We start from the raw sequence: 72,089 nt of genomic DNA on the forward strand, positions 1-72,089 counted from the left end.
GATCTTATCAGTTTCAGCATCAATTTTGAGATAAAAAGTTTTCAAATCGGATTTTGACCTATATTTGACAGCCAGGGGTGGATACGAACTAACTTTTTTTTTTGCGGGGGGGTGGGAAAGGAGTGTGCAGAAATGCAGAAATTAGAGTTTCGTTTAATGAATGTAAACACTGCCAAATTAACTCAGTCGCCCAGTTAGAAACATTAGTTATTGATTATCTTACATAATTAAAAACAGAGCATATTTACATATCAATCTCTACGTCCGAGTTACTTCTCCCGAACGCCAGTGAAATGACTATCGAACCAGGTATCGATAGATTCCTAATTTTCCCGTCTTTATGTTTGGCTATTTAACATAATCCTCTGATAATAGTTAGCGGAGTTATCAATTAAAACCTATTAATTAGGATACTTAGCTTTCGATATAAAATCCCTGTTTTTCGAAGGCTTTCCTCCATTCAAATTATTGTTCAGTGCTTCATCTCAACTTTCTGTAACAATGCTTTTATTGAAATTTGTAGCGTGAAAAAAATCATTAAGAAAGATCTGTTACCTTTTTCTTCCCTCGAATATGAACAAATAAAATTTTGGCTTTTGTTTTGAGGCTTTTCCTGTAATCGAGAGATTTAAAATGTTTACTTTTTGGTTATTTTTCCGGAATCTGCCGCGAAATTTTACTGTTTTTTTTTTTTCTTTTCTTTTCTTTTCTTTTTGGTTTAAGCGTGTTTGTTGCACACGCGTCACTTGACATAACTTTTATTTCCGAGGTAGACCTTGCAAAACCGCGCGACGCAGCTAGTTACATATAAAATATTATTAGAAAGTTTCTATCACAACGCAAAAGTTTGATATCTTTTTTTCGAAAATTTACCTTAAAGTTATTTTTTAAAAACGTACAACGAATACTATTATGCATCACATTTTATTTTGGTTTTTAAAAGCTACTTACTAAATCTCTCCACTTTATTTTTAGGAAGTAACACGCATTAATAGTATAGCTGTTAAGGCTCAATGAAACAAGTAAAAAAACTATCTTCAATTGATTCAGACTTACATTTTTTACGTGCTTTTCAATAAAAATAAGTAAATAAAAACATGAAAGAAGCCTTAATATCTTTACAGTCACCCCTTACTTAAGTTACGATATCCTTTCAGAGCGAGATCCTAGTGTTATTTTAAAACTACGATATCCTTTCAGAAGCAAAGAGCTTTACCAGGCACCGGGGCAAAACTATTTATTTTTTTAGCGTACTTTCCAGTAAGAGATAAGTAAATAAAAACGTGAAAGAAGCCTTAATATCTAGTAAAATGTGTCTAAAAGCAACAGTAAGTCATTAAATAAAATTAATTCAATGAATAGGTAACAAATAAATATTTAAAAAAAACTGTGGAATTATAAGAAAGGGAAACGTATGTATTCGTCTAATAAATTTTAGAGAAATAATTCGAATCGAGAAAAAAATTGTAAGAAAGGTATCGGCCAGAAAATTGGTATTGGCTCATGCTATGTTTTTTTTTTATTATTATTATTATTTTAACAAATTTCGTTCCATTTCAAACAGTTTAAGAAATTGTATCGTTATGCTTTACACGGAAATTTCCATTTTACAAAAATGCTCGTTTTACAAACGGATCCGCTTCGTACGAACTTTATTGGCAAGCACTTGTAAAACAAGAACATTTTGCTATGTTTATTAAAGGGTTTCTTTTGAGCAATCAAAAATATTTTTAATTCACGAAAGGAATTTGAACTTTTTATTTAAAAAAAAAACCTCTAACACTAAAAATTATTTTTAGCCCCAAACACAGAAACACACAACGGTTACCAAAATAGTTCTATTGTACAATCGAACTTAACACGAATTTTACGTAAAGGAAGAAGTTGAAATGACGACATTCCGAGATGCAGTACAACTTCGTTTATCCGGACTAAGGGTTATCCGGATAACCGAAAATCCGGATAATCCGCGTAATATGGATAGTAAGTAAAACATATTCGTGTATAAGAAGACTTTTCTTTTATTACAACAAAAACGATGCTTTTTAGCGAAAGAACATAGGATTGTTACTCAAGAAACTGAAAAAATAAGTTCATTAGTTACGTAAGGGTCCCGAAGGGGGAGAGGGGGTTCCAAAAATCTCTACATACCCTTACTTTGAGGGGAGGGAGGGGTCAAACCCCTTTTTACATAATATTTTCCAAGTCGATATCTTATATTAGAAATCGCGCGGTCAACTGGGGGAAGAGATCCTATTTCATTTGCGTATTAGGATGAGCTGTATTTTACAGGGCTGTGGAGTCGGACTGATTTTGGGGTAAAAGAGTCGGAGTCGTTCGAAAATATGCCGACTCCAACTCCGGGTTTCCTTTTTTTTCTTTAATTTTCACTGACTCTCCTTGCATTTTTAAAAAAACTGACTACCAATTGGTTTGATTACATGTACAAAGAACCAATAATAACAAAATAACTGTCATTGGCAACCAACCGACTTGCTTGTTTATCGAACTCTCTGTAATAAACTCTGTCTACGCCATCTCCTAGTTTGCTTGTTTTTTCACTAACAACAACTGTCGGCAAACGAATTTGTTGCTTAACATTTTCTAAGTAATCACTTTCAAATAAACAAATGATATATTTTTTATCTCCATCTGAGCTATAAAATAGTAAAAGGAATGTATGTATCGCTTGAGCAAGTCGGAAAATTTCTGAGGCTTCTTGGTAAATTCAAATAAGTGTTGACACGAAAGCGCAAATCCAAAAGATCTGATAAAATATAAATGTTTTTTTAAATATAAAGGCTTTATATAAGAAAGCTTGTCTGTCACTAGAAAGTGCAAAATAAAATCATTACATGATTTATTGGTTACAACACTCAATAATTGTAGTTAATAATAAAATCTTCATAAAGGTTAATTCTAAAGCTGTCAAAAAATTAAAATTTGAGCCAAGAAATAAAGGTATAGTAAAAGCTATTTGTACAAAGCTGTATACCGCCACATTTTATGTGAAATTTGCTACAATTTACAATGTACCCGACCTCTCACCACAATGTAGTGCAATATTTTCGTTGAAATTTTTAAGATGAAATTTAAGATTTATTGTTCGGGGAATTTTTCAGAATTAAAGTATTTCAATTTTTATAAACTCTAAAATTAAGTTGAAGTGTTACCCACAAGATGAGTGTCACTCAGGAGGGGGAGGGGATCGCCCCTCTCAAAATCGGGGGGCCACTCTCTCTCAAAAACGGAGAGGGGCGCCCCCTCTCCGTTTTTTTTTCTTTCAAGTTACAGCTTTCAAAAATTGAAAGCACAGGATTTGATCAACATCTAATTGTTAAAAATTAAAGGGGAACAAATTAATCCTTTTCAGATTTAAAAAAAATGAGATTTTTAAGTAATCACTTTAAAAATCACAACTATTGGATAATTTGATTTTCAAATTGAATTTCTAACTTTGTATGCCTCTTAGATTTACAATAAAATACAACGCGAAAATTTCATAAAAAGGAATTAATATCCCAATCTCTGTTTAGTGGTTTTTCCCCCTTCCCATAAGAGTGGGGGATTTGAAAAACAAAATAAATAAATAAATGATTAAATCGGAGTCAGAGTTCGAGTCGAAGTCAGACGTTTCAAAATCCAGGAGTCGGAGTCGGCCATTTTTCTTCCGACTCCGTAGCCCTGGTTTTTTACTTGTTTTACAAAGAATGTGTAGTGTAAAATGTAATTAAAGAATCGCGCTATTCCTGGCCTTTATTTTTAATTAGTATCGCATCACATATACACTCTATAACAAAAAAATCGACGCACCATATTGGACAACTCCTTCTTGGTGCTTTGATTTTTTTGTTACGGAGTGTATTTGAAAAGTAAAAAATCTTTGATTTACATCAAACTGAGAGTTTTAACATAACTGATCCATTTCTAACAACATTACAATGTTTTATTATTTTGAAAAACGAAATGGAATCTTACGGGGGGGGGGGTAAAAATCTTACGTACCCACCCTTACATGGGGGAGGGGGGCAAAAATTGCCAAAATCATCCTTACATAATTAATGAATGGCCCCTTATATTTATTCCCCAACCAACTCGTTACGCGGCGCGGCGGTAAAAAAAAAGGTGTAAAAAGCGTTTCCTTGCGAAATCAGTCTTATTGCAGTGAAGCAAGAAAAACAAAAAAATAATAAGAGCACCTGCAATCTGCGTTGCGCTGTAGCATCATTTGCTGCGGCGTTGAATTTTGCTTTTCGTCTTTGCATCGAGGGAAAAACTAATTGTGTAGACATAAAAAGTTATAAAAAATTGTTTTAAAATTCGAATGGATTTTTCAAGCAGCAATGTAATCTCAACAGCTTTCTGCACCATATTATTATTGACTTTCGTTCGGTTCTAAACTAGTTTTATGCGATATTTTTTATACCCTTTCCTTGCCTTTCATTCATATCATTTTATTTTTCCATTATATTAGTTATTTAAAAGTCATTTAAAATTTTATTTTGTAACTTACATATTTTTTTTTTAAATTCAGTATAAGAATAACCGAAAAGAGCTTTTTATGAAAATATTTTTTTTTTTCAAAGTTTAAACATAGTTTCATTCTATAATAAAATTATTGGTACTCATAAAATAAAATCTTGATTTTCTACCATTTTTGTTAATAAATTATTTTTTGTATAAATGAGCAAATTGTAAAAATAGAGAATCTTTTCCTTAATGAGAAGACATTGCATAAACCTAAAACGGTGCACTTTTAGTCGATAGGACTGATATTGTTTGAATCATCTGGCTCAGACGAAGATCAATATTTTGGCAATGCTTTACTCCATTGTTTTATGCTACCAAAGAAAAAGAAAAAATAAATGAATTTTTGAAGAAACAAAATTGAAGTTTCGAAATACAGAGATATCAATTACTTATTTCGACAAAGGGAGAATTAGGTTTTTTGTTTTTTGTGTAAAATTAAATGTGAAAGGTTAAATTTTGAACCATCACCAAACGGTATTTCAAAACGAAAACAATAAACATTTTGAAGTGGGAAGCCAAATTTAAAAAACAAAAAGGAAATATTTCATTCAAAATTTAATTTTCTGCTATATCTTCAATAGGGAACCGAGAAAAAAAAATTTATGGATTTAACCCGGGAGAACTCGCGGTACTCTTCGTCACACGAACGCTCGCGGGGGGCTCCGTAGGCCCGGAGTGGTTATTTCAGTAAATTAAGCTTGCAAAATAGAAAATAAAAGTGTTTTCAACACTAAATTATAAATTGATAAACAGCCTCTATAATATGTTTTAAAAAGTAAGGTTTAAGAAAGTTTTATGATACATAAATCTAAATCTTCGTCTGAGCATTACTGATGATCGCTTTACTGTTCTGTGTCAACTTCTTCTTCATTATCTTCATTAAGGGAGTTCTCATCAGTTGAAACCTCAACGAACAAGGTCTACAACCTCTTCATTTCATCTTTGTAGCTTAAATAGCGATGCATTTCACAACCTCTTCCTTTACATTACAATCTGAAATGAAAAGCTTGAGCGCTCGCTCCGGGCCTCTGAGGCCCGAACCGGAATTTTCTGGGGAAAAGGGGCAATGTACATTCCTGAAAAGCATGTGGTCAGTATGTAGGTCACTTTGAACGCAGCTACTGTGGACATTCATTTCCGTTGAATAGGTGATTTTTGGCAGCGTCGTTTTGTAATGACCGGGCCAGAGAGGCCCGATGCGAGTTCTCCCGGGTTAAAAGATTCATCCTTGTTTAATTTTGAGCCGAGTCGAAAGCTTAGATAAGTTGATAGATTTTTGCGACTTAAAACATTGACAGGTACAAAATTCATAAAATTATTCTGAAAAAAATATCTCGTTGAGGTTAAATCTATTGAAAAAAAGTTTGTGTGTTACTTTTATATGGTAAAAGTAAGATTACGTCCCGAATACTTGCAATTTTGAATCTTTTCCTGCAAAAAACTTTGTTTATAGCATAGCTCGTTTTTTTTAATTATAGAAAACTTTACCTTTAGACGGTAGTTCTTAATATTTCGTAACTGTTAAAAAATCTAACTCAAATTGATCAAACCAAAAATACTGTTATCTTCATTACTTAAGAAAACAGTTGGTTGAAATAAAGTTTTGTCTGGCTAATTCAATGTGACTGATAAGTAGTTGTACTTATTTATTTATTTTCATTTATTTATTCATTTGCACTGGTTTTGAATTACATAACCATGAAACTAAAGACGATGGTATAGTGCGGCTCAGATAAGTTGAACATGACCTTGGTAATAGCTACCTCTTTTTTGGGTAATAGGAAAAGGAAATAGGTTGAGTTGGGTTACTTTCGTAGTTGTTTTGCGAAAGTATTCTAACTTGAATCCGCGCCGATAACGCATTCTTTTTTCACTGACTTCCGCCAAAAGAAATAAACACTCTTAAGGTCATGCTCCAATTCATCAGACCCACACTGTAACTAAAGGTCTTTGTCTTCCTTGGCTCTATTCTTAAGAAAATTCTTTTAAAAATTAAGGGAATTAGGGAACGAATAAGCATTACAATCGACATATTATCCATCTCACTAATATGCTTTTAGACATTTTATGTTTTAATTTATTTACTAAACTGAATTCTTTCATATTGGTATTTAGTGCTTTATGGAAGGAAATTAGCCTCATTTCATGACTGCTTACTATTTATTTATATTAATTGATATTTTGTTGCACGAAGATGCACTTAAAATAAGACAAAAAAGAAAAAAAGAGAGAGAGAGAAGAAAAGAAAAAGAAGACGAGAGAGAGGAGGAATACCTGTGAAATATTCTACAATAAATATTAAATATCGAAAAGGAAATATGAAATTTTGTTAATCTGACTAAAAAGAAGAATTTTTGAATTGATATTTGAATTCGATTAAAGAAAGTTAAAAAAGATATATTAAATTTCGACTGGAATATTTTTTGTAAATTCATTACAGTTTAATTTTCCGAAAATCAACATCTACATTCCGTAATTTTTAATCTTCCAGTCAACAGTGATGTACTCATCAATTTTTCTGAGGGTATACTCCCAGTAATCCATTACGCACAATATGAGTATGCGATCGTATACATAATACATGTATGTCATAATACGAAAATTCTGAAGCTTTAGGGTATACGTCATGTGGCTAAGAAATGTTTGAGAGCATTCGGCGTATATGGAGTATAACCTATGGGAACACTCCTGCCTATCAAATAATTTTACAGAAAACGATTTTTCAATGCAGATTTTCCATGTCATTTTGACGCAAACCTGAATTGTCATATCTGACTGCGACGATTCTCGTCGAGTTTCATTTACATCCGTCGGCAACAGTCGCCCCCCATGTCAACACCCGAGTATTGTCGAGCCCTCCCGACAATTCATTCGAGAGGGTCGCGACCTTTTTCGGCGACGTTCGGGCGACGGGGGCCACAACAATACCTCCACGAGGGGATTCGCACGGTCTCAGAATCCGTGCAGCAGAAAGAAATTTTTTTTATATATAAGATGTGCACCCGAGCCCTATTGTGCCGAGCCTTTGTAAATATATTAGGCCGCCCATTGTGCAGCGCCGGCTCCATGTCGCCAATAAGGACTTTAGGTTTTTATTTTCATAAAGTTTCTTCGCTTTTTTTGTGGAAAATTCTAAGGAGAAATGACTGGAAAGTTTGATTACTAAATATGCGACGATTTTTAGTTATACATAGGTGTGTCAGTTTTTTGAAGGTATTTGGGTCAATGACGGTTTGAAATACCTAGCCTAGGGTGGTTCAAAAAAACTTTTTTTTTCAGCTAGAGTCCAGGACATCCCCTATTTTTTTTTTGGATTTACTAATAGAATTATGCTGTAAAAGTTTTAACTTTTTACTCAAATTTTAAGACGGTGCTCAGTGACCCCTTCATTTAACATTAGCCGTATCATAGAAAATGCCACAAATTCAGAAACATTAAATTTCCCAGCTGTTTTTTGTAAATAAATATTTTATTGCAATTTATATGCATATTACTCGTGTATATTATAATATGTAGCATTGTTTTTTCAGTTCAGTGTATTTTTTTTAACCCCGTCCCATACTAATTAAGTTTGGGGGAGAGGGTTGAGCACCCTCTTTCAGTTGAAATAGGAAGCTAAAATTTTTCCAGTACATTACTTTTCACAAATGCAAAAATATTGGGAGGTGTCCTGTTATCTAGGAGAGACTTGTTTTTTTACATATATTTTTGAACCAGCCTAACCTAGCCTTCCCTCCCTCCCCCGAACCTAATCTATGCGTAGAAAAAAATACACACGCGCACACTCACACTTATGAGGAAGTAAGAAGCAAAAGGATGTAAGACACAAAATTAAACATTTAGAGAAAACTAGTATGAATGGTAGATGAACCTCTCCTCTGTTTTTGTGCAAGAGATAGTAGCAGCCCTGGTAGGTGCTAATATTTCAAGGGTCATGACGTAGACTGAGACTGCGCCATTAAATTTTTAGCGGGGGAGGGGATGTTTTGAGGGATATTCTGCACTTTTTATTTGGGGGGGGAGGTTCTTGCCTTTGGGGAAGTCGCGATATTTAGGAGGGGTGCCATTGCTCTTAGAGGGCGGACACCCCTGAATATGGAGCATGATTTAGAAAACTGTTCAATGACAGTTTTCCTAGGACCGAAACTTTTAACGCGTTTTACTCAAAAAACTTGAAAATGTCCACTTACATACCTTTGCTTCTCACTGCCTAATATGAGCAATACCCTAGAAAAATGTTATTTTGCATCCCAAACTTTCAACTTTTCACAAGAAATGTAGTTCGGTAATTTTTTGAAAGAGAAGGTATGTATATTTGATAAATTTCAACAATTGATTAATATCTTCATTTATTTTAGAGAAATTGTGAGTTAAATTTATTACTTTGATATAAAGGTCATTATTTGTTTCCTTAGTTTTCCTTATTTTTGGTACATTAATCAATTGATAAATTAATACTTCATTAAATTTATCATCTAGAACCAAAATAAAAATGTTAAAGTAATGCGTTTTTAAAAATTTTCATCAAAGTTTAGATTAAACTTGTGGAAAAAAAACATCTACAGTAAAAGAAAGTTACTTTCTAAAAATCATGCACCTAAAATGCTAAATGCCATTATTATTATTTTATCCCCAGCCTATAATTATCAATCAATCACATGTTTATACCTGTTGAGCTGAATGATAATGACACTTTAATGTGTTTCACTTGACAAGACATAAAATATAACTACCTTCGTTAAAATTTTTAATTTTTAACACAAAATCACCTATTACAAGCATAAAAAGAACAAAATTGCACAATAATAGTTGACGTAACTTATTATGAATAATGACTGACGAAATCTTTTTTCTATTTACGCTGATCTTAAATACATTTGGTCAAAAAACTTAGAAATTTTTACACACCGTTCGTTGTCGCTCACCAACCCCCGAGCTTCACAATTTAATTTGATTCCCAAAGATTTAAATCGTCTATTAGAAAAAGTCAGGTTAAAACGCGTTACGATTTCCGTTTCGAACAAAATGAAAAACCCCCTCTTCCTCCCGTAGAAAATAAAATATAAGTAAAGAGTTCAAAATTATAATATAATTCCGCTCCCACCCAAAGACAAAAAACTTAATAGAAATATGCATAACTGCATTTATTTTTAAAAAAGGGCTTTGAACAGCACCACTTTCCCGAATTCCAAACTAACTTGTACCAACTTGCACAGCTATAGGTAATAAGGGACATCTCAAAAAGGCCGTTTTGTACGTTTGAAAAGTCGCTTTCAAATACGTGGTCGGTCTCTAGTAATATATTTTGCTCTTTAGCTCCATGTTTGAATTCAGTTGAGCCTAGGAATTTTTATTAAAATAGAAACCCTTATATATGTGCTGTTCTAATGAATTGAGAAAATTGAACCAAGTTTTATTTGATGCAGAAAAAAAATCTTTTTCGAACGACATAGAATGTTAAAGGGTGTGGGAAGTCTTTTATTCCTTCAATAGGCTATTTACGTGAAATATTAGCTTAGAATATTTAATCAAATAATTTAGTAACAAAAAAAATAATAATAATTCGTAACTTAAAATAAAACCCCCGGGTGCAAACCCCCAGAGTTCGAAGCATAGGCACCCATATGGGGGGTGAAAGGGCGCTCGAGCCACCCTCCCTCCTAGAAATTTCTTGCTTTTAGTACTTTTTTCTTTGCAAAAATGTAAAAACATTTCTTCTCCATCCATTAATGAATAAGTTATTAAAAATGTCAAATTTTAACGACTCTAATCTGTCTTGAAATCGGTTTCTTTGGGGAAAATATCTTGCTAAACCATGGAGAAAACATCTGAGTCCCCCCCCCCCTCTCCCTTACAATTTTGCATATGGTCGCCCATGGTTCGAAGTAATTTTGTACAAAATTTAAAGGCTGTAGATGCAACGGGTGTTCTGGACGTAGACCAGCCACAAACATCCTTTCACAATTTCTTTCATGTTACTTTTTTTTAATATCTAGAGAAAATCCTTATTTTACCAAAAAAAAAAAAAAAAAAATTCACACAGTATTTCGCTCCTTCAAAATGAATTTCACTCATCTGAAAAATGTCAAGAGGAGTACTTGCACGTAATATCTCCGTATATTCTCTATATATCATGAGTGAATTGATAAATGGGGCTGTTTCCTTCAGTCAAAAGTACTACTTTTACTCACTGAAATTGATAGAATAAGCAAAAAAAGTAATATGGAGCGAGAAAAAACATTCATTTTCCCAACGCTTAATTTTAAATTTTTTTTTAATGTGCGACTTTGAAAACAATACGGTCTTTATGACGTCACAAATCATGTACTTTGGCGCGTCTGTCTACTGCATTTCCACGTTATGATGACCAAGAAGCGAATTAAATATTGCGCTCGACGCTTGATATCAACCATATCGTTGCCAGTACACGTGAGTAAAGATGTGAATTAAATATTGTGCTCTGTGAATGGCAATAGTGAATGGCATTTCATCATTTGTGATGTCATCGGCAGAAGCGTAAACAATGAAAGCGCACCGATTAAAAAATATTTTTTTCAATGTTGAACTTAGTCAAATTATTTTAAAAATGGTCAGATCCTAAGTTTTTAAGCATGCTCTTTCAGGAAAAAATACTTTTAAAATTTCGGAAACGACCCCATTGTCCACTACCGGAACGCCAATAAGAAATAACTGAGTCTTGACAGACAGTGGATTAGCTCAATACTGTTTTAAAGCGATATTTCCAATCCTAGTATGATAACACTGTTAGAGAAAAAAAATATTTGTTTTAAATTTAAAGGTAATATTTCGATTAGGTGCACATAATAGTAAACATGTTTACTTGGTTCTCCCTCTCTCTCTCGTTTCTTCAAATGAAGAAGATGTATTTATGAAATATTACGATATCAGTTTTAGAGATTATATATTCTAAAATTTTTATTTTATCTGTAGTGTATTGGTAGACATTTTGCACAGCCAAACACGCTTTAAGGTTATCAAATCAAGAACATAAGTTCCTGTTTTTATTTATTTAGAGTTCTTAAACACTTACTTATTCTTCTTCCACTAACATCCCTTTTATTAAATCATTCATTCATTCATTTTTTGTTCATGCATTACTTATTTTAATTAGTAATTCATTTAGTCATTCATTCATTCGTTTCTTTTTATTTTTTCATGGAAAAATATTTAAAAAAAAAAGAAAAGAAAATATTTCCATAAGAAAAATATTCTAATACATTCCCACTTTTATTTGAAAGTACAAATTTACAGCTAAAAATTTAAAACATCAATTCGATAAATTCTCTCATAAAATACACTACGGGACTCCATCCCTGCATGCTTCGCTCGCAAACTCCCCGTTCGCCGTCTGGTGCTGCTCGACCCCAACCCGCCTTCGGCGGTGTATTTCGGGGGTATCGCTCCCTACGCGCTGACATAAACTCACCGTACAAATGATTATTCTTTCTTCGTATACAGTAATTTTCAAATTATTCCATTTTGTTCATTTTAAAAAATGTAATTTATCTTAACTATTTTACTTCGTTTTACATTCCTTTACTGTGTTTTCAATTTCTCAGCAGAATAATATACTAATGTATGGGTTCTTAAACTGGACGCCGTAGGAAGTAGTGATGTTCCGGATATCCTTATCCGTATCCGCGGATATCCGAGGAAAAATGAAGATCTGTATCCGTATCCGTTACTTTTTTGGCGGATCTTAAACGGATCATTTCTATTCTAAAAATTTTTAAATATTTGAATAAAAGACTCTTAAATTCCATTTAAATTAGGTTTTATTCCTTATTTAAATTATAAGGTATCATTTCAGAAGCCAATTTGTACCAACCCCCCCCCCCCCCCCGCCCCGTTGCAAAAATGAAGGGGAAATACGTTTTAAAAGTGTGTATCAGTGTGTCTTTTTGTGGCATCATAGCTCCTAACAGATGAACCGATTTTGATAGTTCATTTTTCGTTCAAAAGGTGACTTGATCGAAAGTGTTCTTAGCTTGGCCTTGTTTTTGTAGAACTTTAATTACCGGAGATATTCATTAAAAACCGACTTAACGTTTTTCACAATTATGGTAGTAAAAATTTACCCGTACGTTAAAAATGTTGGCCGTAATTGAAAGAACGAAGTTTTCTGCGTTTGGTATTTATTTGAAACTTCCAACTTATTACAGTAGGAGCTATAATCTTGTTAAGTAAATTTTAAATGCAATTCTAAGCCTTTATACGTGATTGGTAGCTATTTCATAGTCGGAAGATAAAGAGAAAAAGCTCAATGATTTAAAATTTTTACCAGCTGTCAATTTATATTTGCTAACAAATGTGTAATCTGACCCGCGAAATTCATTTTAATATGAGGTCGGCTCTCTGGGACATGTTTTGTTTTTTAAATTTTTAATTAATATTAGTTTTTGTTATTGATTTGAGGCTTCTGTTATTCTTTAATTTTGTTTTTCTCGGCATCCTTCAAAAAAAAGTGAGACTAAATTCTCTATTTACTGTTTGCAAAGGTGTTCCCGGCTCTGTTATTCCGTCGGTCGGAGTAATTTGGTGGAATGGGTCAGCGCTGCATTTATGCTGAAATAAAATGCAAAAAATTGTTTCTAGCCTGTCCAGTAGCAGCTTTACACTCTTGCTCCTGTATCCTATATCTACCGAGTAAGCTAGAAATAATTTTTCACATTCCATCTAAGCATTAATGCAGAGCTGGCCCTTTCCTTCCAACTCTCCCTCAATTTTAACGGAGATTTCTTTAAAGAGTAAATCATAGTCTTGATTATATTTTTGCCGCAGTTGACATTTTTTGAAGAAACTGCCATTATTCTGACGGGAATACCTTCCGTAACAAATTTTACACTTGGATAGTTGAATTGGGGAAAAAAAAATTTTTTGAGATCCGTATCCGTATGCGCGGATCTTGTCACTAAAGATCTGGATCCGTATCCGTATCCGCGGATCTACTTTTTTAACGATCCGGCACATCACTACTAGGAACAGGCAAGGGATGCCGCGAAATGTCTATGCTATCCATATGTATGGGCGGATATAAATAAATATATATGTATACCATATATCCACAAAGATACATGGTATCTATATGTGGTAGCAGATGTGCGAAATAAGACCATATAGACCAAAAAAGCTTTCCCCCTTTTTTCGATTCAGCAGAATAAAAATTCGCAATATCGTGTCTTCATCATCATCATAAAGCCTGACTTATGGTTAAACTTTTTCAACAAATAGTTTTTGATTACCAGGCAACAATATAGTAAAAGTCATTACAAAAGAGAGATGACAAAAACTATCTTGTCTGACGGTTAGTTTTGTTTCTGCGTAGTTCACAGCAGTTTATTAGCATAAAGAAAGTTGTTTATTGTCTTAGAAGCCTAATTTATGTAGTTCACGAAGTTAAAGAGAAACATGTCTTTGTATACCGTCATTTTCCCATATTATTTGATATCCTAAAAGTAGACTGCAGACCAATAAGCCATCTGATAGGCACGTTTCCATGGGCACTTTCGATCCCCCAAAAAAACTGCTTTTCACCGCATTCCGGTTATTTGCGGAGTATATGTGGAATTTTTCTCCTCCTGCTTCCTTCTGGAGTAAAAGCAGAGTTTTTACCCAGAATGCATTACGCGAAACAAGTTCGTCTACTTGCTGGGTATATCCGATAAGGATGTTAGGTAAAAAACCGCTTTCTCTGGTAGAATGGAAAACCTCTCTTTACCTGTAAACAGGGAATTTTTCAACTGTTTTTTTTTTTTCGGAGCCGGAGTGGTTATTTACGAGGTAGAAAAGTTTGTTGTGAACGCGGCTATTGAGCGTGATATTTGGTTATGAACATTAGGATGACTTAATTTAGTGCATTTTCCTTATTTACTAAAGATGGACTAGGGTGCCAGGAGAAAATTCTATTTCGTCAAAGGGTGCAGTGAGTCGAAAAAGTTTGAGAACTCCTGTACTAATGCGAAAACGCCATGATACGAATGGGTTATGCAAATGACATAATCACTTGCCTTATTTATTTATTTTTATTTATTTATTTATTTATTTATTTTCATCTGTCCACTGTTTTTCCGGTCTCGTTCTGGGCCAGAAGTGGGGCTATTTCGCAGCGAAAAAACAAAGCATGTGGTGTCCATCTGAAACTTCCGCTCCACAATCGTCACAGTGAAGAAAAAGCGATTCGGAGAAACAAATACGTTGTTTTATACATCCCATCTGCAGCCGATGACGGACGAGGAGTTCGCTTTCCTGCTATTTTGAATATAGAAATAGGTGATTGTTTTGATTTGGCTGTTAAATATTTACGGCATTAAATTGTTGTTCTTGAAATAGAACACGTATAAATACAAGAGTTAATATTAAATTAAAAAATTAAAGAAAAACTCCGATCCTGATTGCCGAACTCATCCTCATATATATAATAGCCAATGATTGAGAAACCGCGAGTTTCAACAGTGAAACCCGCGCCACGGCATGATAATTTGATAATATGTTTTGGAAATGTTCAACATACAAAGGAAAGGCTTTATTGTGACAAGGCTAAACTCAATCCGGTAACTCAACTTTTTTTTTTTTTTGAGCAATTACGATTGCTTATTACTTTTATTTGAATGTTTTGATGTGCTATCATTTTATTTTCCCGCCAGCACCCTCTGCAGCATCACCTTCGACCGGCTCCTCACGGTGCTGCTCCTCTAGCGAAAGCCATCTCCAGGTTGTATCCATGTCCTACACACACAACTACACACATACACACTCACACACACAAACACATACACCTACACACATACACCACCACATACACATAACTACCCACACACTCATGCCTGCACACAGACACAAACACATATGCCTACACACACATACACATACCCCACACACACAAACACACACGCCTACATACACACACACTCGTGATTGCGAAAAACATAATTTGAATTCAAGATGTCAAAGTTCAAATTTTTTTTTCCCCCCCCCTCCTCAAGAATGTCATTTGAAGGAAATGAAGAAACAAAAAAGCGGTCAACTATGAACGCTATCTCTCGATTTTAAGGTTCAACTATTAAAATATTACCAAGGGGGCTTCGTTCAAATGTAGAAGCAATTTTCACCCGTCATACCTTGACAGGCGATTTCCTAGTATAAAGATAACTCTCGTGGGTCGGAACACACAAAATTTTAATGTATTAAAATGTTTTCTAGATATCATAGAAAAACATGGAAAAGTAAAGATAAATACAAATACTGCATTTGCTAGTCTTAAAAACAGGATCAAAAAGAAAAACTGAAATTTCCCGTTGTAAGCTCTTCTTACATACTTCACAAGTATTTTATTTGTGAGCAACTAAAAAATGGCAGGAGGTCAAATTTTCAAATCGTTTAGATTTTTCTCCTTGTCCACCAACAATGAAATTGCTACCAATTGCATGAATAAAAGCATAGAACTGTATTTCAAATCTGCTAAAATGAGCTTAATTCTAATATTTAATTTGTATGTTACGAACAAATTCCATGAGAGATGAGACGCGGAAAAATTCGTTCTTTCTATTGGTTCTGAAATGTGTCAGTAAGTTTTCAGTGTCAAAATTGTAAAAGAATGCTTATTATGTCGTTAATTAATAGCTCAGGTAATTAAAGTCCTGCAAAAACAAGAACCATTTACGAGCACTCCAGATCAAGTCACATTTCGAGCAAAAAAAAAATGGTTTATATGTATTTGGACTCCACAATGCAACTCACAAAACACACGTCAAACTTACTGCACCCTTACTTTTTGTGTCGATGTTTAAAATAAGATACTAGCTGTGTCGCCCAGCTTTGCAAGGTCCACCTCGAAAATAAAAGTTATGTCAAGTGACGCGTGTTCAATAATCAGGCTTGAACAAAAAAAAAAGAAAAAAAAATCAGTTAAATTTTGTGGCAGATTGCGGAAAAATAACGAAGAAGGAAGCATTTTGAATCCCCCGATTACAGGAAAAGCCTTTGAAGCAAAAGCCAGAATTTTATTTGTTCATCGGGAAAACAGAATGGCAACAGACCTTTCGTCTCAATGATTTTCTTCACGCTACAAATTTCAATAAAAGCATTGTTACGGAAAGTTGAGATGAGGCACTGAATAATAATTTGAATGGAGGAAAGGCTTCGAAAAATAGGGATTTTATGTAGAAATCTAAGTATCATAATTGATAGTTTTTAATTGATATCTTCGCTTTATTGGAGGATTATGTTAAATAGCTAAACATGAAGACGGGAAAATTACGGATCCATCGATACCTGGTTCGATGGTCAGTTTATAGGCATTCGGGAGAAGTAACTCGGACAATGATACATAGGTACATACATACACTCCTGTTAGTGAAAATTGCAACACTATGAAGGAAGCATCATAGTTGAATGAAATTCAATACGCAGTTGAGTGGTAATGGTACAAATAAACGATTACATTTTCAAACCAAACAAACAATAAAAAGAGATAGAAATTAGTATTTTGTGTGGCCACCACACGCCGCAATAAGAGCTGCTACACGACTCGGCATGGAGTGAAACAAAGTTTGAATATCTGCCTGCGGAAGAGTATTCCATATTGTTTGTATGCGCAACCAATGTTCGTCTGTCGAAGCAACAGGACGAGGATCACGAGCGAGACGCCGCCCAACGAAATCTCACACATGTTCGATCGGTGACATATCCGGAGAATATGCAGGCCAAGGAAGAAACTGTACCTGCTGCGAATCAAGGTAGGATTTGACAGTCTTGTCGACATGTGGACGGGCATTATCCTGCTGGAATGCAGCCCCTGGCAATCCTTGCGGGTTAGGAATAGCTTGGGGCTGTAAAACTTCGTTTATGTAACGGGTATTGTTCAAATTGCCCACAATTCATAGCAATTGTGATCGTCCATGATATGCTATGGCACCCAAGACCATAACGGCATAGCGCCTGACACGAATTCGACCAGCATGGTAGCACAAATTGAAGCAAGATTCGGCAGAAAAGACGACCTGCTGCCAATCAGCACGCCACCTTCTATGCACATTGGCCCATTGTAGCCGCAGGCGGCGATGGTTTTGCTTGAGAGGAATCCTGTATAAAGGAATTTTTGCGCGCACCCCCACGCTGCAGCAGACGTCTCTGAATTGATGAAGCACACAATGAAGCATTTGTTGCAGTTGACTACTGTGCTGCCAATTGTCTAGAAGAAGCTGTGCGGTCCGTCAGCACCATACGCACCAGGTGTCTGCCATCGCGAGCTGACGTCACATTTCAGGGTCCACTCCCGGATTTCCGAGTTGTCCGACCCTCGTCCGTCCACTGCTTCCAAACACGCATGATTGTGCTGCTGTTGCACTGCACACGAGCGGCTACTGCACGATAAGACAATCCAGCTTCACGAAGGCCGACGATTCTGCCCCGTTCAAACTCCGAAATTTGCTTAAATTTCGCTTTCTTTCGTCGAAGAAGCATAGTAAAGATTCAGTTAATGTTTACTCTAACATATAACCACCGATAATCATACACGCCTCGCTACAGCCGTCTGTTTATATTCGGTTCGATCCGCCGTTCAGAGGGCGCTCAGCATACGCATGCGCTACCGGTCTGCAATTCTAATCATTTGCATATCATGCCCTACTTTACATTTCCTGCAATTTTCAGCTCACTCGCGTAAGTCCTTCGTGGTGTTGCAATTTTCAAAAACAGGGATGTACATAGATACGTTCAGTTTTTAATTAAAAAGATAATATTGTAAAATACTTACTTCCCGCCTAGCGAATTAAATTAGAATTTTATTACTTTGAGCAAAATTTTAAACTTGTTAAAATTTTATTAAAAGCAAGAATTGAGGAAGTGACGCTCAGACAGTGCTTTCGTCACAAAAATCGCAAAAGGTACAGGGTACCAGAAGTCCAGATGTCATATCCCTGTCCAATTTGATGTCCGAACTTGAAAAAAAAAAAAAATCTTGCTTCACGTAAAATGAGTTAAAATATTTTATTCTCACTGCTTATTCGTTTTGTATTTTGAGGAAACAGCTTTTGCCTCAATTAAAATTTGATAAAATCGTACTTTAATTATTTTTGAATTTCAGTCATTGAAGAAGAAAATAACTTTCAAAAAAAGTACAAACGCTCTGTATAAACGATGCCTTTGTGGGAAAAAAAAAGTTTTAAAAAACGTAGAAAAAAACGTCCATTTTTTTTGGGGGGGGGGGAGGAATAATTTACTTTGAAAATATTCATCAACAGGAAATTTTCAATTTTCCACGTGTGATTTCACTGCAGACATAATGCTGGTGCAAAAAAGCCAAACTTACAGGAAATCGTTTTCGTTGTTCCACCGTTTTTAAAGAAATAATATAAAATGAAACATTTCAATTCATGATGAAACGTTTTTGAAAGTAAGGAATAGCACTTTCATATAGATACTGTTAAAGAAAGCAAACCTACACAGAATCATAACAAGTCTCAAGAAAAATTACTGTTGTAAAAGTCAAACTTCAGAGCTACATACAGCAGCTGGTAAACTGTGACTTCAAAAACTGAACGTCTACTCGCATTTAAGAATAAAATATAGGCATAGAGCGACTCATTTGCATCAAATCACCAACAAGGGGCGTAACTTGATGGTCTCGGATTTTTTTGATATTAACATATGTTAAAATTATTAAAATAATTCCTGGGCCGAGATACGGACTGCCAAAGATGGCGGTCCTGTCATAATTTCTCACTTGGGATTTTCGTAAAAATATTTAAAGTTCTTTAACTCAGAAACGGTACAACATATTTCATTGCATTCTGTTTTATTCAAAAGGTCGTTTCTTTCTATTTAAGAAAAGTACAACATTTTGAAACATGTGTTTTAGTTTTAGTTCCTCAGTCTTTTCAAATAACAACAAATGTAAAAATTGTTTTTTGATTTTTCTCAAAAATGCCAGCTTTAAAATCTTAAACTTTTTTTCCTGTTTATTAATACTACTGAACATTGCTTTCCCTGAAGAGCAGAGCTTTTACTTTTTCCTGTAAAAGATTTTAGAGGCATATGAAAAAAGATGGTTTTTCAGGAACTCTATGTGTAAAGGTAAAATTGAAAATTCAGAATTTTATTTAGCAACAAGTGGCAAGAAAACACTTTAAATTTAGTTATATAGAGAAATTTTCATTTTGAGTTGCCACTTCATCCATGATATTGATTTTAGTGAAAACAAGATGGCCCTGCGCGAGATTAATCTTTTGGCGCCCACGCTGAAAGGTTGCGCGCGGTAAAACGTTACGGCCTAGCAAATTGGCTGGCGACTGCGTTCTTGTTTTCATAAAAAATGAACTTCCTAGATGAAACGGCAACTAAAAAGTAAAAATGGGGCTATGTGGCTAAATTAAAAGTGTTTTCTGCCCACTAGCTGATAAATAAAATTTTGAATTTTCAAGTCTTTACTCTACATATAGAGTTCCTGAAAAACCCTCATTTTTTCAAATGCCCATAAAGTTTTTTAACGAAAATAGGAAAGCTCTCCTTTTTAGGGAATGTAGTGCACTAAACAGGGGGAAAAATAAAAATTTTCGAAATTGGAATTTAAAAAAAAAAAAATAAATAAATAAATAAATAAAGCGGAAAGAAAACTAAACCACATGTTTCAAAATGTTGCACATTTTTTCAAAAAGAGACCGTTCCTGAGATAAAGAACTTTAAAAGAAATATAATGACCGGGCCGCCATCTTTGGGCAGCCGTATCTGGGCTCAGAAATTTTTTTGAGCAAAACCCAAAACCATGTACTATATCTTAATTTTTTTATCTTATTTTATGAATTTTAACATATGTTAAATTCAAAAAACTCCGAGACCATCAAGGTAACCCCCTGGTTGAACTGACATGGATTCTGTAAGTTTTAAATTTTTGAAAGTTGCAAAGTCTTTCATCGTTTACCATTTTCATTCAATGTTGTTTCTCCAAATGTACCAAGAACATTTGGATCAGGCAGATTACCAACTCGAGCATTCAGATCGCCAGTTAAGATCATACAGTCATTTTTATTACAACTGATTAGCTTACATGGCAGTTCTTCAGAGAAAAGCTCACTCTCCTTTTGAGCAATCACGATTGCTTATTGCTTGTCCTATGATTTTATTTTTTCCGCCAGCACCCTCTGCAGCATCACCGTCGACCGGCCGCCTCTCGATGCTACTCCTATAGCGAAAAACGTCTCCAGGTTGCGTCAATATCCTACACTTACACACATGCATACACGCACGTACACACACGCACAAACACATACACGCACATAAACACACACTCATACATACAGACCTTCTACACATACATACCAGACATCTACAACTACACACACACGCATACATACAGACTCCTACACATACATACAGACACCTATACACACACACACTCGTGATTGCGAAAAACGTAATTTGAATTCCAAATGTCAAAATTCAAATTAATTTTAATTTTTTTAAACCATTTTCTGCGGCATATACCTCTCTTTCTGTATTTATATCGCACGAGACGATTGGAGCACATTTTATTATCTCAAAGAACTCGCACAGTTATAGAGAACAGCCGAGATTCAGCTTCATTTAAATACATCCCAGATAGCGCCACTAAAAACATCAGAGCTTCAACAGGTATGTTTTTAACGCCATCTATGAAATAGTTATCTAACTACGTTATTCGAGCGTCTGCAATATAATAATAATAAAAAGCTTTTAACGCAAAAATTAAGTTAGGTCTCTGTTCTTCAGCTTACGAAAAGAAGAGTTTTACGAGTTTTTAGAAATCCTGTAATGCATACTAAATTAACTTCAATCAACCTGTAGTTAACTTTCTTTTGTCCACCAGTCAGTTTTATGACCTATAATAATATATATAATTGAAAAAAACCTCGTTTAGCTATATCATAAACAGCTTGCAGTGTTCATATGTTAGTTACTTGGGAAGGTAACTAACACGTAATGCTGAAAACAATAAAGAATTATTTGATTAACTCGTTCTTATGCTCATTATGTAGCATATGTCTGGAGACAGCTTGTGTTCTGTTTGCGTAACATAAATGTCGTTACAATTATCATGTTTTCAAGAAATTGTTCAAACAAAAACATTGTTTAAACTTAGCACAGTATTAGCATGTAGTTCTGTCTTAGCCCTGACATTGGGGCGGTAACTTACTGCTAAATACAGTATTAGTCCTGTCAAATTAGCCGAAAAGTGTGTTTCTAAGAAACAATTAGTAACCCAAGGTTTTTCTTCACTTAGAACTTTCTTCTTAAATAATACCTGAAAAGTTCCCTACCTTCTGCTTCACGTTTCCCCCTTTTTGGGGGGAATGGGTGGGGGGATTGTAAATTTGTTATTAAGGAAAGTGCAGCATCATTACTAACGTTATTATTATTATTATTATTATTGAGGTTCACGATTTCTGCTCCGGAAGGAAAATATTCGGAAATTTTGTCCCGTGACATTGATTGATCCCCCAAATTTGAGGCTTGTTTTTGCACTAAACTTCTCCACTAACTTTCTAATACATGCTGTAATTATTTCAACTAAAGAGCATAAAATTCTTAAAACTCTCATCAAAGTGAGTCTTTTTTAAGTGTCTGCTATGTATATGATGTCAAAATTCCGGTAGTGATGGTGATCCGAACCCCTCGGCATATCTCCTAAGTCCAAAACCGGGGTTAGACCCGTAGCTGCCCTATTTCGGGCTATATGTTGCAGTTACTTTTGATTATGCAGTAAAAAATATATAGATGAAAGTTAGGTTTTTTTCCATTTGAATTTTCGAAAAACATCAGCGATACATCGGCATTTAGATGTTTTCAAGGCCGATGTGCCGATTTTTTCTCCAAGTTATCATAGGCCGCCGATGCCGTTGGCTAAACTTTTCGGCCTAACCGATGCATCGATCGAGTCCTACCCAAATGATCCCTCTTTTTTTTGGAATAGGGTGACGTTTTAATTCTTAATAGGAAAATAGACATTTTGAAACAGATAAATGTATTCTCCTCAACAAACATAACAAAAGATTGTCTAAAACGGAATTTTTCAAGCGACAATTTCAAACTAATTCCCGAGGGAGCGCTCCCCCCCCCCCCCCATTTCTCATGAGCAGCATAAAATATTATCTTAAATTTTGGCTTCAATTTCGAAAAATTTCTGAGAGAAAACCCACGAAAACTCCTCCCCTTTAGTATTTTATATTATTCCCCCCTCTCTTTAGCATTTGTATTATTATTAGTATTTATGTATTCTCATACTTTAGCTTTTTAAAAAATTACGGCGCCGCCGAGCTCTTCCTCTACCCTTACACACACACACACACACACACCAGTTTTTTTCTCCTCGCGATGGCTCTGCCTGAAATAGGGCCCTAAGTGAATTTTTACTTTTTATACTTAGATTAATTTTCCAATCATAATAAAATCTTTGTAAGTGGTTTTACCTTTTTTTTTTTTTTTGAGCAATCACAATTGCTAAATGTTTTCATTTGACCATCGTTGACATTAGTATTTAGTAGTATCTTAAATGAAAAATAGTCTACAAAATAGCCGCCAAACAAGGAAAATAGTATCCAAAATGGCCTTCCATTAATTTTTAAATAGTATTAATATTAAATCATGCTATTATGGCTAGACATACCTCAGTAGCATTGCATTGTAAATGAGATCACCTGGACAAACGGAGCTCTCTCCAAGTAAACACAAATGGTGTTCCATGACATGGTTTATTTCAATGATAAGAATGTGAAAGTTAAACATATAGTATTAGAGATCTTCATGACTTATGCGAAAGTTATGCATATAGTATTAGAGATCTTCATGACTTATGTGAAAGTTATGCATATAGTATTAGAGTTCTTGATAAAACAAAGAAAACATTACAGCCGATAATTACATTTTTGAAATTCCTTAAAACATAAAAGTAAAAAAAAAAAGACTTTTTTCTTCTTTCAAGTAATATTCAGTCACTTTTCTGTCTTAAATGAAGTATTTATCATCCCCAGTATTATGTACAGTCGACTCCCACTACAACGCGATTCAACTTACGCGAAATGGCTATAACGCGAATTTTTCACCAGTAACGAATTCGTGAGTTAACGCGAATTCCTCATCCACAACACGATTCTTTTTTGGAAGGAGGTATCCGGCTTCGTTATTGACTACTAAATATTGATTTCGTGAATGTTATTACACCCCTTTAGCATCACTGACAGCGAAAGTTCTCACATCAAACTATTCTACAATCGCGTTGTTAGTGCATCAAATAACCACTCCGCATCGTTTATCTATTTTTCTCTCTTTTTTTTTCATTCTAAAAAATTAAAGTTGATGAAATATAATGGCACCTTGGTGCGCTGTTTCACCTAACGTTTGTAAAGATGGGAAGAAAAAGAAATTTTTCTTTAAAAAAAAGTTAAGATTCTCGATGTGCTTAAACAAATACAAAACGTCGCTAGTAGCACGATAATAAGTATAAGTGAATCTTCCATATGTACAATTAAAAATCAAAACAAAGAGATATACCTAAAAGTTCAGAACTTATAGGCTTTTAGAGTCTAAGCCAGTGGTTGGAAGTAGTGCGCTACAAGTAGCGACGCTACTGTAGTAGCTACATTTTTGAGTAGTTTGTAGTGTAGCGCACTACTTTTTTCAAAAAGTAGTGTAGTGAGTAGTTAACTACAAAAAATAGTAGTTTGTAGCGATTTCTGGAAACTACTTTTAAATAAACTGAAAAAAAAAAGGTTCAAACGAATTTGACCTGGCGCAAATTTTACACAAGTACATCAACGGATGCAATAAGAAATAAGACTCATAAAAAATACGAGCTGACCTCAGGCATTTCATTTTGACGCCATACGTTCTATCTGTTTGACGCGATTAGTTTTTTTGCCGTCGTAATTTTCATATTTTACCAATATTCATATTGCAAAAAGCACTTACTTTCGCGAAAATGTATATGTCGATGATTTCGCGAGTTGAAAATTTGGTGAATTTTATATGAACACGACGATTTAAAAACAAATATTTTAGCGAGGCGTAAATTTTGGACAGTATTCACCAAATAAAAAGAAGCTACTGAAAATGCTATAGAAAAGGATGAAATTGAACTGTTCTGGAGGACTTAACAATAAATACGAGCATTACAGTGTGTGAGAGTATATGATAACGGACAGTTTTCTTAATATCTTCTGATGAGCTAATTTATCAATCTTTTTTTGTTCAATCCTCTTACGGTGTGTGTGTGTGTATTACGGTGTCCTCCCCCCCCCCCCAAAATCGAAAGTTGATTTTTCAAGTTGCACACTGTCTTATATTTTGTCCTTTTACGTCAAAAAAAAAAAAAAATCATATAATTTGAACAACGGCAGCAAGTGCCGATTATGTCTGAAAGTGTGAACCAGCACTTGTGTAATGCTAGGCCAAATTAAAATAAAAAATTTTTTTAAATAAATTCAGAATTAAAAACCATTTAGATATCCCACACGTGCCTAACATTTATAATTTTCTTCAAAAAATTAAGTTTTTGATACATATTTTCAGAAATGTAAGATTTTACGAATTATCATGCTGAAAAATATAAACAGTAAAGTAGAAAAGTAGGTAATTAGCGTTAAATAGAAATTTTTGTTTTCCTGCAATTTTTAAGTCTCCCACATAGTACTCAAAGATCTGGTTTTTTTCCAGGTTGAGTTAAATTTTTCATTCAAAAAATATTATTTTTTTATTATTCGTTTGTAATTGTTGATCTGTAAATATGTTCGGCAGTAATTTTTGAACTTGATATTCAACTTAAATTTATATGCAATGTTTTAAAAGATAACTGAATAATTGGCAAAAAAAAATCAATTATTTAAAGAAAATTATAAATTTTATGTCAAGTGTGGCATATCTAAATGTTTTTTAATTTGAATAAATGTTTTTGTGGCACATATGGGGTGTTGGGTACAGGGGCAACGTTTTATCAACAGAAATTTCGAGTTTCTAAAAAAAAGTTTTTTTTTTTTCCCCCGATGTGGCCTAGCATACAAGTACTGTTTTACACTTTCAGATGCAAGTCGGCACGGGTTGCCGTTGTGCAAATTATATGAAACTTTTTCTCACGATTGTTTTGACACAAGAAGAAGAATACAAGAGTGTATGCGACTTGAAAAAATGACTTTCATTTTTTGAGGGACAACCAATTGTGTATGCCTTTTATTTACTTATTTTTTGAAAAGAGCGAAGTAGCGACTACATTTCAAAAGTAGTTTGTAGTTGCTACATTTTGAAAAAAGTAGTTGTAGTTAACTACATTTGTAACAAAGTAGTTGTAGTTCGCTACAAAACAAAATGTAGTTTTTCCAACCACTGGTCTAAGCAAAACAAATATTATGAAAATAGAAGCGGCTCTTGTATTGTGGATTAAGGTGATCAGGAAGAGGAGCTGTTGCTATAAGTGGAAACGTTATAAAAGAAAAGACGAAACAACGCTATTTAAAATTTATTATATAAGAGTAATGATCAGATCATGGGACATAAAGCTCCATCTTCCTTATTTTTTAACTCATAAATATCATTTCTGCATCTACTGTACACAGTACTATTGTATATATAATTTTATTATTACTACCTACTACGCGTACCGTGCTTTATTTTGTCTTTCCCTCCCATCGATCATTCATTTTGTGCATCTTAATATTTTATCTTTACTAATAATAAAGCAGAAAGTCTCTCTGTCCGGAGGATGTCTGGATGTCTGGATGTCTGTAGGATGTCTGTGACGCGCATAGCGCTTAAACCGTTCGGCCGATTTTCATGAAATTTGGCAAAGTTAGTATGTAGCATGGGGGTGTGCACCTCGAAGCGATTTTTCGAAAATTCGATGTGGTTCTTTTTTTATTCCAATTTTAAGAAAAAAAGTATCATAAATTACGAAATTATCGTAACGTGGAACCGTAACATGGGCACAAGCCAATTGGCGAGATACGAAATTATCATAACGTGGAACCGTAATGTCGGTACAAGCCAACTGGCGAGAAAATTCACTATACATTATTTGTAAATATACAGGCGAACCAAAAGACCTTTTGATTTTTCTATTGCGGGCGAAGCCGTGCGGGTATCACTAGTGTTGAATAAAGCAGCTTTTTTTTTTAATTTTTAAATACAGTAAAAGTTCAGTTTTTAGCCTACTTTCCCAGTAACAGTCAGAAAAAGAAGAAAAAAGCATGAAAGAAGGCTTAATGCATCTTTAAAATATCGCGAAAAACAAAAAAAAGTCAAAAATAAATTAAATAATTAAATAAATACCGAAAAATTAAAAATTGGAAAGTAGGGTATTGAGATGGGGAAAAATGTCTGTCGGTCTGTCTGTCCCCCCCCCCTAATAACTTTTGAATGAATAGTCCGATTCGAACAAACTTTTTTTTTGTTCGAAAGATCTCGACAAGGATACCTCATTCCCATATTTCACTTTTTGATTTGAACTATTTTTTGTTCAATTTTGAACAGTTCAAAAAACTTAACATTAGCACCTACGGGGAAATTGAAGGCAATTCTGAACTATGAGGCGAATATGCTTCAAACAAACTTTGTAGGAAAAAGCTTTTGATAAAAAACTTGTATACAAAATATATTTTTGATTTGAACAATTTTCCGTTCAATTTTGAACAGCTCAAATCCCTCAACATTAGTGCCTACGGGGAAACTGCAAGTCATTGTAGATTCCATACTTGAAGGCGGATTTACTTCAAACAAATTTTGTTGGAAATAGCTCTTGACTCCAGACTCCGACAATTTAGGGGCACCTGACTCTGACTCCTACTCCTGTGCCCGACAATTAATCGGACTCCGACTCCCCGACTTCGACCCTGACTTCGTAGCTTTGGCAAAAATTTATACACGGAGGACAAATGACTGAGTCCGATTCTCGGATACTCGACTCCGACTCCTTTATCTCAAAATGAGATTGACTCCGACTCCGCAGCTATGGTTTTAACTGCGAAATAATTATTGTTGATATGACTTTTTTTTATTTTCACGCTAAAGTTTTAATTTAGGTATTTAGTTTTCGGGGAATAAACTCGAAGTCATTAGTATTTCTACATAAAGATATGCGCAGACGATTATTATTTTTATTATTATTATTATTATTTATTTATTTTTTTTTAATTTTTTTCATTTTTTTTAAATTTTTTTTTTATTTTTTATTTATTTATTTTTTTTTTTTTTTTTTGACAATGAAAAGTATTTATTTAAGTTGACATTTTATTGTTTTTATTTATTTTGGTAAGTGCATTAATTCATTTAAAAAACTATTTTTGGCAACAGGGGAAAAATAAACATTTTTTTTTTTTTTTGATATGATATATTTATTTTAATGAGCTTATTAATTTTAATTATTATTTTTTCGTTTTGAAAGCTGTTAAAGATTTTTTTATGGAAAAAAGTGTATTAGCTGCTTTGTTTAAAAGGTGCTGCTATTTTATTTGTTCGTTTTTTTTTTTTTAATTTAATTTAATTTTTTATTTTATTTTTTACGCATTCTTTTTTTTTAAGATGAGTGAGGAATATTTTATTCCTAGAAATTAGCTTAAAATATTAAAAAAAATGTTTGAAACAATTTGCGACTTTAGCTATTTTTGAGAATATTGATCAGGTACTAGAAAGTAGTATGAGTATACGGGAAAGTAGGCTCGTATAGTTCTAGACAGAACTTCTTGTTATGTAGAAAACTATAATGTATAGTTGAGGAATGCTTTAAAGCAGTTTGAAGGGTGTTTACAAATGTCTAAAACTATTTGGTATGTTTCTAAAAAAATGTATGCATACATTTTTCCATAACGCGAAATTTTGACTTACGCGAGGAGTCTTTTGGAACGCATCCCTCGCGTAAGTTAGGATTCGTCTGTATACCTATTAAACAAAGCGAAAATTTTTGATATTTTTCACTATATGATATGATGGACAACCCCAATAGTGTTTTTAGAAACCATCTGCTCTCTACTATAGGTCAAAACTGCAGTTAAACACTTTTCTGTTCCAAAGCATTGCTAACATACATTAGGTATTTTATAAGGAACAACAGACTTTTAAATTAAAAGGAAAATCACTAAACACTTATTAAATTCGCAATCACTTTTGCATGTAAAGCAATCAAAAACTTTTATTTACATTTACACATTGAAGTTTTATTTACATTTATTGTGAAATGAAAATAACGAAAAAAAAAACTGAATGGTGTATGTTCATTAAAATATTGGCACCCATATAATTCAGAGCCGTGTCCAAGTGGAGGGTTTTAGGGGTTAAACCCCTCCCATTGAAAAAGAAATCAATGAATCATTAAACGATTTTCCAAAACGTATTTTAAGTTTTAATTAATTTTAGAGTTGAACTCTGATACAGTATTCACCCTCTTTATTATTTCCCCATCTTTAACAATTAACATTTTCCTCAATTGTAGGATTCCCAAGCACCTTCGATTCTAAGTGCTTGAAAAAATTAACGATGGAGGAATGGCTAAAGAGTCCGGCAATGCTGTAAGCATACAGGGTAAAATTATTTAAAAGAATATTAGACAATGATGTAGCCAAAAAAAAAAAAAAACTTAGGGGCAGGGAAAATGGTTACTTTGCTTACTATCAGGTTTTTTATGGTACGTCTTTAGTGTTGGATGAATTAGTCGTTTCACACATTACAAAAATGTTTCTATGGGAAACAGCGATTTTTTTTTTTTAAATAAAATTTTTGTTTTCATTAAATTCCTGTTCAATGTTATTTGATGGAAAAACAAAAGAAAAAAAAACTAACATTAGGTGGCATAAAAGGAATATGTGGTGACTTTTTTCCGATTTGACAAAATGTTCAACCGAACAAATAAGATTTCTTTTAAAAAAAAAACACAAAACGTTTAAAAAATGCCTAGTTATCGAACTAAAATTAACTATTCAAGACGTATAGTTAGTTTTCCTTTGACAACGTAAGTTACAAAGGCAAAAAGTTTCAACCTCTCCCTTTATGAAATCCTGGACACGGGCCTGATATAATTGTAATGGTTACTCGTAGGCACGTGGTTGAAAAAAATAACAAGTCATCCCTTCAAAATGTTCTTACAAATGTGAAACAAGTTAGATATTGCACTAGTAAGTAAGTGTTGATAACACACTGTAGTATTTATATGATACATCAAGCTTTTAAGTCACAACAGAAGAATACTTCACATTTCATTTAAATTCACTATCACTTTTGCAGATAAGACAATCGTTAGCTTTTGCTTACATTAACACATTTAAGTTTTATTTACATTAAAGAAAAGTGACTATAGTGACACCATAAAACGAAGAAAAGTGCGGCTCAAGTCATGAAGCGAATTTATTATCATTATCTAGCTTTCAATCATAACTTTGAGTGTTGAAACATGCATATTTTTCTTATTGGATAAGTTTGGTTTGAAATGACTAGAACCGCACTTTTCTTCGTTTGTGGTGTCATTTTCTTGGAATTTTCAAAAACTACAGGAATTCTTAAATTGTCCTTTCTGACTCAGAAAATGTATTTTGTCCTTTTGAGTGCATCATGAAAAGTGCTTGGTTTCTTTTTAAAAAAAATCTGTTATTTACAGGTATTGTATCGATAATTGTATTGTAATTTTTATAGTTGAATGGTATGTAAAACTTTAAATTAAAGAAAGAAAGAAATGCAAGAGTTTAGGTCCTACTTAGTTTAATTGAATATTGTACTTGTTGCGAATTCAACATTCAGCACCAGGGGTGCCCATCCCCTCCAAGCTCAATGGCGCAAATTCCCTCCCAAAAATGCTCTCGCTTTCGAATTGGGTTAAACATAACAGTTTTCAGAGTGTTTAATTTCCAGTAAAATTCAGGGGGGGGGAGCGCTAACAAATACCATTTGAACTGAAATGTTGTTGGATTGTTGACCCGCCTTGCCTTCCCTAATTTTGAAACGTGGTAAACAAATTTCTGGGTAATTTTGTTCCTTAAGTAAACAAATTTCTGGGTACCCATGAATTTTGCTACACCTTTTTTTTTTTTTTTCAAACGTATGAATGATTACAGGGACAACTTTCTGGCTTGGAATGGAGTCATTACTAGATGTATACAAAATGAACCGTGAAACGGAAATTTATTGTCAATTAAATAGGGGGTCCGGGGAAATTCTACCCCAGAAAATTTTGGAAATTGTAATTTTAAAACCAGTTTCAGACGATCTCTGTGGAAGTTTGGGGGGAAAAAGGTGTATTGCGCCCTTCCCGGTAATTTTTCACTATTGAAACTTTAAAAGCGCAATTGTAGATAGATTAAAATTGTGTGAAAGAGGGATTTCCTTTGTTTTCAAAATTGTTATTCTAAAAACGCAGTTTCAGACTATCTGTGGTAATGTTAGGGAAAGAAGAGATCCTAGGGCTTGCCCCAGAAAATTTTTTCAAAATTAAAGTCTTAAAAACGCTATCTATGGTTGGGGGAAAAGCAATTTTCTGAAATTGAAGTTCTAAAATCGCAATTGTAGCCACCTTTGTGACGTTAAGAAAAAGAGTTTTCGAATGCTCTCCCGGAATTTTCTCGATATTGAAGCCCTAAAAACCAAATTTAGGACGACTTTTTAATAATGTTGACGAGAATGGGGAGGAGGGAGAAGGGCGTTCCACTTAAATTTCCGAACTTGTAGCTTTAGAAACACTTTTGATATATCTTGATAATGTTAATGGAAGGTGAATTTCGGTGCCATTCTCCCGGCAATTTTTTTGCAATTGATACTCCAAAAACGCAATTCTAGGCTTGTCTTTGATCGTGTTAAGGAAAGAGCAGGGCTGCGGAGTCGGAAGAAAAATGGCCGACTCCGACCCCGACTCCGACTCCTGGATTTTGAAACGCCCGACTCCGACTCCAACTCCGACTCCGACTCCGGATTTTTTTTTTAATTTTTTTAATTGTATTTTTTAAACTCCCTCTCTCCATTCAAGGGAAGGGGGAAAACCTCTTAACAGAGATTGAAATATTAATTCCTTTTTATGAAAATTCAGCATTTTGTTTTTTATTGTAAACCAAAGACGTCATACAACGTTAGAAATTCAATTTAAAAATCAAACTTTCCAATAGTTACGAGTTAAAAAGTGAGATGACTTAAAAATCCCTTTTAAAAATTTTGAAAATGATTATCTGTAATTTGCCCCCCTTTAATGTTTAACAAATATATATTGATCAAATCGTGTGCTTTCAATTTTTGAAAGCTGTAACTTGAGAGAAAAAAAACTTTTTTTCTAAATCCAAGTTCTTGCGAGGGAGTGGTTTGCCCCTGGAGACATCCATCTAGTAGATGACACCCAAAGTTAATTTCAGAGTTTATAAAAAATATAAATACTTTAATTCTGAAAATTTTCACGAATATATTTTAAATTATATTTCATCAATAAAATTTCAACGAAAATATGGCACATATGCGTCAGGAGCTAATTTTACACAAAACGCGGCGGTATACAAATTTGTACGAATAGCTTTTACTATACCTATATTTCTTCTTCGCTAAATTTTTAATTTAAATTTTATTGGCTGCTTTAAAATTAACCTAAATATGAAGATTTTAAGATTAACTGCAATTCTTGAGTGTTGTAATCAAGAAATTTTTTACACTTATTTTGTTACATACTTTTTACTGAGAACCAAGCTTACAGAAATAGGCTTAATAAAGAAAAAAACATTAGATTATTTCATCGAATCTTTTGGATTCGTGCTTTCGAGCCAGAACTTCTTTGAATTTGCCGATCACACTTAAACGTTTCAACCTTAGCTACAGGCGTCGACTTACTAATTTGTTACGTTTCTTTTACTATTTTTAACTGAGATAGAACAAAACACTATATTTCTATTTTTATTTGAAAGTGATTACTTGAAAATGTTATTCAACAAAACCGTTTGCTGACAGTTGCTATTAGTTAAGTTAAAAAGCAAGCAAACTAGGGGACGGCTACAGAAAGTTCAGTAAGCATTCAAGCTAGCTGATTGCCATAATGGCAGTTATTTTCTCATTAGTATCTTTTTATACATGTAATCGAACCAATTGGTAATCAATTTTTAAAAAATGCAAGGAGAGTCAGTGAAAAGGAAAGAAAAAAAGAAGCCCGGAGTCGGAGTCGGAGTCGGCATGTTTTCCAACGACTCCGACTCCGACTCATGTATTCCAAAATCAGTCCGACTCCGACTCTTCGACTCCGACTCCGACTCCACAGCCCTGCGAAAGAGGGGGGAATCAGGGGCTCTCTCCTATAAATTTTTCAAAATTGCATGACGAGAAACGCAGTTTTAGATGACTCTTGATAATAAAGAGGATGTCATTCTGGCGTTCAAATCTTCTGATCCAACTTTGAAATGGAAACCAACTCCATGTCGTCTGTGATGCTCCTTTCATTGAAAAAGAGACACGGTCATTAAATTTTGGAAAGAGCACCAGGGCTGTCGCTATTTCAAAAACACTGGGGTGAGGGAGGTACGCTTTTTGCGGCCCCTTAATTTTTTCAAACGCATGTTCGAATGTGCAGAGAGAGATTTGGCTTCTGGTTTAGCAGGGATAGTCATATTACTAGGCCTTAGTACTAGCAATATAAATATTCGTTTGGATAATATTCAATCAGAATTAGGGGGTGTCGGAGGGCTACCTTCTTGCATTATTTTGCAATTTGAAGACATAAAAACGCAGTTTTAAACTATATTTTAAGTTTGGGAGGAAGGGGAGAAGAGTTCCAGAGGATAGCATCTCTCGATAATTTTTCCAAATTTAAATTCCCAACACAATCGTACGTTATATTTAATTATGTTCAGAAGAGGGGTCCAGGGGCTCTCCCTCGGGAATTTTCAAGACTGTTATTTGAAAAACAGTTTTAGACGATTTCTGATGATGTTAAGGGAGGAAGAGACTGTAGGTCATCATTCTATAATTTTTCAAAGTGCAAACTTGAAGCACGCATTCCCAATTGTGAATTATTTCTGATCGTGACATGTAAAGGGGGGGTCTGGGGCTCTCCCCCGAAAAAAAATTTGAAAATTGTAGATCGAAAAATGCAGTTTAAGACAATCTATGGTGATATTAAGGGGATGAGAGATACGTCCTCCCCCATCGAAATATTTTGAAATTTTGAAGTCTTAAAAACGCGATTGTAGACTTTTTTGTTAAAATTTAGTGCACCGCCAGTTTCTTGAAATCAAAGCTCCGGAAACGTAATTTAAGCCAACCTTCGATGAAAGGGGGAGGGAGTTTTGAAGGGTTCGCGACCAGAAATGTTTCGTAATTGATGCACTAAAAGCGAGATTTAAGACATTTTTCGATGATGTTGGCGAGAGAGAGAGAAAGAGAGAGAGAGAGGCATTCTCTCGAAAAAAAATTCGATCCGTAGAAACCGCAGTTTTAGAAGATTTTTGTTAACGTTAATGGGTGGAGAGATTCGGGGTCCTCCCCTGGTAAATTTTCAAAACTGAAATTCAATTAAAGTAATCGTAGACGATTTATTAATACTGTTAGAGGGGTAGGAGGTTTTGGAGATCTCTCCCCTGAAAATTTTTCTAAATTGAAGCCTTAACAATGATATTTTTGAGGATGCCCGGTAATATTTGGAGGACGACAGTTTCGGAACAACTCAGGGAGTTTTTTTTAAATTAAAGTCTAAAAGACGAAATTTATTCGACCTTGAATGATTAATTGAGAGGGCATTTCTCGGAGGTTAAGTTGGGAGCACTCTCATGGTTTTTCGAAATTGCAGTCCTAAATACTCAGGTGTAGGCCAGCTTTAATGACGTTAGGCTAAAGGATGGGGTTTGAGAACAATTTTTCCGGGATTTTTTCAAAACCTAAATTTTAAAAACTCACTTCCAGGCCAGCTTTGGGGACGTAAAAGAAGGGTTTGGAGTTCCCCACTCTTCCTTTCAGTTTAGCTACGTCCCTCCTATCTTCATTGTCAATTTTAATTACTGATAAACATATTGTAGTAATATTTTCTTCCAATTATCCTTTGCCAAACACGATTATTTGCTTGGATTTTCCATAGTAAAACTTTCAATCCCCCCCCCCTAATATTTTTTTGTTTTCTTGCAATACAAGCGTTTGCGGCCTTGGAAAAAGGACTTTTAACATTTTGAACGGATGTGGTAATTTTCTGCGATACTTTAGGTCTCTATTCCACTTCATTTTATTTTAAATATGCCACCTGTATCTCTTGATTAAGCTGTGATTTAATTACGATTTTTACATTCAAAAATTTAGAACTTTTGGTGTGAGTATTCATTACAATACATTGACTCTCTCTTTGCATTTAACTGTTTTATTATTTTTTTTTCCTCTCTATTTCGCATTTATTTCGGCGACCCATACATTTTTCTCCACTTAGCAATGATTTTCAGGACAATATTTTTCACCAAAAAAAAAACATATAGGAATGTTTCGGCGAACCCTATCCTATGGGCTGTTCTAATGAAGCTGTCCTATTTATGTATGTTTTTTTTTTCTTTTTTTTTTTCTTTTTTTTTTTTACTGAAGAACCATAAAGCATAATTTTGTATAACCAGGGCCATCGAGAGACAAGGCGGACACCATGTCAGTTTTGTCGCCTTTCCTCCCTCCCATTATGCTAATTCTACTCTATGCACAATACTTTAATTTGAGCCGAGCCCATATTTCCGACTAGGCAGAAATACCCACTTTGCGGCCTAGTGAAGATTGCACAGTACTGAATACTTTATTTATTTATTATTATTATTATTTTTTTTTTTTGGTTAATAAAAATGTTTGAGGCGTACATCTCCGCGACTCTTAATAAAAGAGAATCATGGATGTTCCCAAATTGTATTTTAAGATTACATTTTCCATTCAAATTTTACAGAAAAAATACTTTTTGTTACCATTATTTTAATTGTTCATTTATAATTACCATTTCAATTTTTTAAAACAGCTAAGAGTTTCCCTTTCTCTTCTTTCGTTTTCATCGCTAAAATGAAATTGGCGGCCCCACTTCTGAAAAACTGGGGGATGTAGCACCCCCCCCCCCTCCCCCGTCTTGGCGACGGCCCTGAAGAGAACGTGAAAAAAGTATTATTAATGCATCTATTTCTTGTTCAGTAAGTTTAAATATTTTTTCTTTCCAAAATTCAAGAATTTCATGTTCTGAAGAAAAAAATGTTCTGGAAAAAAAAATCCCCCCCAAAAATTTTGATGGCGCAACTTGCGCCATAATCCCCCCCCCCCCTTGTGGGCACCCCTGTTCAGCACCTCTATTTCAAAAACTGGTATATAGCTCGCTTGACAGATGAACATGGTCCATTAAAGCAACAGAATACGTAATACGCCTGCGTTTCCAGTCTCTCCATATAATGAACACTCCCATATTCTGAACACTTTTGTTCGGTTCCATGAGTGTACAGAATAGAGGATTCCGTTCCAGGAAGTACAAGGCACATGGTAATAATTGTCAACTGTAAAAACCAAAACGAAAGAAAAACTTACATTCCCGTACAGGAAGTCTTGATTATTAGTATTTTTCGTTGGCGAGAAATTAGATTGAAATAGTAGCGGTTTTTTACATAATTGTCGTTTTTGTCTTAATTTAGGCTGAAACAGTCGTCATAGTCTGCAGCTCTTCAAAATAGCTGCTTTTTTAGTCGTCAGTGGCAGCCCTGCAACTTTTATTGTGTTCATAAATGATAAATCAATCGTTCATCGTGTGAGACACAAAGTTTTTCTTGCTATTGCAGAAACACAAGGTGATTCAAACTTCAAATGAAGCTTGTGAAAATATTCGTTTTATGAGCGACATACGTTTGCATGGGAAATCTTTGCGGATTGTAAATCTTATGGGATTTTGCTGTCAATCCCGCTAAGTATCATCAGTGTTGCCAGATTGGGGGAAATTTTGGGGAAATGGGTTTTGAGGGGAATTCTTTGGGGAAAATTTTTTTTCCTTGGGGAAAACCTGGGGGGAAAAAACCCTCGGGAAATATTTTTTTTTTTTTCGTATTTAAATTTGCGTCTTGACATCTGGTAGTTACATTGTTTGTATCAAACAGCGTTGGTTTAGCTTTGCTCAACTTCATGGAATTCGCATTTCGTATTATGTGGAATATTATGCTACGGAATTCGCATTAATAGTTCTGCGTGAGTAACTAGTTGATACGTGAAACAGGCAAAAATAAGTGTGATGAAAAATGTTCTTAGATAAATATATACAAAAATCATAGTTTAAATGTACATACAGAAGCAGAGTAGTAAATGCGAGTAGAAAAAAAAAATATTTGACTAATTCTTATCTTTCGGTCAGGCGCTTGTATTTATGACTAGTGGAACCCGCACGGCTTTTGCTCGTAGTAGAAAATTAAAAGGTATTTTGGTTCCCCTGTATATTTACAAATAATGGATGGTGAATTTCTCGCCAATTGATTTGCCCATGTTACGGTTCCACATTATGATAACTTGGCAATTTACTCGTTTATCTCACGATAATTTTGCTCGGTGAAATGTTCTTAAAATTGGAATAGAAAAAGAACAAAATCGAGTTTTCGAAAAATTCCTTAAAGGTGCACACCCCTGTGCTACAAACTAGTTCTTTACCAATTTTCATAGACAAAAATATCAGAGGAAGTCGATTCATTTTATGAAAATATTAGTGGTAAAATAATTTTTGAATTTGGGGAATTTTGATAGAAAACATCGCTTTTTGGGGAAAAGTTGGAAGGGAATTGGGGAAATTTGGATTTGACCATCTGGCTACACTGAGTATCATACACGATCGAGCGGAATTCGGGTTCGGTAACCCTACGCATGTGAGACTTATTAGTTCTGGTTCCTGGCATGAATTCAGCGAGGAACTTACTAGAGTACTAACCGACGCCATTTCGGATTATTACGAACTACAGAAATTTAAATACATATTAATTATTAGTCATAAAACTGACTGGGAGTTACAGAAAAGTTAAAAACTGATATTTAATATTTAGTTAGGATACCTATACATAACAGGTTTTCAGATAGCTATTATTTCTTAAGACTTTCTATACCTAGGCTAAAATAGTAATTTCAGATTCCTAACACGAATTTTGCATAAAAATATTTTCAATATTATCATTACAGAAATTCGAATTATCTAGCTATAAAGCTGTTTCATAGATGGCGCTAAAAACATTCATATCAGATAACTGCTCATTTTAGTGCAGTCTTTCTCAAAGTGGGCGATAACGCCCGCTTGTGGGCGCTGGAGGTCTATAGGGGGCAGTAAAGGGCACAGGGAAGATTGGGGGGCGTTGAAGCGGTTTAGGGGGGTGACGGCTAATTTAAAAATGTTTTTTTGCTTTTAGCACAAACTTTACCACTCCTTTACGCTTAACGCGCGTTTCCTCGTGTAACGCCATCTAGGGGACTAGACAGTAACTATTTCCTGTCCGATTGTTGTCAAACTGTACCATAGATGGCGATAAACTCCAATACGAAGGGAGAAGTTTCTAGTCCATTCTCGAAAAAGTGCTAGACCAGCCCCTCCCTAACCAGCCCGCCGCTGCCTCACATAAATGCGCATGCGCCATCATGTCACTATTACGAAAACAAGTGAATGTAGCGACTAGGTCAAGTGCTGCTGTACGTGCGGTGGTGACTGCGAGTGGTGTCATTAACAAGTTTTTAATACTCGATTTTTTACTTTGGCATTTTTGAAGACAAAATTATGTCGGAAGCAAAAAGGAAGAGACGGCAATATAGCGCGGAATATATAAAATATGGATTTATTGAAAATCCCACAAATCCATCTTCTCCTATGTGCCTTCTTTATCAAAAAAATATTTTCGAACGAAGCGATGAAACCCTCAAGGTTACAAGATCATTTGAATAAAATGCATTCAGATAAAAAAGACGAAAATCATTGAGAAGGAATACTAATGGAGGGAACCATAGCAAATGTCTCAGTGAAATAAACTTGGGGACCAATGTTTCCCAGGTCAGGTGACTTGTTTTGCTGGGAAGTGTTCGCGTTTTGGCACGCAATCGCACTTTTGGCATTAAATATTTTTCAGACGACGCGACAGAGCTTATTATGAAGTCGGGGCTACAAATCAGAGCAACTCTGGTTCCAACTCCTTTACCGCATATTAATAAATAAATAACGGATACAAATACAGGCCTATCATTCAAACTCCCTCTCCCCACTTTTTTCCGGATTTTAAAATATAATGCAATTGCATTTTTCATATATTTTGATGCTTATTCCCTGAAATGACGGGCATGTACAAATAGTTTAAAGTGTTCTATTATTGACTGAAATTTATAGATTCATATGTACTGTAATCAATGTTTTGAAATGATTTTATACGCAGTCATACTAGTATTATATTGAAGCATAAAAATAGCAAATCTTTATTCTTGCGCATCTGCTGTTCACAGGAGCTTGGCGAGAAGATACTCGCCAACAAAGCAAATGTACACATAATGCTTAAGAGCCGTTAAAATAATTACTAGTTTAGTAAAAAGTGTTTTTATGGAACTAAAATGTTATTTGCACTCAAGATATACAATGTTTTATAACTTTTATAGATAAAATAAGTACAAAAATTTAAAAATTATAGGCAATTGTGGAATATGTACTCGTTGAATGCATATAAATGTTATTTTTTCCTTATTTAGAAGTAAAAAAAATTCGTACATGCTAGGGAAAAGTTACTGGACCTCCTGGTGTGGCTTTTTCCTCACAGTTTACAATGCTAGAATACTGCACTATTACTATAAATCTAATTTTTCCCTTCTACAGTTAAAGGTTTTTATCATGCATGGCTTCAGCTAATGCAAACTTCTTCAGCGGTTACGGTCAACTCGAAATTGCTCCCCAAGTCACATGGTACTGTTGCCGTATCGGGATAGTAGGGTTGCACTCTCTCCATCTATTCCTTCTCAATGACGAAAATGTGACTTATTTTCACGAACTGGAAAAGAAACACGCAGTTCAGCCATCTGTGTCAAAACTTTTTTCAGTGGCTTCTAAGCAAGACGACGACGAACGCCGAGCTTCCTACAATATCTCCTTGCTATTTGCTCAAACAGGTAAACCTCACACTATTGGAGAGGATTTAATTTTACCGGCAATAAAAGAAGTAATAACTACTGTGCTCCATAAACGAGCGGCAGATATTATCCAAAAAATTCCTTTGAGCAATAGTTCCGTGCAAAGACGAATTGATGAGATGGCTGAAAACATTGAAGAGTCACTGTGCAATCATCTGAAGACTTCTAAATTCTCAATTCAGTTAGATGAGTCCACTTTACCAACCAATGAAGCATTGTTGTTGTCACACGTGAGGTTTATTAAAAATGAGAAAATATGTCAAACTACTATTTGCGAGAAATTTAGAGACGGATACAAAAGGAAAAACCATATGTAATACACTGGAAAAATTTTGTGATGAGAAAGAAATTCCACTGAAGAATATTATATCAGCTGCTACGGATGGCACTCCGGCTATGACCGGAAGTCACAAAGGCTTCATACGAGGCCTTTGAGAAAAGGCTTCATACGAGGCCTTTGAGAAAAGGCTTCATACGAGGCCTTTGAGATTTAAAGGCCATCATAGGCGGATTTACGGGGATGCCAGGGGGTGCGCCGCACCCCCAAAATTTTTGGTTGGGTTTTGAAAAAAATTAGTTTAGTATGTTTCACTCAGAAACGCAGTTGGGGGGGGGGGATTCATAGCTGCTATACTAGTAAATTTGCTTGAATCCAGTGTATCACCACTCGTCGCTAGTGCAAGAAAAACATAACTGTGCTCATATTAAGAATTTAAGTAATTTTATCCATTTGGAAAAAAAATCTAATAAATAATTTCATGCAAATAAAGAAACTTCACAAACAATTTATTATTCAGTGCTGTGTTATTGTATAGAATAACTACATGTACTGTAATTGGGTATTTATTCGTTTTTCAATACCAATTCTTCTATTTTGAAACAACAATGGCTAATGAAGTCCAAAAAAAAAAAAAAAAACATGGCTATTGCAAGAAACTTTATCAATAAAATCTACACCGAAATCAACCGAAAACCAACATTTTTAAAGTAAATTTTCAAAAATTTTTGAAGGAGGACTCCCGGACATTTTGCTGCAGTGGGGCATCCAGGGGGAAGGAGCACAACACTGGTGACCATTCCCACAAAATGCTGAAAAGATGTTTTTTAAAAAATATTCTTTATTATTGAAGAGAAGAAAAGATCTCATTTTGGGAAAACGCAGTTATTTTACGAAAAAAAAAGAATGTTTTGAAAAAATCTTAATTTCTTTCAAAACGAAAAATTGACATTTAAATTTTTCAACAGCTTCAGATTATTGGCAGCGAATTGTATGCCTCCTCCCCCCTCCTCGCACAATCCTCTTTCTTTCATATTTCCAACCTTCCTTTTTTTTTCTTTTTTTCTATTAGTCCTCAAAATTTTTCTTCTCCAAAGCCCTTTATCCAGTCTAAGTTATTACAGAGTAACTCAAATTTCATTTCTTGGACTTCACTTTCGCAAAATTTCCAAGGAAGAGCTTCTAATCAACTGAATACATCGAAAATCGTTTAAAATTGCGTTTTTGGAGCTTCAGTTTTGAAAAACTGCAGTGTCCCTACACTGTAAAACATCTCGGAAAACTCTCTGAATATACAAAAAAGCTTTCCGTAATACACAGATTCGTACGCCCTCAGCAGTTTTCTGCTCTTATCAAATACATTTCCTGTTTAACAAGAAAGTAAGAGTCGACGCATGCGCAGCTCACGCTTCAATTTTATAGTCCAGCAGAAAATCCAAACTGAAACTCGTGAAAGCACGCAATGACTCATGTGCGAAGTAACACTCATCAAGGCCATTAGTAGAAGTTTTGTTCCTCGCATGAATTCACTGAAGATAATTTTAAAGTCTTATATTTTCTTGCTAATGTATCGTCATGAGATTGAATTTGAAGCTATGGTCACTTATTTTTAAGTACGAAGTGCAACTTCTCGACGTATGCTCGCGGAAGGAATACAAACTGAAATTAAAAACCAAATAACTGCCGAGAGGACGCCATGAAATTCGTTGCGTTGCATAACTTGTGTAGGTAATTTACTTTTTTCTTGGATACTTTTCTTTCTACCAAATGGGTAATTTTTGTAGGCAGAATTTTATTCTGTCATAAAAATCACCTTTTTGGTGACCAAAGGCTGCAAAAGACCACCACCGACGAATAGGTAAGTCGCTTTGCAACTCTATTACTTCAAAGTGATTTAGTTCATATAAATCTCGTTAAAAAAAAACTATTCCTCAGTATCATTTTTTCGTTGTGAACTATTGCAATTTGAAAATATTTTACATTACGTAGAACACATATTTAAAGTGCAAGTGTGTCTAGTTTTATTCTGTAAAATTTATGAATTGAAGATTATAAGAAACTTTAAATAAGTGTTATTGTGTACTTTGCTTTTATGTGTCAATCTCAGTTAATATTTGGCTGAACATTTATGTATCAAGCATTATGAATTAAATATTATAATATGCAAATTGTCAGGTTTGATAGTTCGTCTTTAAGGTTGCATGTTTTCATTCTCTTGTAAACAGTGTAGCTAGATTGTATGAAGTAAAAAAAACAAAAAACTATCTCTTGTAATTAGGAACATAGTGCTTCAGTATTATCTAAATGACGATATCTCTTTAAATATTTGCATTAGCGAAACGCTTTAAATTAGTTAAATGTGTATTAATTTCTTTAACAAATAGATTCATATATGTATTTAAAAGTGTCTTCATTTTTTTCGTTTTATGAGCCTCAATTTTACCAAAAAAAAAAAAGACTTAATAAAATAAATAATTTTGTATTTTTACACCATATTAAAGTATTTGACTTATAATTTATATGATACTTTGATTTATAATGTATATGATACTTTGATTTATAATTTATATTATACATGAAATATTATTTATCTCAGCAGAGCTTCATTAGTACGATTTATTTTAGTTGCAATGTACCTGCCCTTAAGGGAAAGAAGCTGCAAATATAACAAACAAGAATTATTTCTCAAAAATATATTTTTGTATATATATGAAATACACAAGCAATGAATAGCAATGAGAAAAAGAAAATTAAAAGTAGCAATTATTAGTGTAAAGTTGAAAGGTTGAATTCGCGGAGCTCATCAGCCGTGGAAGATCCGATAAATATGGTCAAAAGACCAAAAGATATTAAACTACTTACTAAATGGAGAGTGTTTAAGCTCTAATATATGCATTACATTGGGCCAAACGCACCATATGCTAAAGTATATGCAATAAACAAGAGCTTAAACCTAAAATTAAAAGTAGGGGTTTTTTACCTCGGCTAAATTAAGAAACAAGTCTCTATAATTTGTCTTCCTCAGGACTGTACCTACTGCATGCATACTAGTTTAATGTAGGACAGTCAGGAGGAATGAGTCAGTGGCAAAAATGGAACAGCTGCATTTACATGCCAAAATAAAAAGTAATATTATTTCATGTCATTGTTTTAAAAGTGATCATTTTTAAAAAACTATGTTATTAATATATACAATGTACATATGGGGAGAAGACGAGGGGCGTTCACCACGCAGACTGTGCCATTGACATTTTCAGGGGTTGCTTTTTTAAGGGGGGGGGGGCGCTTTATAGCATTTTATGGTTGCACCATCACTCTTATGGTGGGGGGGGGATTCTCGTATAATATGAAATGGAATAATCATGTAATAGAGTTCAATGTTTTAATAAATAAAATATATATTGCATTTTGCGCACACTGTAAAAATAATATCAGTAACCTATTTTGAATAAGTATTTATATTTGTGATGAGCTGGAAAAGGGCAAGAACAGAAGAATCAACCCGAATGGTTCCAGCAGGGGGACTTGGTGTCATATTTAAATTCATCAATTTCTCTGTTGGTACTTTTCGGTACACTTTGTTCGTCAGAGAAATTGACTTGAAGTGAACGAATTCCGGAACGCGAAGGGTAGGTAAGTCCTGTCAAATTTTATCCGAAGATAAAAGCTATCAAGTTTGATACAAGATATGTTTTTAAGTTCTGCATTAAAAATACAATATGTTGATAGTTTTGTCTTGAAAATATTGAGAGAAAAACTGAAGTTTACGATTGTTTAACAAACAATCCCCACTTTTCAGAAGGTACCCTCCCTCCAATTCCCAGACGATTTTGTGATTAGGAATGAAACTACTAGATTATTTCATAATTTTTAACTGTGCATATGTTATGCTGTTAACCATGCTATTTGTCATTAGAAATTCAAAAAAAAAAAAAAAAAAAAAATCCACGAATGATTCTAAAATTGCTTGTATTATTGCTCTTAGATATGAAAGAATTGAAACTGATATGGTATGTAATACTATAATAAAGAATTATATTTTAGAAAAAATCACGGAAAAAGGATTCCGAAATTCTCGGAAACGTTTTTGAAAATTGTTTGGAGAATTCCAAAATACTCGGAAACGTTTTCGAAACTTTCATGAACCACAGCTGCACAGAATACTCAGAAACATTTCTGGAAATTACGGAAAGAGGATTCCGAAATACTCAGAAACGTTTCTGAAAATTACAGAAAGAGGATTCCGAAATACTCAGACACATTTCTGGACATTACAGAAAGAGGATTCCGAAATACTCAGAAACGTTTCTGAAAATTACAGAAAGAGGATTCCGAAATACTCAGACACGTTTCTGGACATTACAGAAAGAGGATTCCGAAATACTCAGACACGTTTCTGGACATTACAGAAAGAGGATTCCGAAATACTCAGAAACGTTTTGGAAACTTTCATGAACCACAGCTGCACGATATACTCAGAAACGTTTCCGGATTTTTTTTACAGTGTAATGTTACCAAATATGGTCTTACACTCATGTGTTTAAGACTTCAATTTTGGAAAATATTCGAACAAGGGCCACGGACCCCCTTTCTCTAATATCATCAAAGAGTTAATATTTTGGTTTTGAAAACTACTATTCCGAAATATTTAAATGGGAGAATCTTTTTTTTTTTTTAATACCATGGAGTATTGCAGAAGAACTTCATTTATAGGACTTCAATTTCGAAAATTTTCCAGGGGAGAGCTCCAGAACACCCCGTCCGGTAATAGCATCAAAAATTGTCCTCCGTAGTGTTTTTGAAACTTCAATTATGAAAAATAAAAGAGGTAGCGTGGGGGAGGGAAGGGGGGGTACATATTTCTGTCTGCTTTTCAAAAAACCGATTGGAGACAGTCTAGGAGTCGCATTCCTAACCCAAACTATAAATATGGACTATAATCACATTTATAAGACTAAAATTTCTAAAAATAGCCTTGAAGCCACACGTACCTTTCTTGCCCCTAAAATATCACCAAGAACTGTAAAACTGCGTTTTCAAAACTACTATTTCAAATTTTTTCTGGGGCCAGAATCCCATTCCAAAACAGTAGCTGGATTCACCCATTGCTTCTAATATCGACTTCCGTCTAAGACTTTTTCTGCAGTTTGAAATGTTAAGAATGGCTCATCCCCTAATCTTAGTAAATATGGTTTACATTGCGTTTTTTAGACTTAAAAGTGTGTCCCGCTCTAAAATTATTTTCTGATTTTGCCACTGTTTTGTTATTCCGAGAATATCGCCCCCCCCCCCCCCAAAAAAAAAAAATCCCTGTTATTGTTGCACCCCCTAATATTTCGGCCTAAATCCGCCTATGCATCCAACTAGCAAATGACGTCATCGTTCGTCGATCCACAATGATATTGGAAAGTGCGCGCGCTTCGATTAGTATTTTGGTTTAATTAAACTATTTGGTTTATTTATTTTTGTCTTCTGTTATTTTAGTAGCATTAAAAGTTCTACTTTTTCATTTGAAAACATGAAAAGGAACCGATAATCATCATTAAAAAATACACTGAGCTTAATTCATAGTATTTTACATAAAAACATTTATAAGTCTTACAAAGTATTCAAATAACTAAACACGATTTTATTTTACAATCATGTTAAAACGAAGAGACAAAAAAACAGTTTTATTTTTCATTTGAATTTTTTTTAAACTAATCGCATTTTAACTACTCGTATATTGTATTGAAACATCAAGTCTTAAAAAAATATTCAATTAAATAAATGAACTTTCATTTTACAATTACATCATTCCAAAAAATAATTTTACCATTGTATCTGAATAAGAATTAAATGAAATTTTAAAAAATAAATAGACAATTTTACTTAAGTAAACGGGAAACATGACTGCAATATGTTTCAAAGACATAACATCAAATTCAAGTACATAATACCAGATTATTAATGTTAGCTTAGCTTAGGGCGCTGTTTACTTTAGGGTGCCATCCTCCAAAGTAAACAGCGCCCTACCCCGTTCAATTATGAAAACTTCAAGAAAAATACCCCTAAAACATCTCCCCCATCTCCTTTGAAATTTCAAGGGCACAGTTGTTCATAACTATAGCCGTTGAAAGGCTATCATTACTATGAGACTATGATTCCAACCCCCCCCCCCCCCCCCTTCGGTGGGAGCACTCGAAAAATTACACAGGAATTCAACTTGAAAAATGTTAATTAAAGAATGAATTGTACAACATCATGAATACTGTATGTTGTACATCTAAAAAATGTCTTCAATTTCTGAGCAGTCTTTTTTTTTTTTTTTTTTTAGAATTTGGCTACTTTTCCATTTTCAGCTTTTTTTTGCTGCTAATGATTCTTGTGTGTGTGTGTGTGTGTGTGGGAGGGGAGGGACTTTAATAGTTCATCATTTTAGGCTTTTGAAAAATTATTTTAAAAAGCATTAATTGATGACAAAGTAACCTTTTTTGAAAAACTTTCCACTGAATGATATTTCAGCAACTTTCTTCAATACTTAAAACCTTATATATGTTAAATTTAGATCGACATTTTGCTGAGTATGCTCTTTTAGGAATTCAGTGTGACAGTTTCATGACAGGGGGAAGGGAGGGATAACAAGAAGTGTGACATCACGCGTTGTTTATAACAATATGCTCATGTTGAACAGCGTTACATGTAACAAGGGGGGGGGGGGGGATTTGTTCAAAATTTTGTAACATCCTTTATGGACAGCCTCTTAGTTCAATTTATGTTACAGTTTCAGAGTTTCTGAAAGCTTATTAACGGAAAACCCAAGGAGTTCAAAAAAATATATAGTTCAAGACATTTTGCCCTTTCTAAGCATAACAAACATGCATAAAGCATTTGGCAAAATTAAGTTGTGTATCCACTGCTCAAAAATACTGCTCAAAAGTAATCTTTCGCAAACCCAGAAATTATGAATACAGTTAACTCAACCACAATTTGTGCAAAAATATCATAAAACTTAAAGACAACACTGGAAGAAAAAAAAACATTTTTTTTTTCAATTTACGCACAGAACCAGTTTGTTTGAATAATATTGCAGTGGCGTAGTTGGGGGGGGGGTGTTTGAGTATCGAACCCACGACTTACGGCGTTCAAAGCTAATCTTCTACCTCAGAACTACGGAAGCCCATCAAGGAATGTTTTTTGATCAAAATTACACATGCTAGAGTATGAAACAATTTAATCGAAACTGAAAATATAAGATTAGTTCAGTTAAAAGCCTGTTTCAATAAACTTGTTTACATATTAACTGAATATCAACACCAAGTTACGTTGCTTCTGATAGCAACAAGTATATTTGCAGAAAATTTTGACTTATGTATATTGTCAGCTTGGAAAATCCATTTCGAATAAATTCGTGTACAAAGCTGAAAAAATAAAGAAATAAAAAGTTGCAAGTTAATCGTTTCAAATATTAAAGCAGTATGCTGAAATAACAAATTACAGACAAAGATATTAGAAAGGAAACTGACAGTTGTTTGTGTAATGGAGGAAAAGTTAAGTAACCTTAACTGCATGAACTCAAATTCATGAAACGTAAATTTGTTTATCTCAGAAAAGTACTTACTTCCGAACTGTAAAATTTATTCCATGTGGCGCCCAATTTTTTTCTTCGCATGCAGGTTGTTCGGAAGCTGAAATCGCTGACTCACTTTCACTCAGCAGACAGTTACAAGACTTAATTATATATATTTTTAATTACCTCTACATTCCGGTACGAGGAAAGGATGAGATAAATCCAACAGTATTGTACTCAAAAATGTACATTCGAAGTTACATATTTCATATTTCATCTATTTCAGCCAGAGCAAGCAACACTACTGTTTACTGGTAAACTGCACTGCTTTCAAAGTTTCGTGCCAAGTTCATAGATCGATGACTGGTGGCGTAACTAAGCGGGGGGGGGGAGGAGTTTTCTGGCCTGTTATCACGTGGGCCACGCTTCATAGCGTACTTAAAAAATAAAATTCCAGGTGTGCTCGCTGTACATTGCGTCATTCATAGACAGCATTTGGTTGCGAAAAATTTGAGTGAGCACCTATCTCAATCACTGCAATATATCATCAAAGCAGTCAACAAAATCCGAAAAAGCTCTTTAAATGACAGGTTATTTAATCAGCTTTGTGTTGCTAATGATGAAGATTTCAACCGATTACTATATCACACAGAAGTGCGTTGGTTATCAAGAAGTAACTGTGTGACTCGATTTTACAAACTATTTGACTCTGTGATAGAATTCTTGGAAAACAAAGACAAAGAATTGCACGACAACCTTATCATTTCAAAGAATGATATTGCGTACTTGACAGACCTGTATAAATTATTTACTGATGTCAATCTCCAACTTCAAGCTGACGATTTGAATTTGATTAAAACAAAAAATATCATTGCTGCTTTTGTAGCCAAATCGCTCTTATCCTTTTACCTGCCGATGTTCCCAAATGGGAACATTTTTTTGTGAATTTTTTTTAATAACCTAATTATTTGTGTAGACTTGTCATATTTTCTGAAATGACACATAACAGTATTAATTTATTTTAGGTGTTCTTAATTTTTTAAACTACGTTTAACCTTTATCTTGAAATTAAAGTCAAATTTACTGAATTTCTGAACTTAGAATTTGTCTAAGTTTTTCTGTTTCTGCTTTTAAAGAAAAAGATGTGAGAAATATTTTATTGGCGTTATTTAGTGGCCAGAGGACATATATTTTATTTCAATTTAACTAAATATTTCCAATTATTATTTCTTGTGAGTTATTTCCATAAGAACCGACACGTTCCCATTTGGGAACATCGGCGTTTAGAGTATAGTATTTGAGAGGGATTTTCGTCAATCGCGGAATTTGAGTGTGATTCCTCTTTATTTCAAATATTTTGTTGTGGAAGATCTGTTTTGTGTTGAATACGCGTGTTCGGTTCTTTCATTCACGAACATACATTTTTTATCAATCAGCTTGCTCTTCACACCATTATTCTATTGTAAATATGACCTTCACACCCGCCTTCATGCATTCTCTCTAAGTAAATCGCGTTTTCGGGGTTGGAATTCTTGTTTTCTACCCTACTCACTTTCTAAGAATTGTATGTGTTTCACACTTTTAAAATGTATCTCGTGACTGTCGGGTAGATAAAGATATTTTTATGAACTTTTATGCCTTTTATTTTTTTTACTTATAAAGCCTTTTATGAACTTTGACCAGTCTCATTTCATCATTTCATTTCATTACTCAGCTCACGTGCGTTCTGTTTCTTTTAGCGAGTCTCATACGTACCAACGATTTTGTTTTTAGACTCAGAATAATGTAGTTTTAATCTATTTAGTGTTTTTGAACTATCATTCCGTATAAACAGCAATCTAGAGATGCCTCGCAAGTTTTTAACGTTAGAAGCTGCGTTAGGTTATTTCCACAGCTTATCCAACAGCGAACTTGATGACGAACACGAGCATGATCTTTGTATTTTGCTACCTGATAAACACGCGAGTCTGAGTGATGAAGAACACATAAACGATGAAGCCTTAAATGAAGTTTATCCTAAAGATGTCTGCAGCCATGTTGACTTGATGCTTAGCGATGAAGATACAGGTTCAAATAGTTCAGATGATCAGCTTCACAATTCAGGATATCAAAAGGGAAACACAACCTCATGCTCGACTCCAAAAGCAAAGAAGCGGAAACAAGAACCCTATCCCAGTTGGAAAAAATATGCTAAGTTTGAAGAAAATCTTCCGGGGAAAAAACTCGAAAAATTGACTGAAAAATTCCCCAAGCTTCAGGCAATGGATCTTCTGCAGGTATTTTTTAAAATACGTCTTCTGGATTATATGCAACATCTAGCTGATATATTAACTCTCAGTGAAGGTGTCAAGCAGACCTGAACCTAAATCACACCTTCCTGTTCTGAATAGAAAAACAGATAACCATTATATTGTCCCCTTCACTCAGAGACGTTTTACGGTTTGTGAGAAGAACGTGCGAAAACGGGCATTGAATGTGAAAAAAGACTCCGTTCATCTTGCTTCCCCCAATACCATGGACAATAAGGAAGAAAAAGTGTCATTCAGAAGAGAAAAGTATAATAGTATGTAAAATAAACAAAAATATTCATATTTTTTCACACATTTCAAAGTAATAAAGTTTCAAAATCAATCCTCCCGTTTACTTCATTCCAAACGCCGATGTTCCCAAATGGGAACATCCTGAAAACCCTATTTAGAATTTTTTTTTTCGCCAAAACATGTTTAGGTTAGCTATACTAGAGGTAAATTGAGACATTTAGGCAAAAAATTAAAAGTAAAAATTCAAAATTTGAATTACGGCGTTTAAAAGGTTATACAAGAACAATATCGGCAGACGTGAGTCTCGCAATTTCCCTAATTTGTCAGCAGTATCCTTCAGCAACGACGACTTGCTTGTTGACTGCCAACTTTTGGAGAACCTCCACAGTAACTTCGGAGAACGATTCCAGGACATTTTAAAATTGGAAATACCGGACTGGTTGTTGGACCCTTTTTCAACAAATGTCAGCACAGCAGGATCACCTCAGCTGGAAGAACTCATCGAACTGATAACGAACGAGGAAATAAAAATTAAATTCAAAAATGGATACCAAGAATTTTGGCTACAAAAACCAATCCCGCAATTGTACCCTGGATTGTGGTCCAACGTTCAACGATTTTTGATAGCATTCCCATCATCGTACAGTATTTGTGTGAACGTGGATTTAGTGCTGTGGCAACGTTGCTAACTAAAAAGAGAAATCGGTTGCAGATTACCGAACGCGGTGACTTACGGCTGTTTTTGAGCAAATTCGAGCCTGATATTAACAAACTTGTTAAAAATCATCAAATTCATCCTTCACATTAGATTAGTTTCAAAATTCAAATTGTAATGTTTGTTTTAATAACATGAATAAAAGTTTTCCTAATATTACAAAATGGTAGTTTACATTACCCTCATCAGAAAGTCTTATTTTCCCATGACACACATAATTTAATCATTAAAATAATGACTGTGATTGTGATTCTTAAGATGTAGTAAAGTAAAAAAAAAATGTGGGCGCTAGAAAATAATTAATTCTCGAAATGGGCGGTAGGCAAAATAAGTTTGAGAACCTCTGTTTTAGTGGCATCATCTGCAAAGTAGTTAATTGCAGTTAAAATTTTAAACGTTTTAAACGTTTTAAAATTTTGTAAAAAAGCGATTTTTTGACATTTTTGCATATAATTGCTGATTAAGAAGTTCCGCCCAGAACTAAACAAGCCTACTTTCCCGTATACCATCATCGACTTTCAAACATATTTTCTCTGTTCAATATATTCGTTATTAGCTAAGACTGCAAATTGTACCTATCAAACATACCTTTTTAGCATTTCAAACACAAAATATTCGCCTCTCTCATCAGATAAAATAGATACGTACTTTTTTTTTTTAAAAAAAGCTATCAAAATAAAATAACAACCCTCTTTTGACCAGCAAAAAATTTTCCCTTAGAAAAAAACTTTAACCGATTTCAACCAGAAAAAATAATTAATCATAAAAATCTCATCAAAATAAATAATTATATTTAAAAAAAACTTTCTTCTGGACAAAAACTAAGCGCTTCGGGTTTTATTTTTCCTATTTTGATTTTTTCTTCAGCATATTATCTACATATTTTCGGTAGAATTGCCACCAATGACTACCAGACGATCCGCCTCTTTTACGTCGACAGCGGTGTTTTTTGCGAAAAATGGCAAAACAAAAGCATGGTTGCATGTACAGTGTGTCTCAATATTGTTGGCACTCGGAGGAAATGTCGGGAGCTAGGCACATGTTTTGAACTGAAATTTATTTCTAATTGTAGGCCGAAAACGCCAACGGAAAAAAAAAAAAACATGTTTTTCCAACGCTTGATTACAGTTTATCCATGCTTCTCTTGTTTTCAACTGGTTTGATTTTAACTCGTCCAAGGCCAAACGCCAACAATTTTGAGCAGCACTGCATTCATGTACGTTTGTCACACAATTTGGCACATCATTTTCGGCTTCAAATCTGGCGAAATATCATTAAGTTATCGTTAAATGCTAGCCAATTTATGACTTCACTTCTGTCTCATTACTTCCGTGATTTTATTACCACGATCAGCTTCTTTAATTTTACGACTTGTGAATTTCAAAAACTTTTTTTTCTGCTTCTTGAATTAAACTCCTCAGAGCAGTTCTATAGTAAGGAAATATATTTATTTGATATAAATGCATTGAATTGATTATTAACCTTGTTCCAAACGATGAATTTAATACTTGCAATATACCAAACACCCGGATATCACAGCTAGAGATTGCAGAGTTTACTACACAGTTTGATAAAACACGAATTTTAAAAGATTTGATTTCATTTTTGTTTAATGCACTGTTAAAAAAATGTATGATAATAACTCTGATAGGTTTTTACTTCGTTTTTATGAAACATATACGAAACATTATGTCTCCGGCTTGACAGTTCGGTTCCCCCCTCCCCCCCCCCCCCCGCCAAAATAACACCAACTTTTAACTTTTTAATACTTTATTTTTAAAATCAGTGTTCAAAAAACAAAAAGATGAAAATTATTTTGTTTACAATTCATGTAAAAAAATAACATTAGGATTATACATAAGCTAAATTTGGCAAACGATAAGTAAAAAAATGCAGTCGAAATGACATTATACTATAGAATAAAAAATATATAGTCTTTTTTAGTATAAAATAAAATATAGTATTGTATAAAATAAAATATAGTATTGTATAAAATAAAATATAGTATAAAATAAGTAGAATAATTCTATTTATTTTCATTTTACATTTTGTTTCGTTGTTGTTGCTCAGACGAACTTTATTAGTACACAAAAGCTTGGATTTTCTTTTTTCTGAGAGAATGCGTTTTGTTCTTACTAAAGAAAGTTGTAGTCGAAATGACATTATAGTATAGTATAAAAAATACGTAGTCTTTTTAGTATAAAATAAAATATAGTATAGTATAAAATAAAATATAGCATAAAATAAAATAAGTAGAATAATTCTATTCATTTTCATTTTACATTTTGTTTCGTTGTTGTTGCTCAGACAAACTTTATTCGGACACAAAAGCTCGGATTTTTTTTTTCTGAGAGAATGTGTTTTGTTCTTACTAAAGAAAGTTCACTGAGTTTTTTTCTTGTTGTTCAAAATAGTTTAACTTGAGGTATGTAAAATAATTAAGTTGTATCTTTTATAACAACTATAATTTTGAACCAGTGGGTCCTTGAAAGTATTGATTGCCAGTTTTCGTTTTCATGTCATATTAAGCCGAATTTTCAGCTATTATAAAATTTGCGCCTTAAGATTTGGTTTCGATACAACACGGTTCCTTGATTCACTACTTCAAAGTCTCGTATAACACGGTTTCGACAGGGGTGCCCACAGGAGGGGGGAGGGGGGTCATGGCGCACGCAGAATGCGCCATTGAAATTTTTAGGAGGGGTTGTTTTGAGGGATAGTTTTCTCATTTTCGGGGTGCTCTTGCTTTTGGGGAGTCTCTGCGATATTAAGGGGGGAGGGGTTGCCCTTGCCTTTAGAGGGATCGGCACCCCTGGTTTCGAGATAACACGAAACAGGGTTTCGATACAACACGATATATATTGACATGATTCGTGATATGTACATGATTAATTAGTTTAAAACATAAGTAAAGCAATTACAGTATAATTTCAATTTAACGATACCGATTTATTTTCTAAGTTCAATGATACATTTCACTTGTCCGGATTTGACTGTATTAAGTGGTTATGCCCCTCGATTCAACGAAATCCTTGATTTAATGATTACTTTTTCCAGTCCCTTGACCATCGTTAAATCGAGGTTAAGGCGTTTATAAAAACGAGCTGATGTGTGCATCACATGACTTCCTTTTACTCCAATTTAATGTCATTTTCTCATTATTGGCAGTTTTAATGTGATTCAATAGTTTGCTCTCTAAATATCACCAACAGTGGCCAAATTGAAACCAGATTTTTAAAAAAAATCGCCAGATTTGTCGCCAATTTGGCGACAAAACTTGGCGACCAAAAAACTGGCGATATATCGCCAAGTGACCGCCAAATTATAACACCATTTGAGTTTACATCGAAATTAACAATGATGTCCCCCCACAAAGGGGCAAAAGACCCCTTTTGGAGCATCCAAATGCAACTAAAAAGGGAGGTGCAGAACTAGATCCCACTAGGAGTCTAAGTACCAAATTTCAACATTTTAGGACATTCTGTTCTTGAGTTATGCGACATACATACACACATACGCACATACAGACGTCACGAGAAAACTCGTTATAATTAACTCGGGGATCGTCAAAATGGATATTTCGGGTGTCTGTACGTTCCTAGGCCTATATCCACGTGTGGTCGAGTTGAAAAAAAAAACTCAACATTCATTCGGGGGTGAGAAAAATGGAAATTAAAGCCGATTTTTGAGTGAAAATTTTTTTGCGAATACAATACTTCCTTTTTTGTAAAAGGAAGTAAAAAGTCTCATAATAACACGGTCTCGATACCACACGGTACTAATTAACCTTGTTATACGAGGGATACCTGCAATGCATTTTTCGCCAATCTCAGAGATTCTCAAACATTGGTCCTGCGGACCAGCACCGCTACCCGGAGAAATCTAAACGATCCTTTGAAATCTTCACCAGTCCGAGTTAATTTTTCTCTTATCCTACATTTATAAAAAAATATTAAAATAAAATAGTAACTAAAGTTAATTTAAAAAAAATTAATTTGAATTTTGACATCTTGAATTCAAATTATGTTTTTCGCAATCACGAGTGTGTGTATGTAGGCGTGTGTGTTTGTGTGTGGGGGTATGTGTGTCTGTGCAGGGCCTGATTAACGCACGGTCCGGCGGGTCCGCGGACCTGGGCACCACAAATTTAGGGGCACTAAAATAGCCTAAATTAACTTCCTTCCTTCCTTTTTTTTCTGTTAAAGTGAACGTTCCTTTTCAGCTTTGAAAAGAATCAAAAATCGTTTGAGAAGCTGCGTTTCTCAGGATAATTTACAGGTGTTTTTCTCATTGACCATTGAAAATTCTGTGACATCAAAATTAGATTTCGATGATGTGATCGATACATTTGCCTCTGTTAAAGCCAGAAAGAAGCCTCTTTTCCGAATTAGTTTTTTTTTTTTTTTTTTTGCTATTTTTGCAGTTTTAAATTGTTTTTTAATTCATTTTCACCTTAAGGTAAGGCAATTTTAACTATGATTAGTATGGAGACTATCAAGTGTTTGGTATTCGAATCCCAGGTTTCTGTAGTAATGTGTAGGTTTCTAGTGTATTAGGTTTCTAGTATAAAACATTGACTTTGAAACTGTGCTGATTTTCTCATGGGGGGGGGGGGCACCAAGATTTACTCAGGACCTGGGCACCAGTTTGTCTTGATCGGGCCCTGTGTCTGTGTGCAGGGGGTATGTGTATATGTGTAGGGGGAAATGTGTATGTGTGTGTGTAGGCATGTGTGTTTGTGTCTGTGTGCTGGCATAAGTGTGTGGGTAGTTGTGTGTATGAATGTGTGTGGGGGGTATGTGTATGTGCGTGTAAGCATATGTGTTTGTGTCTGTGTGCAGGCATGAATGTGTGGGTAGTTGTGTGTATGTATGTTTTCGTGTGAATGTGTAGGTGTCTGTATGTATGCGTGTGTGTATGTGTTTGTGTGTAGTTGTGTATGTATGCGCGTGTGTGTAGGACATGGATGCAACCTGGAGACGACTTTCGCTATAGGAGCATCATCGTGAGGAGCCGGTAGACGGTTCTGGTGCGGAGGACGGCGCACAGTGGAGTATTTGACTGAAAATCCTGGCCAAAACTAGTTTGAAATTTTCACTTTTCTGAAGGCGACACCCTTGTGTGCGTTTGAGCGCTGTACGGCGAAGCTATCCCATTTATAGACACGAAACTTGGTATACAAGTTGTCTGAAATGTCTGATGTTACAATTTGAAATTCTATTTTTAAAATTTGAATTAGAAAATGAAATATTTAATATTTTATCCACTGTTTAGACTTTTGCATGTTTACGACCGTAAAAACGATCCTAGTAAACGTAGAAAAAAACCCAATGCATCACTAGATAGGAAAAATAATTGTCTTCAAGATTATGGTTTGTTTGAAGTTCTAACGTAATTAACCGAATTTCTAAGAATTTACAAATGGAGGTCACTTTTTCGACTTTTTTCAATTATTCAATCAATGTAAACTAAAATTCTTGCATCCAATATTCTAATAATGTTATGGCTCTGAAACTTTTTAAGGAAATAATATAACCACCTTACCTTCATTTACAGCGAAAACGGTGAAGTTATGTTCTTTCACTGATTTATAATGAATTTTTTTCAATGAGTTGAAATAAAAATTTTCAATAATTTTCACTCGATCCGAAATGCATGCCACGGTTGGCTCTTTACCAATAATGCTTAGACAAGTGATAAGTAAACATGTTTGATGCGAAGGGCTGTTTTCCTTTGAAGATATGTAATTAAGTGCACTGTTCGAGGGGAAAAAAAAGCAAAAAGCGGTTAAAAAAATAGTATTCTGTACAAAACACTAATTTAAAACTAAAAAAATAATCAATTTTATTCTTTTCGTTTGGTTTCAATCATTAAAACCCTGAGTTAATCATGCACAAAAAGAATTAAAGACAAGGGTTTCGGGGTTACAAAGAACCTTTTTTCTATTGAAAAATAAATAAATGAACTAGGATATTATAACTGTAAAAACACTCGAAAATGGATATTCAAAAGCTCTTTGTTTTTGAATTGTATATATTGTACTCATACCTTGGGTCGACACTTAGTTTTACATCGCGTGATGTGTGCCGCTAAAAATTGTACGAATAAACTTGGAGCTAAAATTTTATATAACTTCAATTTCACAATGAGTAGGTAAAATGTCTTAAATATGGATAGCTCGCTAGCGTAGGAACGTTAGGAGACAATTACAATTGTCTCCTAACGCTAGCAAGTGGGGGGGGGGATTTTCCCCCTTTTGCTACGTATAAGGGGGAAAAGACCCCCTCCCCCGGCACATTATTTGCAGCAATTGATCTGAAAAAATATAAATATTTATTTATTTTAACTAAAATCTATCTCAATTTTAAGGAAGAGCAAATTTTCTTAGCGAGATCACAAAATAATTTAATTTATTAACTCATTAACGTACATGAGAAAATTAACATAACTGAACGCAAACACATGTTTTAGGGGTGCAATGAATCTCTTTAGCAATGCATAAAGGTAAGCGTTTCGAAACTAATTGGATGATTCTCATTCCATAACTTACATCTTTACACATTGATGAAGCGGTTTCTCGTAGCCATGAAACTCGTGTCTGAAATTTTATTGTTGTTTGTGCGCTCAAATATGTCGATCTTTTCATTCAGTAGTACTTATGATAACTTTTTTACAAATTTATTAAATCTTTGTAGGTAAATTCAGTTTAAAATCATGACTTGTCACAAAAAGATCGGATTACGCACTTTTTTTTAAAAAAATCATTTAAAAAAAGGGCAGTTGTGGGCGGAAGATTTTTTTGCTGAAATTAGCACTAGAGACTTTGCCAAATACGATGCAACTTTCAAAACAGCCCGACCAAGCCCGACACCCATTTAAAAAGCTTTCTCTAGTTATAAATTAAGGCGAAAAGCCTTTAAAAATCTCACGTACCAAGTTTTCTTTATTTTTTTTCACAAAAAGAAAATAAAAATATTTACTTTGATTTATAATTAGCACAAAGCCCTGACATTTCTTTATACCGTAAAATTGGTTTGGTTCAATTCCATTCATTTAGAAAGCCACAAAAAAACCTACATTGAAACGTAATAATTAAGCTGAAACGTAACAAAAAAGCGAAAATTCTTATAGAAATCTCATCTTTCACCGAGGCTCTGAGAAATTGTATGTGACTCAAGTTTTCAAAACAGGTGCCGATCGATGCACCATTTAGTCAACTATCATGGAATAAATTTTCATAAAAATCGGGTAAATTTTTAATTTTGGACTTTTGGCCAGGATTTTCAGTCAAATACTCCACTGTGCGGCGGTGGGAAAATAAAATGATAGAGGACGCCGAAAACAGTCAAGTGAGAACAATTAGCAATCGTGATTGCTCAAGAAATTATTAGAGCATGTTTAATATGTCAGGGTCACAAGTCTTCCAGCTAAATCGATACCTTTGGGGGTGCTGGACCAGGGATTGCTCGGCTTCTGGTCTGGATCAAAAAATAAAATAGTCAGTCATGGGACTGACCGCAGAAGTGAAAATTAAAACTACAAAATAAATTTGGTATGTTTGTGTGTGTGTGCGCGCGCGTGTGTGTTTGTTCAAAATTAGTTGTAGTTTCAAAAATTAAAATTTTATAATTTGTAGATTCAAAATATCAGCTACAGTCTAGTTCTTACATTTATCAACAATCCGAGCATCTCTTATTTACATTTTGGTTGGTGTATTTCAGTTTATTTATAAAGTAAATATTGATGCAAACATAGAAAATATTTGAAAATAAATTCTTAGTTTGTGTTATTCAGTTTTCCATGCACAAAAAATGCATTTTTTCTCAGCTCAAAAAATACCCAGAGTGCCTAAAGAAGTTTTTCACTTCAAAAAAAAAAAAAAAAATCAGAGCTATCTTCAGGGCTCCATCCGATCAGACCACAAATAGTGGTAGGAAGGGGGGAATCTAGAATGTGAAGTGTGTTCGACAGCACTACAGTTGAATTAAAATATCTTAAAGTGTTTACGAAAAGTGATCCTATGCAATTTGTCTCAAAGCGTCGCTTTTTGCTGTAATAAAAGGTAAGTCTGCTTATTTAATAATGCGTTTTCTTTTAACCCCGATTATCCGAGTTTCCGTTTTTCCGGATTACCTTTGGTCTAAGTCACTAGCGCAGACAGAAATTCCTTCTGGAGGGGTTCATGATCAAATACCTTCTGGGGTTTTTTTTTTAAATCAAAAATACCTTCTGAAAAGGATTTTTTTTATCAAAAATACCTTCTGAAGGAGGGCTTTTTTTAAAATCAAAACAGCCCTTTCATATGCATAAACAACTGTATTAGAACTTGTTAAAACCAATGGCTCTGGGGGGGGTGTTTTAACCCCCCCCCCCCCCTTTGCTGTGCCACTGGTCCAAGTTAGTCCGGATAAACAATTGAGGTACAAAAATGAAAATCCCCCTATTTCGAAATCTCTTTTCTAAACAGTGGCGGAAGTCAGTTCGTCCTTTTGTTTTTCCGTGTCGTTGTCGCCAACGTCCGGCTACTCTGATGAGACAGTTTTTGTTTTTTTGTCAAGGTCAGCTTACTGAAGGTCGGACTTTCAACGTTGGCCAACAGATGGCCTTTTACTCAAAATAAACATCGTAGTGTATGACTCAGAGAAACAGGAAAACCAAACATCAGAAGTCCGTGACGAAATTCATCACGTGATGCAAATAAACGAACTTCTTCGAATTCTCTTTTTTTTTTAAAAAAAAAAACATCTTTTACCCCATCTCTCTCTTTGTCACAAGGTGTGATACTTCAACTTACCCCCACCCCCTCCCCTTGTCACATGTCACGCAATATTGCATAAGAGGATGTCCACAAATGATGGCACGCTCTTTAAGGGGGAGCGGGGTTCATGAAATTATGACATTTTATGACAAAGGGAGAGAGGGAGTCATGGGCATTATTGGGAGGGCACCCCTGGATATAAACCACTTCGAGAAGAAAGAAATTCATGAGTCGAGAGGGCTTATATTAGATATTCTAAAAACGAAAAAATGTTTTTTTTTCCATGGGTGGATATAATCCGTTTTGAAAGTAATCTCCTCAATTGTAGCGTTTTGACAGCATGTCGATAGATAATCTAGTGCGACTCGGGTTTGTTGGCGCTCGTAATTAGTAATACACGTATGAAGAAAAAACAAAACTGAATTGTATACATTTCACATTTACGTTAACATCGTTAACATAAAATCAAGCACAAAGGAATATCAAAAACATTTATATGTATAATGAAATTAGAAAACCAATTTTGAATTACAGACACATCAGTTACATGTGAACATTTTACTGTAAAACATATTATTTTACAGAAAAAAGCATGGCTGCGGAGTCGGATTGATTTTTGAGTAAAGGAGTCGGACTCGCAGGCTCCGAAATTCCTGTGGAATCGGAATCGGAAATTTTCTCTTCGACTGCACCGCCCTGGTAAAAAGTACTTCCAACATAAGTGCCAGAGATTTTGCTATAAAAAATTTCTGCCCCCCCCCCCCCCCGGGTGGTTCATACATGTTAAAAAAACCATAGTTTCTCCTAGATAACAGGACAGCCCTCAACATTTTTAAGCTTGTGGATAGAAATGAACTGGAAGAATTTTAGCTTCCTATTTCAACTGAAAGAGAGCGCTCTCAACCCCCTCCCCCCAACTTCATTAATATGGGAAGGGGGGGTTAAAAATACATTGAACTGAAAAAACAATGCTACATATTATAATATACACTAGTAATATGCATATATATGGCAATAAAATAATTATTTACAAAAAATTAGCTGGGGAAATTCAATGTTTCTAAATTTGTGGCATTCTCTACGCTACGGTTAGTGTTAAATTAAGGGATCATTGAGCACCCTCTTAAAATTTGGGTTAGAAGCTAAAACTTTTACATCATAATACTATTAGAAAGTCTAAAAAAAATAGGGGGTGTCCTGGTCTCCAGCTGAAAAAAAGTTTTTTTTTTATCCCTCCCCCTAAACGACAGGAACTAACTGTTACCAATTTAATTGAATTTTCACTCATTTCGAGCAACGACCTCCCCGGTTTCAACTCTACGGGCGATTTCGCTTCTTGGGCGCGTGCATAAGAAGTTCATTTTTTTCCCGATGTTTAAGGTGAGGTTCATGCCTCATCTTTTTTTCGGCGCCTCGATTCCGCGCCGGCAAATCAGCGGGGGCAGCCCACGCCTTACCTTTTGACCCTCGGGGCGGGCCTTCACCTTCGATCGGGGAGAATATTCGGTCCTTGGCGAACCATCGGCTTCTTTGGCGGAGAATTTGGAAAATGAAACGATTCCACTCAACAACGGATTGAAACTCCGAGAATTGCGATCAGGGACGCCCCGAGGATGGGAGGTCACTGTGACCTGACCTCCCAACAATTTCTTTATGCGGCAAAATTATCGTCATTCGGTGAACTTAGGAGTTCCATTCGGCAAAATTTGGAGTTCCGTTCAGAAAAATTTGGAATTCCATTCGGCAAAATTGTCATTATTCGGTGAAATTTGGAGTCCCATTCAGCAAAATTATCATCATTCGTCAAAATTTGGAGTTAAATTCGGCAAAATTATCATCATTCGGCGAAATTTGGAGTTAAATTCGGCAAATTGAGAATTTCCTCCCTCCCAAAAATTTAAGTTACGGGGCGGCCCTGGTTGCGGTTGCGATCACCGTTTGCTCAGCTGGAAAGTAACGGGGCTACTGTTAGGGTCGCAGAGAGCCAAGGCGGGCCCCTTGTCAGTGATGTCGCCGAGCCCCTTCCGCCCTTCCCTCCGCCCCCCCCCCGAAAAAAATGTAAAAAAATTATTGGGGGAAAAGAAGAAAAAATCAAAACTGCTTACTAGAAAAAATTAACTCTATTTTAAGTGCCACAACAGTAAATACCAAAAGAGTAAATTTTGCTTAATATTTACGTTTTCTCTTATTCGGAGTCCCCCCCCCCCCTTTTTCTTTCTCTTTTTTTTTTTTTTGTAAGTGTCGCCGCCTTCCCCCTCCCCCCCAATATCCGGGCCCCTAGTTTCCGACTAGGCTGACATGGCCTCTCGTCTGGCCTGGCTACTATACCACCTCGAAGTAAATCAACTAACTCTAATGTATCTCGAGAAAATGTGCTTCAAGCCAGTAGTCCGACCAGGGGCACCTCAACTTTTTTTATTGGGGGGGGGGGAGAAATTATCAATTCACCAAATGAAACTCGAGATGTTACCGAATGATAAACTACGAGCAAGCGTGTGCACTAGAGAAATGATTTTTTTTTTTTTTTACGATCACGAATTGTTTATTACCCTCACTTAACCATAGTTGAAGTTGCTCTCATTTTTTCAGATTACCATGACGACGACGGTTGTGTTTAACATTTCTTCAGAGCGAAATTTTCGTCGCAATAGGAACAAATCGTCTGTGGTTTGATTCTATTCTTTTTTTTTTCTTTCTTTCTTTTTTTTCTTTTTTTTTCTTTTCAGGACTTAACTCTAGTTTCAGCAGACCTACCATTTAAACAAAGTTTTTTTGCGTAAAATTACGTTTTATCAGGAAAGACAACACCAATATAGATGAACTTAAACAACAAAACTTCATCTAACTACAAAATCTCCAGATTACTCATTCCCATCATTTAAGATTGATAAAAAATAAAAATACATAACGTTATACAATGTAAATAATCTTTATGAAAAATGTACTGATGGATATCTGCCATAAATCTTTATCGTTATTACCGTATCCTAATCACTATATCTATTTTTTATGGAAAAAACTACTATTACCTATTCTAGAAAATCATCAGTCATAATATGACGGGTGCAAATTTGGCCATTTTCCATTCCAATCCATTTGTAGAAACAAGAAACCCAACGAGTAGAATCCTATCGCAATTGGCAAAAAAACATAATTTGAATTCAAGACGTCAAAATTTAAATGAATGCTGAATGGTTTTCTTTCTTTTTTTTCTTTTTTAAATCTCCTACTGTAGCAACTGATGAACTTTTGTGTGCTGATAACTGAAAAAATATTGTTGCAGTTATGTATAAAAAAGATTCGGCTGTTGGTATTCGACCGATTCGGCAGGACCGATTAAAGGTCATGAGGATTTTTAATGCAACAATTTCTCTGAATTACCCCCTTTTTCTCGAAATGATATTTTAAAAATTCATTCAATTTCTGCGAAAAAAATTCATATTATTGAGATAAAGTTACCATGTTAACTAGACACGAAAATTCAAATATTTAATTAGTTGCCTGCAAGCATCAGACGTTTTAAACAGCAATAGCTACTTATTTTCGTTATTAATTAATTAGTAACCACTTAACCCGAGACTTATTCTTTCGCGAAACGTAGGGCGTAGTGAGAAAATTATTGACATATGAAGCATGTTGCAAAAACATTGAAAATACGCATTCGAAAAAGAAAGATTAATTTAACAAAATTGACATTACTGCAACAACCAATTCTTGACGTTTTTTTTTTTTTTTTTTTAAGTTATCAAATTTTTAAAAATCAAATGATAAGTGAAATAAAGTTAAGTATTATTTAGTGTAGGAAGAAATATACATGAACCGGCCAGAAATACTTTACGTCCTGACAATACCAAAATACTCATGTATTTACATTACAATTAAAAAGTGTTCAGATTTCATTCTTCATAATAGTGCAACGCGAATGACAGCTGTGAGGATAAGTTTAAATATTTCATTCAGTTTTACGAATTTTTGTGTATGGTTCGTCTTTATTTTAGGCAATTACACTTTCATGCTACGTATTACACTTATGTTGCAGAAAACTATACAGTCATTTATTGTTGATAAATTTATTAATCTTGGTTTCTTCTTCAAGAAGATATGAAAACTATTAAAAAGCGTTTTAAAATATTACCCCAGCCAATTATGAATAATCGGCAAAGCGGCCAATTATAGATTACTACTGATTAATTGGCGCATCTTTATACATAACATACAATCAATATGTAACGTTACGTTACAATATTTAATTAAATTTACTAACAAAAATTAACTCTCATTGTTTACTGAGCATGGAGGAAAACTGAAAAATATCTACAGTACTGTATGTACTTTGTGAGGAACTAGTATGCAGTAATTACACAAAGAAAGCCAATTGAACTTCTGAAAAATTCACTGGCTTCATACGAAGAAAGTTGAACTAACTCCTGAAAGGAACAACCGATTCTTAAAAAAAAAAAAAAAAAAAAAAAAAACTCTGATTTTCGGAAGCTACCTTTGAAATTCTTTTGAAACTTCATGGGAGTGCGTTCGGAAATTTGACTTTTCGAATCTTTAAACGTTCGGAAATTTGACATTTCGGATTTTAAACATTCAGATTTTTGACATTTTGGATTTAAAACGTCTAGATTTTTGATATTTGGATTTAAAAGTCCAGATTTTTGGCATTTCGGATTTCAGATGTTCGGATTTTCGACAGTTCGGATTTTAGATGTCCTGATTTTTAACGTTCCATGCACTCATTTTCTTCCACAAGAAAAGTCGCTTGCACCAAAATTAATCCTCAAATGGTGTGATGATTTTTTCATACGTAAGTAATGAAGTTGGGTGTACTTTTTTTTTTTTTTTTTGCTCTCCCTAAAATTAAGCAAATTAAAGTTGGAAAATTCCGATGATTTTTGTGTTGTTTATTTATAAAACTGAAACAGTGCCATAAGTGACGCAGATACACATATAGTGCCGTGGGAAGGTAAAGCGCAGTAAGGGGCCATTCATTAATTACGTAAGGGTTCCGAGGGGGAAGAAGGACTAGGAAAAATCTCTACATACCTTTACTTTGGGAGAGAGGGGGGGGGGGGACCAAACCTATTCTTAATTAATATTTTCCAAGTCGATGTTTTATATTAGAAATCGCGCGGTCAATTGGTTTGGCAGGGATCATATTTTATTTGCATCTGGAAGGGTAAGAGACGAATTAAGATGAGCTGTTTTTTATTTGTTTTACAAAGAATGAATAGTGTAAAATATAATAAAAGAATCGCACTATCTATGGCATTCTTTATTTTTAATAAGTTACGCATCATATGCAAAAAAATGTCGAAGAAACATTCAGTCTAGATTCCAACATTTTAGTAAATATTTTTTTTATACAAAAAGGTTTAACGATTTCAGTGACGTAAGATTCGTTATTTTATTATTTTGAAAACTGAAATGGAATCTTACATAAGAATAGGAGGGGGGGGGCTGAAAAATCTTACGTACTCTTACATGGGGGTAGGGGGGTCAAAAATTGCCAAAATCATCTTTACGTAATTAATGAATGGCCCTTAACTGCAAATTTTTAATTTTTCATTTGTTTTTTGCACTTTTGTCATTTTTGTTCTTTAGCTTTGTTGCTCAAGCTTTCTTATTTGGTTTCCGCGGGAAATAAAGCACGAAAAAAGCGCCAAATTCAAACTTTTCTTAATTGTTAGTAGGGAATCCTTCGAATATCTCAAAAACTCATTTCTACAGATACTGACTACCAAACGGCACGAACTTGAGGGTCGAGGATTTGGACGAAATTCTAGATATAAGTCTATTCCCACTTGGTATGAGCCCCGGTAAAGCGGTTTGACTGCATAGGCCCTAGTTCAGCTGCAACGGGGGTCCAAAGTTGACAACTTGGACCTAGAAATGCAATGGAGTTACTTTTAAAATTACCATTGTTATCCGTTTTTCTGCTACTATACTGCATTATGAGCCATTTGCATGCTTACCTTTGAATTAATTACGTTGAAAAGTAATTTTTAATAAGCAGTTCTCAATTTTTAAATTGGGTTCTACTTTTAATTTCAATAACTAGAATGCCAAAATAACTACGCTATAGGATTTTTATCGTTTGCAAATGAAAATAATTATTTTCGTTTTATAATTACCGTCTGCTAGTAAAAAGTCTTTATCGTTTACTAATAAAAACATTTACTTTGACTGGACATTTATCGTCTGCTATTCAAGATATCTCACATTAATAAGGAAAAAATGGGAGACGAGAGAAAACTCTGAGATGTGTTGGCAGATCGAATATAATGCCTAAGTCTGAAATTCCAGTGGAAATGTCATTAAATTTCTGGGGCCAAACTATCAACTTTGGACTCTCGTTTCAGCCAAACTAGGGCCTATGCAGTCAAACCGCAATACCTGGGTTCATATCTAGTGGGAATGGACCTATATCTAGAATTTTGTCCTAATCCGCAACCCTCAAGCTCGTGAGCTTTACTTTCCCACAGCAGTATAAAGCGTTATGTGTAAACATAAAAGAAACGTTTGAACCTAAAAGTCAAATTCTTGTGGGGTTCAAATTCCCCACATCACCAATTAAGAATTCAATGAAGTGTATTTCGCAGATTCAAAATCCCACCTTTTACTACAAACTACTTTCTATTTTGAGCCATTTATATTTCAGATCGGCAAAACATTTTACTAGAAAATAGTGTAGTTACCTTGAACATTTCAATCCCAAACCTTGACGGCGAGATCTTGAAAAAAGTCTCGAATTGTTGAAAAGATAATGTGCTCAAATTTAAAAGCCATCAAGATTAGAAACGGTTTTTTGTTCGAGAACAAGCAAGATGTAAAAATAACGTTTTGTAACTGCTTAATTTAAAATGTCCGCTAGAAGCACAATATTGTAATGCAGTTAATATGCAGCTTGCAATCTTTTGCGTCGACATTATAACTTTACGTACAAATTAATCTGCAGCTTGTAATCTTTTGCGTCGACATAAAAACTTTACGTACAAATTAATCTGCAATTGATATGCAGCTTGCGATATTTTGCATCGACATTGAACTTTACGTACCAGTTTGAAAAACAAAAAGGCTTTAAATTTCCCTATCGAAATCTTCGTAAATTTAATTTTTTCTTTCTTTTCTCACTCACATCTTAATTAATCAAAACTTAACAATGAGCTTTCAAACTTTGATGATAGTGAAATTTACTAACAGTTCTAAATCTCAAAAAAAAATCAACATACAGTACTTATTGAGTTTTCGAGCACTAACTTTAGTTTTTACATAAGTATGAATTGGTATTCTTCAACTTATCTTGCAAATATCCAATATTAAATATAACTTTAGACTGTTTATTCACACAAAAAGTATAGAAAATAGAAAATACCTTTTTATTCAGACTTGAGCATATCAAGTGACTTGAGTGAGACGTGCGTAAGTATCAATTCGGTGTCCAATAATCGCCAATTGGCCTAATTTCAAATAGCTGGAACATTGGCTTTGAAAAGAAAACAGTTTTAACAATGACAATACACCCAAACCTGTTTTTTTTTTTTTTTTTTCGATTTTTTTTTCCGTGCGATATTTTTTTTTTTTTTTTTTTTGTGTGAATTTTTTTAGTGTGGTAAATTTTAATCAGATTGGGATTCAATTGACGACATTATTTTTGTAACGAGTGCGAGGTAGTATCTTTCAAGTGACGACATAGGCGCCCCGATGTGAAGTCACTGTGACCTCCCAAAAATTTCCTTATTCGGGAAATTTTGTCCGACTACCCGGCGAAATTTATTACTTGGTTTATTTTGATTTCGTTTAAATATTACAATTTTGTAAGTTTTTTGGTTAATTTCTATGTGAGACTTTTTTATGCGGTTCCTATCCTACCGCATAAAAAAATATTTTTTAACTGTGTTGCAAAAACAACTTTTTAAAGCTACTTGTGAAGTTTCGAACATTTTTTTTTTTTTTTTTGAATGCGATTTTTTTATGCGGTCCCATCCACATAAAAAAATGCATAAAAACAGGTTATTTGGGTGTACAAGGTTTTTAACAATGAGATAGTGGCGTACATAACGCCCCCGAGGCATTGTGCGGGGGATCGCACCGAAGCCTGTGTACGCTACTGCAATGAGAGAACAGAATTTCTATGGCTTTCAAAATATAGCAACACTAGTCGACCCGTGCGGAACTCCGCACTGTGCTTCAAATCGTTTCATAAGGCATTTCGCTCTTTAAGAATTTCAAAGGAAGAACATTATGAAGAAGAACCGAAAAAAAAGTAAGCGCAGAAGAGAAGGCATGTAATTTAAAGACATCAGTAACAAAACCTCGTTAAATACAACGTTGTGATAATTTGATCATAGCTCCCCTTTTAATCGTACATATTTTCAATGCAAACATAAATGTCATTAAAAGTGTGGCTGAGTGGTGACTCGTGAAAAAGCAATAATTGTGCATGTGAAAAAACAGGTTGTGGCAAATACAGTCCTGCACATGTCAGCATCTGACGGGAAAAAAAGAAACATTAAAGAGATATTTATTGACACGTATTCGAATTGGCGCCATTCTGACTAACAGCCCGATACCCCAACAAATCTAGCAATTGCGCCTTCCTTTTCGAAAGCTATTCATTGAAGGAATGCGTAGTAAAAAACAGCAAAACAGCTTTTTGCCAAAAAAAATTATAATAATAAGATCATGCATCTGTGTTTTGTCATTAACCAGCATGATACGATTTAAAATTATTCGCAAAGCATGGAATTTGATTAAAGAATGACGAAGATCTCACATAGCGATTGAAACAAACATTCTAGAGAAGTAATAAATTTGATTGAAAATAAGTGTTTTTATCTTTGAATATTGAACTATTTCACATAGAAGGTTGCTTTAACCGTTACGGCTTAAATGCCCTCACATGTTTCTATTTTAATCGAACACTTAAAGTTCAAAACCAAAACCAGTTGAACTGAGTCCGTTCTTAAGTGTAATTTTTCGAACGTAGACAAAATGTATTTTTTTTTTTTCAGCAGAAAGCAGAGGAGTAGAAAATAATTTCTTGCTAATGAAGTTGATAATACTTTTAATGCTTTATATCGTATTCGCGCGAATAAAAAATTAAAGGTTTACTGAGTGAAACTCGTAGTTTTAATCGGGCGTAGTATTTTTTCATTCGTACAAAAGGTCGAACACTGCTATTAGAAACATCTACATTTTAGCATACAATAAAAATGTTTTTCTGCACAAAAAGGATTTCTTTAGGTAAATCTAATACTTTTTTATGCTTACATTATGTTGAATGGTCTGGTTGTAGTCAAAGAACACAGTTCGATTAACAATCAACTTATCCGAATGATAACTGTAGCCTGCATAAAGGAGTCGAAACACCAAGTAGCATTCCCACTGCATTTATTTTATTAGGTGTGTATGTTATGAGCACATGTAATGCGTAATACTAATATAAATTTGATATTATGTCGGACAGCCCAAGCTTGCCCGAAGTTCAGATAGTTTATAGCCGAACGCTCTACCGAAAAAAACTTATCAATTAAACCGAACAACTAAGTCCAGTGCTGTTAAGCTTTATTAAAATATGAACACACACAAAGGCTATTTTTTTTTTTTTTTGCCGAAAGCGACGTAAAAAATGGAAAACTGCATTAGAACTTTGCTTTAAAAAATGCATAAGAACTACAGGCAGCATCAAGGTTTTGAAACAGCAAGAGGCGATTTCGAAAACTTGAATTTTCGACCGTAAGTCTTTTTTTCGTCATTGGCCAGCCTGATAAGTTTTAAAATGAGAGGGGATTAATATATAAGATAAGATATTGAAGAAAAATGTTTTTATTTTTGAAAATTTTTACAATTTGTTATCGCAGGCTGCTTAAACCGTCATAACTTAGATGGCAGCACGTGTTCATCATTTAACAGCACGGTAAAATACAAAATAAATTGAACTATGCTCTGTTTTAAGCGTAGCTTTTCGAATGTAGTAAAAATGTGATAAGCTATTTCTTTTTTAGCAAAAAGAAGAAAAAATATATATTTTACCCTTCAAATTGAGGTAGTATTTTATTTATTTGTACAAAGAGTCAAAAACTCATTAGAAGAATATATATTTCAATATACGATTTATTATTATTTTTCTGAACAAAAAACAATTCTATTGTAGTCTGAAATCTTAAACCTGTTACTTATATTTTCGCTTACATTATGCTTTAATTTTCTTACCAGAGCCAAAGCTTAAATAGGAAAAAAAAACGTACAAAGTCACTTCAAGTTTCCATATCAGCAAGGAGCGTTTCCTTCTCATTTATTCTATTCCCTCATAGTTGATATTCATTTAATTCAGAGGTCATGTAATGCACAATATTTCTCTAATTTTTTTGTTGCAGATTGTCCGGACGTGGGCCCGAACACGTAATCTCCTAGTTACGAAGAGAACGCTCTGCCGATCAAGCTACTCAGCTCTGTCGGTCAAAGCGCAAATTAAAGTTATAAGTTTGACCGAAAACCTTATTCTGGTTCTTTAAAACAGGTTTTTCGGCTAAAAGAAACATTTTTTAGACGTTGGGTCTATTTTTCGTCAGTAGCCAGCACCATAAGCTATAAAATTAGCCGTAAATCAAAGAAATCGATCAAGAATTGCGGGAAATTTGGCGTAGAAACCAAAAACAGGCTACAGAAATAATATATAAGGATAGGCGCCCGCATACGCGTAATTTTAGGGGTTGGCTAAGAAATTCTTTAAGTTTTGAGCCTTCAATTTCAAGATATATCTACTGACTTCCATTTTACCCGATTCCGATGAGCATTTTTCGGATCTGTTAAATTCGGATTATTATAATGAGTATTTTGTATCTAATATGGTCCTATTCTAATGAAGATTTTAAATCACTGTTGTCCACGTTATAATCTTGGACAGGTAACTAGTGGTATTTAGGAAGTGCTTCGAACCCCAATGTCAACGTGAATGACATTTCTATTTTCATTGGAAGAAAACTCTGTTATCTAAAATATATTATTACAATTCTTGAAGTAAATTGAATGCAGAATAAAATTACATTAAAACTTTTAAGGTTGTTTTGATGTTTATTCACAAAATTTATCCTGAAAATTGGCGGTTTTAATATTTAGAAAGGGACGTGAGACGACGACAGGCACCATTTGGAAATATGTGATCCATCTTTCTTTCTATGGCTTTTTTTTAAAAAAATATAAGTCTATTTTTGATTTTTTTTTTTTTTCAAAATCGCCAACTTTACAAATCTTTTGATTTTTTACTCTTGGTCGCTGATAAGTGCCATTGAGTACGACAATCCTTGAAATTGAACTTGTGAGTTTTGCAGGCTTTAGAGGCATTTTTAAAAAAAAATGCAAGTTTTTCAGTAACTGTACATGTAAAGGTAGATTTGAAAATGCGGTGGCAAGGAACAATATGTTCCTCGATATTTAGAAATCGAGTTATGTAGCAAAAATGCATATTTTTATTTTTATATAGCTGAAATATGTGTGTGTTCAAAAAGAAGCTCTGTGAAATTAAGGGGGAAAACCAGTTTAGATAGTCTTTTTTTTTAATGTCATAAAATGTTAGTAGAACTATTCAAAAAATTGTCAAAATTTCAATTCAAAATTCCGTTTAGTTCCAATGCTATGAGCACTTAAAAATTTGTGAAGATTGGAAAATGTTCACAGAGCAATTGTTTTCAATCGCGTTTTTCTCGAAATGACTTTTTTTCAACTGGTGTGCATTCAAGTGCAAAATGTTATTGACCAATCGTTTTGAAATTTTGTGTGAATATTCTTTATTCAATTCTGAGATGATGATGTTATCAAATATATTTTTTTAATGTGAAAAAAGTGAACAAAAATGGCTGAAAACGTAAATTTTGAGATCAAGCAGATCAAAAGCACGAAATGTTTTATTTTTTAAAATCAGAATTAGGTTAATATTCTGAGGAAATATGTTGTTAACGGCAGAAAAAAATTGTAACAATTACAGATAAAAATTGTGACTTCAGGAATGCACACTAGCAACAAGCTCTGATGGCGACCATCCATGGACATCAGCTTCTAACTCTTCCATTTCTGGCAGAAATAACTTGAAAAAATTACAAAGTGTACTTCAAAATATGAATAAAATATCCTTCAAGTTTGAACAAATTCCGATTATTCCTTCCCTGTTGAAAAACTTCGAAAAACACTAAAATTTCTGCCTCCTAAACTGGTTTCCCTCTTAATTGTTGGATTCCAACTGTTTTCCTTCTTGTTAGTAATAATAATATTTATAGAAACAGAACGTATGCGAGAGCAAAGACTACGACCACTTGCTGAATCATACCACCTGTCGTAATTTTAGGTGCACTTTAACGTAAAAAGCTTTTCATTTCAAGTATTTCAATTTCTTAATTTTTCAGAAACTATAAAAATGAAAGCTATACCATGTACGATACTTGCTATCCAAAAAAATTGTGAATCAGAGGCGATTGAAGTTACGTGTTATTATAGAATTTCCAGATTCAATGTTTACATTTGTGAGATCTCTCCAAATGTTTTAGACTTGGCGACGGGAAATTTTCCTAATATTCCAGCAACCCCGGCGCAACACAAAAAAAAAAAAAAAATCGCACTAGTTT

At 34.3% G+C, this 72,089-nt stretch overlaps 1 protein-coding gene across 1 annotated transcript; it reads left to right on the plus strand.

Annotated features, from left to right (window-relative positions):
- The first annotated feature begins 49,297 nt into the window (after positions 1–49,297).
- Positions 49,298–49,813, plus strand: LOC129228020 (uncharacterized). The gene has a single exon (XM_054862646.1). It carries the CDS (start codon positions 49,298–49,300, stop codon positions 49,811–49,813), a length of 516 nt encoding a protein of 171 aa, XP_054718621.1.
- Positions 49,814–72,089: the final 22,276 nt, after the last annotated feature.

The sequence above is a fragment of the Uloborus diversus genome, chromosome 8 (genome assembly GCF_026930045.1).
Source record: "Uloborus diversus isolate 005 chromosome 8, Udiv.v.3.1, whole genome shotgun sequence".
NCBI lineage: Eukaryota > Metazoa > Arthropoda > Arachnida > Araneae > Uloboridae > Uloborus > Uloborus diversus.

Coding starts and splice junctions, on each gene's coding strand:
- LOC129228020 (XM_054862646.1), top strand. CDS start 49,298: ATGCCTCGCAAGTTTTTAACGTTAGAAGCTGCGTTAGGTTATTTCCAC.